We start from the raw sequence: 71,233 nt of genomic DNA, 5'->3' as shown, positions 1-71,233 counted from the left end.
GAGGAAGAATTCCCAGAGCCCACTCTTAGCTCAGCAGGACACATGGGTGGCACTGGGGCAAAGGAGACACAAGGGTGTGGCCAGCCAAGGCCTCCCCAGGCCAGAGGGGCTTCACTGGGGGCCTTGGCAGCCTCTAGTGCATGGGTGGGAAGTGGGTGGAAGATGGGAGTCTTTGGTGGACACAATACCTAGGCGGTATCACTGACCAGGACTGGGATTAGGGTGAGAAGAAAAAGGCGCTCAGCTGAAACATGAGAAATTCAGCAATCATATTTTCATGCAATATTTAGAATACCAAAATTCACTCAAAAAAAAGTTTAAATAAACATGAGATCAGTCCTGACACTCAATGGGCAGAAACCAGTAATGCTAAACCTGCATGGAAGGGACAGTCCCCGCTGAAGGACGTGTTCTGCTTAAAATGCCATTGGCGGTTCAGCAGAGAAACACACAAGGTCAATGGGTCACTTAGCAACAGAGCCCAGGTCCTCCCCCGACCCCCACTGATTTCTCCTAGGAAACCACATCTTCCCAATCACTTCCCTGAAGAAACACAGATAGTAAAGTTCCCTCTCCTGCCTTGCTGGTCACCTCTCCCCACTGTGTCCTCTGACTCCTTGTTGCAAAGAGCATTTCTGTGTATTCCCTGGACCAGTGCCAGGTTTCTAGATGGACTTAGGTGGGTTTAGGAAGAAACAACCCAATGCTCCCAGCAATACAGCAATAAAAATAACAAGTAAAGAGAGGACTCAAAGGCCAAGAAAATCATGCTTCTTCTGCCAGGGTCAGAAAATAATTCAGCAGACTATGATGAGACAAAGTCGCTCAATCATATCTGACTCTTTGTAACCCCAGGGACTGTAGCCCGCCCAGTTCCTTGGTCCAAGGGATTCTCCAGACAAGAATACTGGAGTGGGTTGCCATTTCTTCCCCCAGGGAATCTCTGGACCCAGAGATCGAACTGCATTTCAGGCAGATTCTTTGCTGTCTGAGCTACCAGACAGGTGGCGCTAGTGGTAAAGAACCCGCCTGGCCATCGAGTTCGATTCCTGGGTTGGGAACATCCCCTGGAGAAGGAAATAGCATCCCACTCCAGTACTCTTGCCTGGAGAACACTATGGACAGAGGAGCCTGGTGGGCTACAGTCCATAGGGTCGCAAAGAGTCAGACACAACTGAAGTGACTTCACACACACATGATGAGAAAGAACACCTGGGGCCCTCCACACCCTCAGGGCTTCTCAGGGACAAGCTAAGACCTCTCACCCACCTCCCCTGCCACCACCAGCCCCTCTTGGGCTGGGGATCCTTAGATTTGGCTGTAGAGGCCATGGTACCCTTCCCTTGGACATAAAAATAGTGTCAAAAAAAACAAACAAACAATAAAAATGGTGCCTCCCTCATAGAGTTGTTAGAAAGAATTCAACTAGTAATTCTCAATTAGTAATTATCAGCCAGGGTGATTTGCTCCTCAGAGGACATTGGCCTTGTCAGGAAACCCAGTTGGTGGTCACCACTAGGAGAGGGGGCTGCTCCTGGCATCTAGTGAGCGGAGGTCAGGGGTGCTGCTCAACATCCTACAGTGCTCCGGACAGCCCCCATGACAGAGAATGGTCCAGCCTCAAATGTCAGTAGTGCCAAAGTTGAGAAACCCAGATTAAATGAAAATATAATACATGGTAATACAATGATAATTGTTGCCATTTATTAAGCACTTACTTTTGCCTGCTTCTTATGCCATGAGACTTGCTTTTCCTTCAGTAAGCATTTATTTCTTTTGTACCTGGTTTGGTAAATGTGTGATCTAGAGAGCCTTTAATCGTGAAAGCAAAAGTGATAATGTAAAATAAGAGCCTGTGATAATAGTAGCTGACTGTTCATGAACACTAACTGTGTGCCAGGCAGTGAGCCTGGGGTTTTGACTTCTCTCTCTTAAAACTTGCAACAACTTTATGACTGTCTCTGTTGAGAGACTGGATGCTCAGAGAGGTTGAGGAATGTGCCTAGAATCACACAGCTAAGAAGAGGAGGAGCTGGGGCATCAAGCCAGGATTGTGATCCTATGGCGAGGTCTCCCAGTTGTGATAAGGTCTACCGACCACCTTAGTCTACAGTTAGGAGGCCACGCATGGTCCAGGGAGAGACGATGGTGGCCTGGGCTAAGGAGGTGTGCTGGAGGAGATGAGAAGCGAATTGGAGGGTCACATTGGCAAGCCTGTGGAGATACTAGGAATCAGATGTGTGATGCCAGCAGGGGATAAAGTTGGCAAGTAGGTGGGTGATGCCGGGAAACAAAAGTAGAAGTAGACAAAGTAGATAGATAGGTACCAGTAGATAGGTGAGTGGTGCCTGGAAGCAGATGCGTGATGCTTGCAGGCAGGTGAGTGATACCAGCAGGGAAATGGGGATGCCTACAGGTAGGTGGGTGGAGCCTGCAGGTAGGCAGGTGGGGCTTAAGGCAGGTAGGTAGTACCTGGAGGCAGGTGAAAGATGCTGGCAGAAGGGTACATCATACACACAAGCAGGTGAACAGCACTGGTTGGTGGTATGGAGACCTGAGTCAGTAACTGGGATACTGGGATAGACCCCTTTGAGTAGGTGGCCTCTCCTGTGAGTTTATGGAGGGGCTGAGGACTCTGAGCAGAGGGCTGCCTCTGAGTATCTGGGGAGACTGGAAGATGCCTGAACTGGCAAAAGATAGTGGGGATGAATAGCTTGAGGAGGGAGGTTTGTGAGTTCCTGGGGATTCTACTTATAGCCACGTGACTCTGGTGTAAGATCTGGGGCCTGGCAGAGGACAGGGGAGTATTGGAAGGCTGCTGCTGGTAACTTGGAAAGGACAGTGACATCACTCCTTGAGTCTAAGGGCACTGTGGTTCATCCACCTGCAGAGGGCAAGGAGGCTCTATGATGCTGACGAGTGAGTTGCAGAATCAGACTTCGGGACCCACTACCATCGTCAGCACAGCGATGAGCAGGAATACAGGGGCTGCTAGATCCCAATTCCTTGCTCCCCTCTGATTAGTGAAAGAAACTGATTTTCTCTCTAACCTAAATATTATATTCTCCTTGTCTCTGGTTCTGCCTCCAGATCTAGAGGAAATAGTCAGTGACAGTTTGAACTGGCAGAGGGACAAGCTGCCCCCTGAGTTTTATCTTCTGAAGGGGTCTGAGCAGAGGGAGCCAGTGCAGGGTTAAGTTTCTGCCCTCCTGGTCGTCTCAGTCTTCATGTCCAGCCCTCGTTGTTTTGTCTCTGCTATGATGCTCTAGCCCTTGGTATTTACAACAGGTTGGGAAAGTGAGGGGTGCTTTTCCTCTGACGGGTTGGGTAAGCCTCACTACAGAGACGTCACCTCCTGCATCCTGCCTGTGCCCTTCTCCCCTTGTCCTTCTTCAGAACCCCCTTGCAGCATCAATATCATTTAGCAAGCATCCACCACGGGCCAGCTCTGTGCCAAGTTGTTTACTAAGATCCCTGCATTCTTGCATTCAAGCCTACTGTGTATTTTACAGAGGAGGAAACAGAAGCTTGAACTAATCCAGTTGCCTTCCCAGGTTCATCCAGCAAGTTAAATGGTCAAGGCAGGATTCCAACCCTGGCCCTTCGGACTCAGTTACACTCAAACTGTCTCTGCTAATGTGTTCTTCTTCCCAGAAAAAGAAAAAACTAAGTTGCAGAAGCAGAGAGAAGATGAGCTCATCCAGAAGATCCACAAACTGGTGCAGAAGAGAGACTTCCTGGTGGATGACGCCGAGGTTGAGCGGTTAAGGTAAGTGGGCAGTGTGTCCCGTGGGCAGGGCTGGGGCTGTTAGAATGCAGCTCAGCTTCCTTCCAAAGCCCATCATCTGCTCCCAGACTCACAGCTTTGCAATGGGTGTGTCCTGGCCCAATGCTTCCCAAACACTAGATCCAGATGAATCCTTCTGGCCCAAGGCCCACAGCCTATTCAAGAGAAATTTAAATCCAGCTTCAAAAAGTTTTGCAAAGGCCTGTGGATCTTAAGTGAATGTCATCTGAGAAGGTGACCAGGGAGGAATTACATCACAGAGCACACGGAAGAGCTTCCTATACCTTCTTTTTACTGAACTTTCTCCCAACTCGTCAAGGCACCTTTTCCAGAAACCAGTTCGTTTCTACAGAAACTCTGCCCTCTGTCCTAACTTGCTTCTTCACCCACCCTCCCCACTTCCCAGCTCTGTTCTCTCCCTTGCTGTCTCCTGGGGGCCTCTGATGCCCCTCCCTGGCCTTCGGGGTCTCCTATTTGCAGATGCTCCTGCCCTGTTGGTCTGGTCAGCCATGGGCCCTGGAGCCACAGTGCTCCTGAAGTCTCTGCAGAGGACCAGAGGGCACGAAAGATGCCAGTGTTGATTCTTGAATTTTTTTGTGCTGGAGCAAAATCTTGAGAGTCATCCACAGGGCAGAGGCTCAACGGGCCTCTTGCAAACCAGAAGACAACTTCCCTTTAATTCTCTGTGACCTTCCGAGTCCTCCAAGGTTGCTAGGATGCACTTTGCCCAGCTCAGCCAGGCTCGGACCATTGGCTTTGTTTCTGGTGACCCTTGGGAGAGCTGAGGTGGCTTGCCTTTGAGACCTGCCGCATTCTTTGTCTAAGGTAACTTAAAGGTGCAGGATCAGGAGAAGGATTGCCCAGCTCACTAAATCTCTGGTAGGGAGGCTGGGTCCTCTAACACCCCTGCCTCTGCCCTAGGGTCTCACACCAGCGGGCGTGGGCATTTACTCCATCACTGATATGTGTTTCTGCTTCAGAATAGTCATCAAACAACACACACCCACCCACCCACTGTACACACACAACAACATGTGCCCACCACCCACACACAAAACATAACACACATATACCACCCACATGTAACTCACATGTGCCATCCACACATAACACGTGCACCAGTCACACACAGTACACATCAGCATATATGTACCACCCACATATAACACACAGCAACATACACGCACCATCCATAAAGTCTGATACATGATCCCACACTCTTGCCTCATTTTATTAGTTCCTTGATGCTCTCCTGGCTCACTGTTCTTTCCTGTCTCTACACATCTGTCTCCACAGGGAGCAAGAAGAAGATAAGGAAATGGCCGATTTTCTGAGAATCAAGTTAAAACCTCTAGACAAAGTAACCAAATCTTCAGCCAGTGAGTGCCTACACTATTCCTTCTCCTCCCACATCCAAGAGAAAAGGAAATTTAAATGAGGTCTGGAAGCCAAGGGGACACAACATAAATGCTTTCTAGAGATCAAACTTGAGCACAGGATGGCAGCAGGCAGGGCCAGCTTCACGGGAGAGGAAGCCCAAGGGCCCACACCTAGAAGGGCACTGTGCTTGCTTTCATGTCCTACTATTGCTGTCTTGAGAGTCAAATTTTCCAACAAGAGGCCCTGCCTTTTCATTTTGCACTGAGTCCTGCAAACTGTGTGGCTAGTGCTGGCAGCTAGTCCTTGCTCATATGATTTGGTACAGTTCATAGAAGGAGTTGGGTGGCCACTGAGGCAAGAAGGTGGGAACTAAGGCTCGGGAAGCTCTGGTCTCTGTTGGAGTTGGAGGAACAAAGGCAGAAGTTTGCTTCTCAGAATACCAGCCTCACAAGATACTCAAAGCAAAAAGGGTTCTGGGTGAAATAAGTTTGGGAAATGCTGTGCACTTGACCACTCTTTGTAGGCCTCCAATACCCATTAGCATATTAAAGTGATAAGTCCTGCTGGATAGGAACTGCCTTCTCCTTGTTGGCCCAGTGAGACCACTTTGAGTTAAAAGAAATGGGTGTCCAATTCAAACTGGCCCTAGCAATAAAAGGTGATTTGCTGGAAAAAGAGCAGTGGGAGCCAGGGCTCCAGGGACTGGACACCCTTGCTTTCCTTCTGGTTATCCACTTGGCACCTCTTGTCATGCTAGCTTCATTTCCTCCTCCTACACAGGCCTTCCTGGGGCTAGAAATCCAGGACCATAACTTAGCAGAAGCAAGGCAACAACTGGTATTTAAATGTGTAAGATTCTGAGCAGCCTTTCCTGGATCACGTTCCCACCTGCTAGGCCCATCGAAGGGGCTGGGAAATTGTGATTTTCTGGATCCGGATCACATGCCCACCCCTGTAGCCATAAGGGCATGAGCTGTTATCAGAGGAAGAGCGATGGACAGTCTTGTTAGGAAGACAAAACCCCGAAGCTGCCACTACCAACTGAAGCCACAAACCAGTTTTTCCCTAACTATCCATTGATAATATTCCATGAAAACACATTTGTACTGTGTGAAGGAATAAAGAAAGAGAAGGGCCCTGGTCCTTCTGCAGGCCCCGAAAGTCACAAGGCACATGGTTTTTGCCTAAATCCAGCGTCTTCAATAGACTGTCTCTTCCATGAAAGGCAAATTAGAAAAACTCCACCTAACAGTGTGGAAAAGGAAACAAGCAAGGAAACTTGTCTTCTGTGTAAGATTATGGATAGAAAAAAGAATTCCAGCCAGAATTCAAAACACCAAGCCTGTACCACATGCAAGTGTTGGGTCCAAATATACATCATCCATGTGGGCTGGAATCCCAAGTTGAAAAATTAAAACTAATCTAAAACCAGTGAAATCTCTGGAACCCCAGCAAAGCAAATGTAAAGTTGCTCAACAGAGACCCCTCAGCTCCCATAACAGCCCACAGATTAAAAACAACTCCCATGCAGATGATCTCTCAATAAAAAATTTAAAACCAATGAAGAATGGAAACACCATGAAAGGAGTCCATAGATGCAACAAAAGAAAATGTCTGTCCTCCCATGAACCAGAAATAAGAGAGTATCTAAGAAATAATAAGTGTGTGTTATAATGACTAAAGAGATAAAAGAAGGAATAATACTCAAAATGAAATAGTAAGATGCTATGAAGAAAAGAAGAGGTAAATTAGCACAGAATTAGCCTTCTAAAAAATTACTGTCTGAGGAATTCCCCGATGGTCCAGGGGTTAGGACTTTGTGTTGTCACTGCCAAGGGCCCAGCTTCGATCACTGACTGCAGAACTGAAATTCCACAAGCTGCGTGGCAAAAAACAAAAAACTATTGTCACTGAAGTGAAACTCAATGGATTAAACACAAAGACACAGCTGAAGGGAGGATTCATATAATTGGAAGACAGAGCTGAGAAAATTACCCCAGAATGCAGCACCAGGAGACAAACAGATGGGAAATGTGAAAGGGAAGTTATGAAACATGGAATAATAAGAAGAATAAGGTTAAACGTACATCTAGGAGGCATTCCAGAAGGAGCAAGGACGGAGCATGACAGGCGAGGGTATCTGAAGCGATAATGCATGAGCATGTTCCAGAACTGAAAGGTAGCCCTCTGGTTGAAGTGACTTCTTATTTCTCAGTCAAATACTTCTTGGATGACAGACCCAGTGATGGGCTTGGCAGATAGCAATGGTGAGGAGAACAGAACAGGAGAATGGCTAAAAGCTGTAGTTAGAAGCCAAGGCCTGAAAGCTGCTGGACCTCCAGGGAGGTGGGAGCAATCACCAGGACCATATAAAATGCATGTCAACTCCCCAGACTTGACCTGTGTGGCCTTAGGGCGGGGCCTGCTGGGGTTGGGGGGGACCTGGGGCTGCAGACGGTCAGGGCTCTCCTCACCTCACCTCTGCCTCTCTCCTGTTTCCCCGCCCTGCCCCCCACTCTCCTACCTTGCTGCAGGCTCCCCAGCAGAGAAGAAAGCAGACCCCCCGCCTAGCAAGCCCACGGTGGCCAAGACGGGGCTGGCGCTCATCAAGGATTGCTGCGGGGCCGCCCAGTGCAGCATCATGTAGCCCCGACGCGGGGTGCCCCCGGGGCCACGGGGACCCCCTCCCACCCTCTTGTCTTCAGAGCCCCCATTTCACCGGGGCCCAAGAGCTCTCCAAGGCAGAAGGGATTGAAGGCAAGCCCGTGACCGCCGCCAAGGGCCCAGCCGCCCTGTACAGAGTGTAGCAATAGGGAGTCCCTCACCGTCGCATGGCCCTCCCCAGAGCATGCCGAACCCAGGAGTCTGTCTCCCTGTTTATCCAACCACCAGGAAAGGTCCTCCCTTGAAAAAAGTATTATCTCCACTTCTAGCTAGCTGTATCTCACCCACCGTGCAAATGAACTGGGAGAGGGGCATGATCCCCAGGTGTGTACAGTTGTGACTTTTCAGCAGTCCAGCGCCATGCTGGGCGCTTCCCCTAGCTGCTCTCCTAGCTCTGCTGTCCGGCTGCCCCAGACGGTCCTGTCCCCCCTGTTCTTTCCTCTCCCAGGGGCTTGGGCCCTGGAGGGCTCCGCGTAGCCCACGTGTCTGTGGAGACACAGAGGGCCCATCTGGAAAGACTGAGCTTGTGTGTGGTCGTCGTCACGTCTCCCGCTTCCTCCCCTCTGGTGTCTGGGCGCGGCTCACATCAGGACTGTGTCTGTCCGCTCTTGGTTCTTCCTTTGCAGCGTCTGTTCCAGGTGTGTGGGGATCCGCTCCCCTGGCTGGAGCGCACCCAGTGCTTGGAAGAGGTAGCAGAGAGCTGGGAGCTCCAACCCGAGGCCAGGGAAGATGAGAACAGACCCAGAGCAGACACACTTACTCTCCACCCTCCGGGGCCCGCTGGCTGGATGGTGTGCCGGCAGGACGCCACTCACTGGCCTAACACACAGACCTCTGCAAACATCAGTGGCAGGCGGCAGAGGCGGCCTGACCCAACCATGTCCAATCATTCGGTGGTGTATTTTAACCAGCCTGAAAAATTCCACCTGTGTAACTTGATGTACATATGCTACAGCCAGCCCGGCACAGCCCATGTGACCTCTCTGTACGTGTGTGTGTGTCGTGACCGGCCTAAGTAGTTAGCGTAACTCAAGATTCGCTGATGTGCAATCATCCATTGGAGAAAATAAAACTGGAAACCACGTACACAGCATTTTTAAAGTTTTTACTTTATTCTTGACTATAGAAGTAACCCATGTACATAGTTAGTTAATCATTTACAAAGTACCAAAAGTATAAAAAAGGGTTTTTTTGTTTGTTTTTTTTTTAACTCCCAATAATATTTCTCCACCTACTCTGACATTTTGGCATCTGTCTTCTTTGTCTTTTTTTATGCATTTTTTTTTCATGATTGGCATTCTGTTGTACCGTTCTATAACAGTTTTCTTTTTCCACCTATCATAGGATCACTATCGTTCTGCCACGTCATTAAAAGCTCTTTGTAAACATTAAACACTTCATAAATATTTACAATGGCTGCTTAGTAATCCATCTTGTGGATATACTGTAATTTATCTAACCAGACCCTCCATATTAAACATTTAAGCTGTTTCTAGTTTTTCAGTTTTATAAGTAATGTCAGGATAAACATCCTGGGGGGGTGGAGAAGCGGGGGGTGGTGTTGGGTAAAGCGTCATCTGAATTTCTGATTTTTTCTTAGCACAGACTCCTAGAAGTAAGGTTCTAATTTACATGGGTCACAGTTTTTCAAAATATTTGTAAATCAAAAAAAGAAAAAAAAAAGTGAAGGTCTCTCTAGTCACAGAAGCTTTGGAATTGACACAAAATATCTTTGAGTGTGATGGCCCCTCCTGGCTGGGAGCATGCTGCCAGCCTCTCCCACTCTGTCACTGATGTGCTTCTGCTTCAGTCCAAGCTTCAGCCTGCTCACCACTTCCTGTCTATTCTGAAGATGAAGAGGCTCCCTCAGGCCACTGCCAGTAACGTCACCAGGCCTCAGGGGATACTGCCCTAGACCAAGCCGGAAGCCAGTCTTCCTTGGGTTGCCATAATACATTCCCTCCACCAGTGGGGTTTAAACAACAGAAACTGATAGTCTCACAGTTCTGGAGGCCAGAAGCCAGTGTCCTCAGGACTGTGCTCTCTCTGAAGGCTCTTGGGAAGAATGCTTCCTTGCCTCTTCCAGCTCCTGGTGGACCTGGTAATCCTTGACTTTATGGCTCCAGTCTCTACCTCTTCTATAGTCCCCCCTCTGTCTGTGTCTCTGGACCTCTCTTCTTGTGAGGACACCAGTCATTGGATTTAGGGACCCTCCCAGGTAGCGCTAGTGATAAAGACCTACCTGCCAATGCAGGAGACGTAAGAGACCCAGGTTTGGTCCCTGGGTAGGGAAGATCCGCTGGAGGAGGGCATGGCAACCCACTCCAGTATTCTTGCCTGGAGAATCCCATGGACAGAGGAGCATGGCGAGCTGCAGTCCATGGGCTCACATAGAGTTGGACATGACTGACTGACTGAGCATGCGCACAGTTACATTAGAGGCGCACAGAGAGTGGATGGCTCAACCGTTTGCCTGTATGACATTAATCTGGGATGATCGCATCACAGTCCTTACCTTAGCAACTTCTCGTAAGACCCTGTTCCCAAATAAGTTCAGATTCTGAGATGGCAAGTGGCCATGAATTTGGGGCAGGGGTGATGCTGAAAACTCGGCCTCTGGGCAGTGGTGTTGAATCAAATCTCAGAGCAGAGTTTTGGGTTGCAATAGAAAAGAATAGCTTTATTGCTTTGCCAGGCAAAGGGGGACACAGTGGGCTCCTGCCCTCAAAAAGTGTGTTCTATAGCACTGATTCAAGGGCAGGGCTGCTGATTAGGGTGTGTGCAGGGCTCTTGATCTCAGGTAATCTCTTGATGAACTTCTCTAGTTCCTTTAACCTGGCCTCGGGTGGTCTTCTCTGGAATGAAGAATGCCAACATATTCCATTTTGGAGGAGTTTTAGTTCTGTAAAGGGCTCAAAGATACTGTTAGGTGTACCCCTTGTGTACCCCAGAACCAGGACCCTGCCCCCAAGGCTGTGTTATTGTTTCAGGGCTGTTCTTCTCTTGTCTCTGCGTCCCCTCCCTTCCCTGGTTAGCAACAGTTCCAATCTGCCCTTTGGAACTCAGGGAAGGTCATGGAAGCTGGGATCTAGTCCCTACAAACCAGAAATGGGACAGAAAGTCTTCCATGCCCAGGAGGTACACAGGGTCCTGCTCGGTTTCAGGGGGACACTATTTAACCCACTACACAGGTGCTCCCCACTCTTGCAATAAACACTCAGGCTGATAAGGGTCTACCTCTCTCCTTTCCTGGTAGAAAATGTGTGTCTGGAAGGCCTGACCTCAGACCAATTAGACAGCAGTCACTCACCGCTCCAACAAGCCAAAAAAGATTGAAACCCTCATAAAAATCCTGCTTCTGGTACACCCGCTGAGCTCTGGGGTACATCTAACTTATGTTCCTGTCATTGCTATTGATTTTTTTAAGCAAAAAAAAAAAAAAAAAACCCTTACCATTTATTGAGGTTTTCACAGAAGAGCAGAAGAAAGTAATTGTTCAATATGCTCCCAGATCCCCAGGGCTGCCTGCAAAGCTGGGAAAACTTGCAGGTCTCAGGGTCCCATACCCTAGACTCACTCCTTTTGGGGGTCAGTTGGGGAAAGGGGACAATGATAGCTGGAGACACATTTATTGAAAGTCTGTCGCTGTGCACTGAGCATGTATGCACATTTTCTCACTTGCCTTTCACATCAACACCATGAGGCAGATCCTATTATTGGCACAGTAAGTCTTCATATATACTTCATTGGTACATATGAATAAGTTCAGTTCCAAGAGCGTGCTCATAAGTCCAATTTTTTTGTCTCCAACAAAGTAAACCTAGGTAACTAATAAAATTGGCTATCATTCTGCATTTGGGTCCTGTACCACAAATAAAGAAAATCTTGCCATTTTCTGCATCATGAATCTCTTTGGTTCTTCAGTTACTTCCTTTTCCTCCTGTCTTTCTTTGTCCTTTCTCTGGGCCTCCAATTCCATCAGGTCTTCATTAGTAGTCTCCACATTCACATCTTTGAAAGTTCGCAACTTGATCTTTTGTATGCAGGTGACTTAACTGTATCTGAAAACTGGGTTCTCTTCTTCATGGGTGTTGAGTCAATAGACACAACCAAGCCAAAGATCAGAAGAAAAGATTTATTACTTGCAACAAATAAGGAGATGCTGTTAAAGTGCTGCACTCAATATGTCAGTGAATTTGGAAAACTCAGCAGTGGCCACAGGACTGGAAAAGGTCATTTTTCATTCCAATCCCAAAGAAAGGCAATGCCAAAGAATGGTCTAACTACCATACAGTTGTGCTCATTTCACCTGCTAACAAGGTAATGCTCAAACTCCTTCAAGCTAGGCTTCAGCAGTACCTGAACCAAGAACTTCCAGATGTACAAGCTGGATTTAGAAAAGGCAGATGAACCAGAGATCAAATTGCCAACATCCATTGGATCATAGAAAAAGCAAGAGAATTCCAGAAAAACATCTGCTTCATTGACTATGCTAAAACCTTTCTGTGGATCACAACAAACTGTGGAAAATTCTTAAAGAGATGGGAATACCAGACCACCTTACATGTCTCCTGAGAAACCTGTATGCAGGTCAAGACTTAGCAACAGTTAGAACTGGACATGGAGCAACAGACTGGTTCAGAATTGGGAAAGGAGTACATCAAGGCTGTATACTGTCACCCTGCTTATTTAACTCCTATGAAGAGTACATGATGTGAAATGCTGGGCTGGATGAGTCACAAGCTGGAACCAAAATGGCCAGGAGAAATATCAACGACCTCAGATATGCAGATGACAACACTTTAATGGCAGAAAGTGAAGAGGAACTTAAGAGCCTCTTGATGAGGGTGAAAGAAGAGAGTGGAAAAGCTGGCTTAAAACTCAGCATTCAAAAAATTAAGATCATGGCATCCAGTACCATACTTCATTGCAAGTAGAAGAGGAAATAGTGGAAACAGTGACAGATTTTATTTTCTTGGGCTCCAAAACCACTGCTGATGGTAACTATAGCCATGAAATTAAAAAATGCTTTCTCCTTGGAAGAAAAGTTATTACAAACCTAGACAGTGTATTAAAAAGTGAAGACATCCCTTTGCCAACAAAAGTCTATACAGTCAAAGATATGGTTTTGTTTTTTCCAGCAGTTATGTACAAACATGAGAATTGGATCTTCAAGAAGGCTGAGTGCTGAAGAATTGATGCTTTCAAATCGTGATGCTGGAGAAGACTGTTGAGAGTCCCTTGGACGGCAAAGAGATCAAACCAGTCAATTCTAAATGAAATTCACCCTGAATATTCATTGGTAGGACTGATACTGAAGCTGAAGCTCAAATAGTTTGAACACCTGATGTGAAAGGGCAACTCATTGGAAAAGACCCTGATGCTGGCAGGAGGAGAAGCGGTGACAGAGGATGAGGTGGTTGGATGGCATCACCAACTCAATTGACATGAATTTGAGCAAACTCCTGGAGATGGTGAAGGACAGGGAAGCCTGGTGTGCTGAAGTCCATGGGGTCGCAAAGAATCAGACACAACTTACTGACTAAACAACAACACAGAACACTGGGGATATTTCCCAAAGCAGTGCCTTCCCAGCAGCAAAGCTGGGGAGGCTTTAAGCTAAGGGCACATGCATACTTATGAAGGGGTTTTAGGAGAGAAGAAGTCACCATCGAATTGTGGCCAAGGTCAACAGAGTCCAAGCCTTAGCTGACTGAAATCTGGAGTTATAGTCAACTTCATAATTCCATCCTCCACCTCGGTGGGGGCCTTAGGTCCTGCAGAACTCAGGGACCATATCAGATTATGCACATCCCTTGAGGAGGAACTAGGATTCTGCTTTATCACTGCACCATTTGACTGCCTTTCCTCTGTTCCTATCTTCTTTTGTCCCCTTAAGAGAACTGATTCCTGGGACCTGTTCATGGGCAAGCATTGTGGCCAGGCTTAGATCAAAAAATGGCTTAAGCCAGCACGAGCTCTCCTATGTCAAGGAAGCCGTGCCTGGCTCTCTTTCTCCAAGGAGCCCCTACCTTATCTGCTTTCGTTATTACTTCTGCTCTGTAGATGAGGAAGTGGTCCTAGGTGCCACAAGCAGTTAATGGCAGGATGGCCATTCACCCCCTCATCCCCTCTTGTAGCCTCAATCATCCTTTCTCTCCCCATCAGCATTTAAGCAAATCTCTCCCGTTAACAAACAAAAAACCCTCTATTCCATCTTTCCTGGCAGTTCACACACTTCTATATACCTTCACAGCCCTGACTTGTTGAGAACTGTCCATCACCTTGCTGTCTCCGCTTTCCTCATGTCAGGCAAGTGTATGCTTCTCGGTTCCGTCTCATCACAACGAAGATTTGGAGCGATGGACATTAAAGCCCTCAGCGTGTCACAGCTCTCAGCTCTGGGACAAATCGTGTTATAGCTCTTAGACAAATCAGTGTTACAGCTCTATTTTATTTAGATAATAGCAGGAGAATCCATTCTTGAAGCATGAGGGCATGCCAACCCCAAGACATGAAGAGAAGAGGGTGGAGGAGTGTGCCAGCACGCTGGAGAGAGAGCCCTTTGGCTCCTCTTTTTATATGTTTCTCCCTCCCCCTGGGCCTGCCCCATGTAAATTGGGCGAGCCAGGAGTGCTCTTTGTTCTACCTGAAGTCCTCACTCCAGTCCTCAGACCTTCCTTTGACCTTCTTTTGTTCTATTTTCACGGGCTTTTCCCTTCCTTGTCTTTTAGCCACCGCCATTTTGGACTCCTGTTTCCTATTCTACCTACCGAACACTCATCTCCAGCTCCCTCCTCAAACTATTCTCATCTGGCTTCTGTCACTCTCGTCACTGACCCCTCTTGCTGAAATGCAACCATTTGGTTACATAGGGGAGACTGGCCAAAGACAGATTAACAAGAGAAAAACAAGTTTATTAACACGTGCATCATGCATAACCCAGCAATGAGTAGTGCCAAGAGGTGGTTAGAACATGGGTTTATGTACCATCTTAGGCTAAAACCTAAACCTTAAGCTAAAATAAGGGAGCCTGGTGGACTTCAGTTCATGGGGTCACCAAGAGTTGGACACAACTTGGAAACTGAACAACAACAACAATGTTAACACCAAAGGAAAGGGGTTTGGGGCTTCTGGGCAGAGGAGACAACTTATGGGAAAACGGCCAGGAAAAGTATGGTAAACAAGGGTTTATTATGCAGATTGAAGTTCTGCGTTCTCCATGGAAATCCTCCTCTTCTTGGGCTGGAAGAGAACCTTTCACAAAAGGGAATTTCCTTATAAATGGAGGGCTTCCCTGGTGGCTCAGCTGGTAAAGAATCCGCCTGCCGTGTGGGAGACCTGGGTTAGATCACTGGGTTGGGGAGATCCCCTGGAGAAAGGAACAGCTACCCACTCCAGTTTTCTGGCCTGGAGAATTCCATGGACTGTATAGTCCATGGGGTCACAAAGAGTTGGACACGATTGGAGTGACTTTCACTTTCACGTTATAAATAGAGATTTGTTTTATAAAAGGAAAATTTGTACCTTGTTTAGAGCTTTTCGTGCACCTGCTGTTTCTCAATAGCCTTTAGCTTGAAATAATCCTTATGCTGAAGGGGCATGTTTTGAGTGGCATATTCTGACACCCCTCATCTGAATCCAATTGGCACATCAGCCCTCCTGCCAGCTGTCTGCCTGACTTGACTGCCAACACACCCCACTGTCTAGGTGTACCTCCCACCTCTCTCCAGTCTCCTTTATCACTTCCTGTCTTCAGGGCCTGGCCCTCAGCATTCTCTCCCTGCCACAGGCCCAGCCACCTGCTCTTAGATGGCACTCTGACCACTCCTAAATTCTCTTATGCACCTAGACCTTTCTCCTACACTCAGACCCCTTCTTCCTGAGGGTCTTCATTCAGATCTAGAACAGGCACACCGAAAAAGACATGTCCTAAACAGGGGTGGCAAACCAGCCCACCAACTGTTTTTGTAAATTAAGTTGTATTGGAACATAACAAACTGCTTTTGTGTATCGTCCATGGCTGCTTTTGTGCTGCAGCAGTAAAGTCTTAAGTGGTTGTGGCTAGAGAAAGAAATTTTAAAAATAAGAGAAAAAAAGAAAAAGAAATTTAAAAAGAGGAAAAAAAGAAAGAAAATAAGAAAAAGAGAAAGCCACAAAGAAAGCTGAGTGCTGAAGAACTGATGCTTTTGAACTGTGGTGTTGGGGAAGACTCTTGAAACTCCCTTGGACTGCAAGGAGATCAAACCAGTCAATCCTAAAGGCAATCAGTCCTGAATATTCATTGGACGGACTGATGCTGAAGCTGAAGCGCCAATACTTTGGCCACTTGATGTGAAGAACTGACTCACTGGAAAAGACCCTGATGCTAGGAAAGATTGAAGGCAGGAGGGGAAGGGGATGACAGAGGGTGAGATGGTTGGATGGCATCACCGACTCAATGGGCATGAGTCTGAGTAAACTCCGGCAGTTGGTGATGGATGGGGACTGCATGCTGCAGTCCATGGGGTCACAAAGAATTGGACATGACTGAGAGACTGAACTGAACTGAACTGTGGTAAGAGACCAAATGGCCTGCAAATCCTAAAACATTTGCTCTCTGGTCGTTTAAGAAAATGTCAGCCAACCCCTATCCTAAAGTGCCTCAGCTTCCTCTGTTTTTCCATCTCAGAAAAGGGCACCACCAAATAGCCAAGATTATCCTAGAACTTGTCCTTGACTCTTCTCTTCCTCCTCATATCCATGCAATTGTCTTTAGCTTGTTGTTTAGTGGCTAAGTTATTTCTGACTCTTTTGCAACCCCAGGGACTGTAACCCACCAGGCTTCTCTGTCCATGGGATTCTTCAGGAAAGAATACTGGAGTGGGTTGCTATTTCCTTCTCCAGGGGATTGTCCCAACCAGGGATCGAACCTGGGTCTCCTGCACTGCAGGCAGATTCTTTATTGTCTGAGCCACCAGGGAAGCCCCAAGTCTTTAACTTCAAGCTCCTAAACTTCTCTAGAATCTGTCCACACCCCCATCTTCCCACCACCCAGTGTTGCCCCTTTAGCTTGTCTTGGTCAACTGCAGTGGTTTCGTAACTAGCCTCAGCACTGGCCATTCTCCGCACAGTGGCCAGGTGATTTTCTGAATAATGCAAACTTAATTATCATTTCCCTCTTTAAAACCATTTCCAAGGCCTTGAGGACAACATCCATGTTCTTTCACATGGTTTCAAAAGCCCAATAAGATCTGGCCCCTTCCCACATCCCTGGCTTTATCCCACCTGCTTGCTGGGGTCCCTCTTTGAACTGGGGCTGCAGAAAGATCCTTTGGTGTTTTTTGGTTCTTGCCATGCTCTCTGTTGGCATCTCTCCTGGACCTTCTCACATTCTTCTTATGCCAAGAACGTCTCAGATCTACCAGCCTTTCTCTGGTCTACCTGTGCGCCACTCTCTGAAGTCAAAATGACCTCCTTAAAGAGCAAATCTAACCAGGTGTGCTGCTTCCAAGTGTAAAACTCTCCTGCATCTTCCCCTCCACCCTCACAGTCTCAGGGCTTGGACCTGGATTTCAAAGGCTCACTCCATCCAGCCTCTTTCCCACCTCCCTTCTCATCACTCCTCCAGCTTTAGACCCTTGCTCACACCAACACTTAAAGGAACAAACTGAGTAGGAGCAGCTGGAAACACTATGCAGTGTCAAGGAGGGCACGGGACACAGCATCCAGCTTGACCCAGAGGTTGTGAGACCTTAAGAACTTTGTGAAAAGGGCCCACGTGACTTTGTAACAGGATGGGATCGCTGCGAGCATTTTAGCAAGGTGCTGGTGTGGAAGCCCAACGCATCAGGCAGAGGAGTGCTCCCTTACACTCTTTCCCATCAGATGGAGGGTTCATCACCTGTATTTGGCAGATGGGGAACTGAGGCTCAGAGAGGGGAAGTGACTAGCCCAAAGTCACATAGCATGTAAGTGTAGAGCCGGGGCTTGAGTCTGAGAGCTGGATGAGACTCAAGCACAGGATGTTTATTTCTCATTTCTAATCCCAGAGTCATCATCACTCCGCTCCCTGCTGAGCTACTCAGAGGTGACTCATGGCCACGCCAGCAAGTCGCTGAGCCCCTTACAAACCTTTCCATTCCATGCTGGGCTACAGGGGCTCAATGACTGAGCTCATCTGCAGCTCGAGGAGAAGCAGTTAGAACATGTCCACCTGCTGAGACTCGGGACAGCTGAGTGGGCACCAGGGGGTGGCGAGACCCTCAGGAAAGCTGGTTTGAGAAGCAAATGTCCTGTCACCTTTCTGTTCATGTGTCCGTGAATTCCACCTGTGAATGCAGCCCTGGGCAGGTACCAGGGAACACAGCGATAAACAGGGGGAGTCCTGTGTTTAGGTACCTGACGTTCTAGGGAGGGAGACTGGTGTCTAACAGGAGGGTGGAGGAGGCCCCCATCCGATGTTAAGTCTGAACACAACCCACTGCCCAGCAGGATTAACCACAGGGAAGAGAAGCTAGACACTGACAGAGGGCTCCAGCCTGCCAGGTTAAGATCCCCACTCAACATTCCCTATGTGAGCTGGGGTGGTTCCTTCACCTCTCTGGGCCTCAGTGTCCAGATCTGTGAAATGGAGAGAACCATGGAGGGTTAAACGAGATGGTGCATGGGAAGGGGTTGGAGCAAACCATGCAGTGAAGTGGATGAGTACTGCCCACATCCGCATGTAGGAAGCAAGCCCAACCTGGGTCCTGCCCTCATGAAGCTGATGGTGAGCAGAGCCACAGATACTCTGCCAAGTGACAAAAGCTGCTGAGACCTAAATGTCCACTGAGCTCGGTTCCACGTGCTTCCCCAGTGTCCACACTGTCCTGGGCGTGCAGTCACACCCAACCGACTGCACCCCCCCTCGCTCTACACACCCTCATGTCCTCCCCACACCTGTCCCCTCCCTCTACTTCTGCCAAGTCCATGTGGAATCAGCCCCAGAAAGTGATGCTGAATCAAATCCCAGCGGTTTGAGTTAAGTAGAAAAGAATAGCCTTATTGCTTTGCCAGGCAAAGGGGGAAACAGTGGGCTCGTGCCTTTCAAAATTGTGTCCCAACTCGGCAGGAGTCTTATAGCAATAGTTCAAGGGTGGGGTTGCTGACAAGATTTACATGTGCACAGGTCTCCTCCTTTCAAATTCTGGTGCTGGAGAAGACTCTTGGGAGTCCTCTGGACAGCAATGAGATCTGATCAGTCAGTCCTAAAGGAAATCAATCCTGAATATTTATTGGAAGGACTGATGGTGAAGCTCCAATACTTTGGCCACCTAATGTGAAGAGCTAACTCATTGGAAAAGACCCTGATGCTGGGAATGATTGAGGGCAGAAGGAGAAGAGGGCAGCAGAGGATGAGATGGTTGGATGGCATCAGTGACTCAATAGACATGAGTTTGAGCAAGCTCCAGGAGATAGTGAAGGACAGGGAGGCCTGGTGTGCTGCAGTCCATGGGGTCACAAACAGACACAACTGAGCGACTGAACAACAACCCTGGGAACAGGGAGAGGTTATAGAGTCAGGCAGAGGTATGTGATAAGGATGAAAGCACTAACAGTCTTGTACTCTTCTTTCTTCTGCAAAGTTTCAAAACAGTGGGGTTGCTGACAAGATTGGGCTTCCCTGCTGGCTCAGACATAAAGAATCTGCCTGCAATGTGGGAGACCTGGGTTCAGTCCCTGGGTTGGGAAGATCCCCTGGAGGAGGGCATGGCAACCCACTCCAGTATTCTTGCCTGGAGAATCCCATGGATGGAGGAGCCTGGTGGGCTACAGTCATGGGGCCACAAAGAGTTGGACACGAATGAGCAACTAAGCACAGCTCAGAGTCTCAGGTGGTCAGGTCTTCTAATCTTCTCTGGTAGCTTTAAACTTGCCACAGGTGGTTTCTCGGCTGTTCCTCTCTTGATTAACAACTGTTTGAATCTGCCCTTTAGAACTCAGGGAAGGTCACAGAGGCTGGATGAAAGCTCTTTCCAATCAAAGAGGACATTAATAGATGGAGAAATATACCAAGTTCATGGATTGGAAGAATCAATATAGTGAAAATGAGTATACTACCCAAAGCAATCTATAGATTCAATGCAATCCCTATCAAGCTACCAATGGTATTTTTCACAATACTAGAACAAATAACTTCACAACTTGTATGGAAATACAAAAAACCTCGAATAGCCAAAGCAATCTTGAGAAAGAAGAATGGAACTGGAGGAATCAACCTGCCTGACTTCAGGATCTACTACAAAGCCACAGTCATCAAGACAGTATGGTACTGGCACAAAGACAGAAATATAGATCAATGGAACAAAACAGAAAGCCCAGAGATAAATCCACACACCTATGGACACCTCATCTTTGACAAAGGAGGCAAGAATATACAATGGAGAAAAGACAATCTCTTTAACAAGTGGTGCTGGGAAAACTGGTCAACGTTCTAACACCATACACAAAAATAAACTCAAAATGGATTAAAAATCTAAACGTAAGACCAGAAATTATAAAACTCTTAGAGGAGAACATAGGCAAAACACTCTCTGACATAAATTACAGCAGGATCCTCTATGACCCACCTCCCAGAAAACTGGAAATAAAAGCAAAAATAAACAAACGGGACCTAATTAAAATTAAAAGCTTCTGCACAACAAAGGAAACTATAAGCAAGGTGAAAAGACAGCCTTCAGAATGGGAGAAAATAATAGCAAATGAAGCAACCAACAAAGAACTAATCTCAAAAATATATAAGCAACTCCTGCAGCTCAATTCCAGAAAAATAAATGACCCAATCAAAAAATGGGCCAAAGAACTAAACAGACATTTAGATGGCTAACAAACACATGAAAAGATACTCAACATCACTCATTATCAGAAAAATGCAAGTCAAAACCACAATGAGGTACCATTTCACACCAGTCAGAATGGCTGCTATCCAAAAGTCTACAAGAAATAAATGCTGGAGAGGGTGTGGAGAAAAGGGAACCCTCTTACACTGTTGGTGGGAATGCAAACTAGTACAGCCACTATGGAGAACAGTGTGGAGATTCCTTAAAAACCTGGAAATAGAACTGCCTTATGACCCAGCAATCTCACTGCTGGGCATACACACTAAGGAAACCAGAATTGAAAGAGACACGTGTACCCCAGTGTTCATCACAGCACTGTTTATAATAGCCAGGACATGGGAGCAACCTAGATGTCCATCAGCAGATGAATGGATAAGAAAGCTGTGGTACATATACACAATGGAGTATTACTTAGCCATTAAAAAGAATACATTTGATTCAGTTCAAATGAGGTGGATGAAACTGGAGCCTATTATACAGACTGAAGTAAGCCAGAAAGAAAAACACCAATACAGTATACTAACGCATATATATGGAATTTAGAAAGATGGTAATGATAACCCTGTATGCGAGACAGCAAAAGAGACACAGATGTATAGAATAGTCTTTTGGACTCCGTGGGAGAGGGAGAGGGTGGGATGATTTGGGAGAATGGCATTGAAACATGTATAATATCATATAAGAAACGAATCGCCAGTCCAGGTTTGATGCAGGATATAGGATGCTTGGGGCTGGTGCACTGGGATGACCCAGAGGGATGGTACGGGGAGGGAGGTGGGTTCAGGATGGGGAACACGTGTACACCCATGGCGGATTCATGTTGATGTATGGCAAAACCAATACAATATTGTAAAGTAATTAGCCTCCAATTAAAATAAATAAATTTAAATTTAAAAAAAAGAAATGGGGGACACAGGCCTTTGTGCCCAGGAGCCCCACAGGGCCCTGCTTGGCATCAAGGTGACAATTCCTGATCAACCAGTTTTTTATTTCAAGACTTGTTTTGGTGACATTGGGCTTGGCGTAAGTATTCCATTTAGGGCCTGTTTTGTTTTTTGTTTTTAATTTGTATTTTGGCTACACTGGGTCTTCGCTGCTGTATGCATGCTTTCTTTAGTTGCAGTGAGGGGGGTCTACTCTCGAGTTGTGGTGCTTGGGCTTCTCTTGTTGCAGAGCACCGGTTCTAGGCGAGTGAGCTTCAGTAGTTGCAGCTCAGGGCCTTTAGAGTGTGGGCTCAGTTGTTGAGGCCCGCAGGCTTAGTTGCTCCAAGGCATGTGGGATCTTCCTGGGTCAGGGCTTGAACCGGAGTCCCCTGCATTGGCAGGTGGATTCCTGTCCACTGCACCACCAGGGAAGTCCCTGTTGTCTTGTTTTTAACGGTTCTTTTTGGTTGTGGAAGACCAAAATTGAAGCCAAGCTTGCAAAACATAAGGGTGCTTCCTGGCTCCTGGGACATCCTGAGATGTCCCCAAATCTAAGGTACCAGCAGGTCCAGGGATTCAAAGGTTATCACCTGGACCTGTTTTCCATGTTTTGCTACCTCTCCACGCTGGCTTTGTCCACCTATAAAGCTCCCAGCTTCCATTCCCCGAGCCTCCTGGAGGAAAAATCCAGCGATTTCAACAAGAATGCCAGCCTGGAGTCTGGGTCACATGCTCAGTCCTGAATCACTTGCTGGAGCAGGGGCTGCCGATCACTCTCAGCCGAGCTGGGGTCCAAAGGCTGATCTGGAGAGGGGGTGGTGATGTCATCCCAGTTGTGCCAGGGGAGAAGAGTTGCTGGGAAGTTAAAAACACACATCTGCAGCATTTTAGAGAATAAGAAACAAGACTTCCCTGGCAGTCCAGTGGTTAAGACTCTGAGCTTCCACTGCATGGGGCGCAGGCTCGATCCCTGGTTGGAGAACTAAGATCCTGTATCCCACACACCACACAACAAGCACCACCACCCACCTGCCCCCACCCCCCACCAAAAAAATAAAAAATAAAAAACAGGCTTTCAGAGTAGGGCAGAGATTTGTTAAGGTCATTAGAGAGCTCACTGAAGCCTGGACAGAACTCAGAGCCCTTGCTCTGACTCAGTGCCCCTACCTGGCTCTTGACTTGATTTACCCACAAGCTGTTTGTTTGTTCAGGTTTGAACAGCAACTCTCTACCCACGGATACCACAGTCTATGGATTTGGAGGGAAGAAACCTCTAAGAAAGCATTTCTGTGGCTTCAGGCTCCAAGCACAGCATGGCCCTGGGCCAGTCAGCTCTGAGTTAACTGCCCCACTTGGAGACCTCAGCCCCCAGAAAGGCTCCAGAGCCTGTTTAGCCATGTTAGGATGAATTTTTTTATTTTGAAATCTTCTTTTGTGGCTGTATCTTGTAGCCAACAAAGGTCTGTCTAGTCAAAGCTATGGTTTTTCCAGTAGTCATATATGGATGTGAGAGTTGGACTATAAAGAAAGCTGAGCGCCAAAGAATTGATGCTTTTCAACTGTGGTGTTGGAGAAGGCTCTTGAGAGTCCCTTGGACTGCAAGGAGTTCCAACCAGTCCCTCCTAAAGGAAATCAGTCCTGAATATTCACTGGAAGGACTAATGCTGAGGCTGAAGCTCCTATACTTTGGCCACCTGATGCAAAGAACTGACTCATTGAAAAAGCCCCTGATGCTGGGAAAGGTTGAAGGCAGGAGGAGAAAGCAGAAGGATGAGATGGTTGGATGGCATCACTGACTCAATGGACATGGGTTTGAGTAAACTCCAGGAGTTAGTGATGGACAGGGAGGCCTGGCGTGCTGCAGTCCATGGGGTCGCAAAGAGTCGGACACAACTGAGCAACTGAACGGAACTGAACTTACAGCTTGTGGGATCTCAGTTCCCCAACCAGGGATTGAACGCAGGACCCAGCAGTGAAAACCTGGAGTCCTAACCACTGAGCCACCAAGTGGTGATTAAGTCACTAAGTTGTATCTGACTCTTGTGACCCTATGGTGGGCTGTAGCCCACCAGGCTCCTCTGTCCATGGGATTTCCCAGGCAAGAATACTGGAGTAGGCTGCCCTTGCTTTCTCCAGAGGATCTTCCCAACCCAGGGATCAGACCCGGGTCTCCTGCATTGCAGGAGGATTCTTTACTGACTGGACCACCAGGGAAGCCCTTGGGCCACCAGAGAAACCCTCTGTTTTGAAATAATTACAGAAGCTGTCTTTAAAACAGTGCAAAGAACCCCTGTACACTGTATGATGCAGTCACTAGTTGCTAGCATTTTGCTACATCCTCATCACTTTATTTCCAAGAATGACTTTAGTTGCAGACATGATGTTGCTTCACCCTCAAATTCTTCAGCCTGTATTTAAAAACAAGGGTGCTCTTTCCTATTATAGCACAATTCTCAAAATCCAGAGGCACAAAACTGTTATCTAGTATATCCATTTTATCGATGGTCCCAGTCATTCTCACTATGGCAATTCTCCTCCACTCTATGGGATCTGGTCCAGGAACAAACTTGCTTTTTGTTGTCCTCTTTAACCTCCTTCAGTCTTTTCGTCTCTCATGACCCTGAGAGCTTTGCAGCACCTAGGCCAGTGGTTTTGTAACTAACCTGGTCCAATTTAATCAATTTAATCAATAGAAACTGATGAGGAATTCAGGGAAGGGTTAATGGGGACTTCTATGGCAGCAGTGGGGAGGGGAACAAGAAACAGGTGCCCAAAAGCTGGAGGGCTGGTTCCTTAAATACAGTGAAGGTGGGGGCAAATCTGCGGATGGAGCTGGAGGGGTGTCTTAGGTGGTCTGCCCACCCCTTTGGTGGTGCTGTATGCGGGAATCGTGTGCTTTCTGCTCCTGGCACCTCGGAGGTGACAGTTTGTGGCCTTGAAGATGTGCTGTGTGCTCATTCGTGTCTGACTTTCTGTGACCCCACGGACTGTAGCCCACCAGGCTCCTCTGTCCATGGGGCTTTCCAGGCAAGAATACTAGAGTGGGTTGCCATTTCCTCCTCCAGGGGATCTTCCCGACCCAGGGATGGAACCCACATTCTTGCGTCTCCTTCACTGACAGGCAGGTTCTTTACCACTAGTGCCACCTGGAAAGTACCAGTAATGAGTGAGTGAGTGAGTGGCTCAGTCATATCCAGCTCTTTTCGACCCCATGGACTGTAGCCTGCCAGTCTCCTTTTTCCATGGAATTCTCTAGGCAAGAATACTGGAATGGGAAGCTGGTCCCCCTCCAGGGGACCTTCCCAACCCAGGGATCGAACCCAGGTCTCTCACACTGCAGGCAGATTCTTTACCATCTGAGCCAGCAGGGAAGCCCATGTGGCCTTTCGATACCTTATTGTTCATAATTACCCTGACTGCGTTTCGTCCCTTCTTGTTGCTTGTTTAGTCGCTAAGTCATGTCTGACTCTGCAATCGAGTGGACTGCAGCATGCCAGGCTTCCCTGTCCTTCACCATTTCCGGGAGCTTACTTACTCATGTCCATCAAGCTGGTGATGCCCTCCAACCATCCCATCCTCTGTTGCCCCCTTCTCCTCCTGCTCTCAATCTTTTCCAGCATCAGGGTCTTTTCCGATGAGTCGACGCTTCCCATCAGGTGGCCAAAGTATTAGTCCCTTACAGTTCCTTTTATTCTGTTGCTCAAGGAGACAGTTTTCCGGGGGCACTTGCAAGCCCTCTGGTGGGGGTCGGGGTGGTCTCAGGTCCCGACCTGTCTCAGTTTTAGCCAACAACCCACATTTTAAACATGTTTCCCGGGTGATTCTAATGCCCTCTCTGATCTGAGAACCACCACCCAGAAAGGTCTTCCTGTTTGAGCCCAGAGTCCTGCTGCTGTCAAGGAGGCAGGAAAATATGACTGGGCCCGCCTCTTACTCACCAGGGTCCCCACACCTGGCTCAGTGCCTGCGACCCAGTAGGGCTCAGTAAAGATGAGACCTGGGAGGTGTGCAGACCAGGGGCTCCAGCCCAGCTATGCCATGGAGTGGCTGGGGCAACGGCCCAGCCTTTCCAGCCTCACTCTCCCCATTTGTAACCTCAGCGTGGGGGTGGAGGCTTGCAGCTTCAAAGCTTGTTTGTTGACCCTTGGAAGGTTGAGCCCGGGCACCCCTTTCCTCCCGCACTGGGAGCTGGACCTCCAATGTCAGTCAGTCACTCGAATTCATCAAACGTAAACAAACTTTATGTAAATTCATTGACAGGGACTATGACTTGCTTCTGACTGATGGAATTTGGCAAAGATGATGGGAAGTCATTTCCTTGATTAGGTTACATCATACAAGGCTCCCTCTTAGAGGACTGGAAATTCTCCTTGCTGGCTTGAACTGAGCTGCCATGCTGGGGAGGCCCATGTGGCCAGCCTCTGGGGTCTACAAATGGCTTCCAGCTCACAGCCCACAGAATCTGGGGCCCTCAGTTGGGGCGGGAGGGCAAGCAGGCACCAGGCCCCAGAATCCGTGTGCAAAACAGCATTGGTCTCCCCACATACAGACGTGAAACAGGTTCTATTTTAGAACACAGATATATTTTCTAAAACGTCTTTCTTGATTCCATGTCTGGCCCAGACACACCAGGCTAAGCCAACACCGAGGGCGGGGCCTCTGCAGCCTGTGGATGGGTCTGTCTGCGCTCACTGTGACTAAGAAGCTCTGCAGGGAGAAAGGGGGGACGGCGGGTGGGGGGCAGTTCTCTCACACCAGGTCCTGCGTCAGGAAGACTTTCAGCAGAGGTGGAAGGGCCACCCTGACCTCTGCAGCGCCCCCAGCTGGTTCACCAGCATGGGATGAGGGGCCCAGTGGCTGGGTCCTTAGCCTCAACTACAGGTGTTTCTTCCCCTTTCCTCCTCTGGACCCTGAACTCCCCATTTCCAAATCCTTCCTTTCCAGGACCTGTGGATCGTCCTCTTCATCTCACTGAGGGAAGGTCTGGCCCTCAACCTCTGATCTTGTCCCACACGCCTGAAAATTGAGGGGCTTGCTTTCCCACCAGTTCTGTAATTTGCCGACTGCATCCCAAAGGCAGCCAAAGTGTGAGGTGCTGATTGCTGTTGTCTGAGTCTTGCGACCCTATGGACCGTAGCCCACCAGGTGCCTCTGTCCATGGGATTCTCCAGGCAAGAATACTGGAGGGGGTAGCCATTCCATCTCCGGGTGAACTTCCCAATCCAGGGATCGAACCCAGTTCTCCTGCATTGCAGGCAGATTCTTTACTGTCTGAGCCACCAGGGAAGCCCAAAGGCAACCAGGTCTCCTCATATTTCCACCTAAGCTTTGCCCCAGGGCTGCCAACCTCCAGGGAGGGACTAGAACTCTGCTGGGAAAGAGCCGCCACACTCGGGCCTTGCGAGTGCTAATCCAAACAAGCACACTGAATCCGTCTCCACTCCATCTCTCCCCCAAGAGTGAGACCAGGCTGATGCTGTACCCACACGTGCAGCTGGGAGACTGGCCGGCGACTGTAGGAGCCGAAGTTCAGCCACACAGGAGGGTGTGAGGTCAAATAACACAGTGATGGAGACCCCGCTGACTGCTGGTTTACAGGGCAGAGTCGGGTTCCTGCTTCTCCTGAGTCCTAGAGCCACTATGTGACCTGTCCCCAGTGCAGACGGGAGCTATGGCAGGTCACTGCTGTGGGGGGGTGGGGGTGGGGGCTAGGATGCTTCTGATGGTCTGATGACTCGGACCCTGCCCAAGCAGCTAGAAACCAGAGAAGCGAAGTCTCAGAGCACGAGGCTCCTCACAGAAAAGGCAACACACAGGTCCGCTGCACTTCGCAGTCAGCCCTGGAAGGTCGACAGGTCTGCTCAGCTGCCGTCTCCAGGTGGGAAATACAACCAAGATGAACGTGATGCCCTGTTTCAACCACCAATCGAGACGTTCCACATTCCCTTGCCCCGACTAAAGGGGCACAGTGGCCTCTCAAGGTTTCTGGCAAAAACTGGCTACAGTGAAAGGTGTTTTCAAAGGACTGCCAAAGGTTTTAAAGAGACTGTTAGTGCTGAACTTTAAAAAGTTGCCCTTCATCAAGAATCAATTTACCTAGAAGTTCAAGTCTCTTCTGTGTCCTTTTCAAAATCCTGAGGCAGGGGGGTGGTGGAGGGTGGGTGGGGAGCAACAGTGGTCTCAGGAAAAGGGCTTTGCAATGGTGAAAGAAATCTTTTCTAAATAGGCTTATTCAAAAAGCAAGCCTGGCAGTGACCAAAACAACTACTGTCTGCAAAATGGATTTCTTTCCCAGGGAGAGAGTTCCCAAGTTTTATAACCAGAGGGTATTTTGTGATTATTGTATTTTCCTCACATGATTATAAGCTGGAGCAAGGCTGGAAACCCTGGAGGGTCCTGACCACAAAGTGCCAATAGTCCAGTCACCTGTTGGGGCCAGATGCCAAATTCAAAGGGGCTCCACGATGCCAGACCCATCTACTTCCCACCTCGCAGATTCCCAGAAGGGATGAGACACCAACAGACCTGGGGGACAATCCCTCCCCACACAAACGAACAGAACACTCACTTGGGGAACTCAAGTGTGATGCTTGCTTTTAAAGTTTATTGACAACTGTTTGGTCCCAACACACAAAACAGCACTTGAACCACAAAAGAAGTGTTCAAACAAAGTAGACAGTTGAGAAAAACATCTCTTCCCCCAAAATCAATTCAAAACAAACAGTGCAAGATGGGAAAGGGGGTTTTGGTGGTAACTTGTCTTCTTTTTTTCTTTTAAACAGATAAATCTGATATATTCTTTCCACCCAGAAATAAAGTATTTCATTGTCTTAATTCTCATACGTCATTTTGTCACATCAATTAAGCCTCTAGATAAAAAAATAGATAGCAACTGGACTGGCCGTTGCGGAGCACATCACAGACACCATGAGCTTTGCACATCTTCAAACGGTGGCTGTTAAGAGTCATGCACACGTCCCAGGCTCCTGGCGACTTCCGTGAACGGTTCGACCACACCCACACGACAGCGCACAACTCCAGTCTCTTCTTCGTCTGGTGCCCAAAGAAGCTGCTCTTTGAGGCTTTTCCAAGTGACTTGTAATGGTGCCTTGGGCATTTTTTAAAGTCCACTTTCTCTACCTTCAAGCAAAACTAAAGTCCACATGTGCAAATTCAGCCTTACGAAATCTTAGAATAAGGCCACTGATGTTCTCAACACCATCTTTATCATTATGTTTAAAAGCTTTCTAAAAAAAAGTGCACCTCTGCATTTTACTGACTGTCACACTATGTCTGTAGAGGACATGCCTTCGGGAAGACTGAGTGCCACGATGCCTACAAGGCTTTCCCAGGGCCGCTCCACCTTGGTCGGGGCTGTGTGCTGAGAACTGGGAATCGTTGGCTTCATTGAAAAGATTTGGGGAACAAAAAATCTTACTTGTAAAAAATCTCTCAAGAGCCCTTAATTTGTGGCATTTTATCAAAATGCTGGCTATGAAATCAGAGCCCATTTTCTGGCTTTCTAGAAGTTACAAAATAGAATCATTTCCCCAAAAGAAACCACCTAACTAGTGGAAGACCTTATGCCCACAGGTTTTTTCCTGCTCTATGAATGAATCCGCCTTTTTGCCCAACAAATACAACCCATTGTAAATGTCAGGTTTCTCCAGGAGGCGTAAGAGGCCGCCAGTCTCCGGATGCCTCAGCCACCTCAAGGCGAAGGTCACTCCACAGGGCAGTGCTCCCTCAAAGGCTGGCTTTCCATAAATGCCAACATCAGACACCAAAATAAACCCAAACAAACCCAAACATGCTTCCAACAGCGAGAAGTAACAGTAAAAGCAGACGCTATTAAAAGACACTGAGTTAACAGACACAAACACGCGCATACAAAGCTTCCCAGCTATCAAAACCAGCTTTAAAATTACGAATACAAGGTTAAGTTGATCAACCTTGGCCTTCCTATGTATAGATAGAATTTCTGTCTCTTCCTAGTGGAAAGAGCATCGATACCATTCCTGTCAAAAGCACCTCCCTCCTCACCTCTGATTTGTAATTTATGCATTTGATGCATATTCTAGAAAATCAGACTCTCTTCCCAACGCTGCCTTTCGACACACAATAATGTGTGTTGGAATTCAAATGCTGACTTTAAATTCATGACACCAAGACCATCTTCTTTTCCTTAACCTAATCCATGTCAAACTGGAACTTAACATAAAAGGGAAGCTTAAAACATCTTTGACTTTCTAGAAAGCTCAATGGAACCCCAAAGTGGAAACATTTTTAAAAATTTGAGATGAAGCCACATTTGTCAACTACAGACATAGTTAAATAAAAAAACAAGGCACGCTTACAAGTCACATGGAAGCCAGGAGCCTTCACATCCAACCAGGACATACACTCCTCCTGCCTTGCCCACCCTTCTTCAGTAAGTGATCGCGCAGGATCACTGAACAGACTTTTGCTTCATCACCGTCTCATGCATTTGATTAATACTGTCTGAACACATCAGTAAACACAGGCTTAGAGACTACGTTATGCTACATGTAAGATTCTACCACTGGCGTGGCTTGATGGAAGTAAGACCACTTCCTGCGAGCTGAGTTCTCCCTGCTGTCTTCTTACGGAACACCATTCATTATACTTCATAATAATTAAGAAAAATTTGTTAAAATATATTAAGGATTCTTTAACAAATGCCAAGATATTTTTTTTTCCCAAACAAGTGGGGGAGAAAAAGAAAAGAAAGAAAAACTTCAGCTTAAAGCTGCATTCAATGTAAAAGAAACAAAACATACGGAATATGTCTAAAAATGAAATAACTGGCTTCTAGGGGGAAAACAGAAAAGGTTGTGTTTTTTTCAACCTGCTTTTGTGTGCAGAATCAGACAGTGTTTTCCCATCCTAATTCTATGTTCAAATGAGACTCAAAGCTTGGTTATAGGTGCAAAGGAAAAGTTGGCTGCCAATTTTACTCTATTTTTGGGTTGCTTTTTGGCTGGGCTTTCCATGGGGTCCTTGCTGAGCAGCGACTCTGGGGTTTCTGAGGAGGGGCTGGGAGGCGCTGGGACAGCTGCTGAGACACCAGGTGAGCTGGGATCAGGGGGCAGGTTTTCGTTCTTTATTGGTACTGGAATTTCAATTTTCTCTTCTTGGTTTAAAATCATAATTTCTGTAAACACAGGAAAGCAAAACATATTCAGTTCTAGCACCTGCCAGCAGTACTGGTTTTCAGTTCCTCTCATTTCTCAAAAAATTAATTCCTGATCGTCACGCACATGGTCTAATTTACACGTTAGCTCTGTGGCCAATACCAGGTATCACATAAGTCAGGTATTTAAAAATTGCGTCTCTGCTCTTCCTTGAATTACAAAACTTCAGAGACCATCATTTTCGGCTACAAATCAACAGGCCGTCCGTGGTTTAAAAGCCCTTTTTTTCTGCTTTCTCTGCCCATTCATTCTCTGTCAGGTAGTGAAGGACCCAGAAAGCCACATGTGACCTAAAGACTTTCAGACCAGAAGGGCCCTGGTACCAAGGAGCCCTGGCTCATTCCCCTGCTCCAAAGGGATCTAAGGTGGGGGAGGCAGGCACACAGGCAGGCAGAGGTAAGGGGAGAACCACACGGCGTCAGAAATACCCTCAGAAATCCAGGAAGAAGGACTTCCCTGGGGGTCCAGGGGTTGAGAATCCACCTGGCACTGCAAGGGACACAGGTTTGATCCCTTGCTCGGGGAACTGGGATCTCATGTGCCGTGGAGCTCCCGGGCCCATGCACCACAACTAGAGTCCAGGCACCGCAATAAAGGATCCCGCACGATGCAGTGAAGATCCCACATGCCATGACTAAGACCCGACACAGCCAAATACATACACAAATATGTATTTTTTAAACTCCAAGAAGAGAAGCAGCCCACTTTTCCTGCAGCGTCCAAAGACTACCTTTCTCTGGTTGAGCCACAAGTACTAATGATTAGCCTGCTGTGTGGACAGAGCCACACCACGTGGAAGAGATGTGTCCTGTGCCCCGGGCTCCCACTGTGTGTGCAAGATGCTCCCACACCGGAGGCTCACAGAGGCCCAAAGTGACGGCAGGGATGCAGAGCCTCGGCTCAGCTCTCAGGCTGACACTCTTGGGGGAAAAATGATGGACAAACCTGTCAACACCACTCGAGACTATTTCTCTCCCCATCACACGAGGATGGCTGAACTCAGTACACTAAACACACCAAGGCTACACCCATGGAAGAGCCACCATCAATTTCCTATCAAGTCTAGGCTTGTAGGGACATCACCCCTGCCGTCGCCACAGCCCAGGTCCACTCAGCAGCCAAGGAGGTTCACGTCTCCCTACCCATCCTCCAGACAAACAGCCTCTTTCAGGTTCTTTCTCTGGGCGACAGGGCCAGAGACTGGTAAGAAGACTGAGGCCTGTGGTCAGCAGCAGGGTTGTCTCCTGGACAGCAGTGTCAGCAGAGCAGGCAAGGACCCGTCACGACAGAGGAGGCGACGGGGAAAGGCCCTCCTTGACACGGCAGGCAGGCCGGCCTCTCGGGGGCTGGCGATAGGGCACGAAGATGAGAGGCCGGGGCTCCAGTCCTGGCTCTGCCCCTTCCTGGCCGGGCACCCTGGGGCCCAGGCCACCCCTGCCTGCGCCACAAGCTGGGGTTCAAGATGCAGATGCCCCCTCCCTCCCCTACTCACAGCCCCCTGGAGCCCCACGACCCTCTGAGACCTTGGGCTCTGGTGACGGGTAGGGGTTGCCCCTAGAGCTGCTGCACTTTACGAAGTGGGGAGCACAGCCGAGGAGACCCCCACGTGCTGCTCCGTGGGCTCCCCGCCCGGGCCCAGCTGCAGTGCCCTCAACACCACTGTCGTGCCCTGGCCTGCTGCTTCGCCAGCACCTCAGGCTGTGAGCCCAGCCTGCAGGAAAGCTGACAGAAGGGTCTGGAGTAATCCTCACAGGGATTTTTGTGCCTGCAAAGGTAGTGGCTCCCTACTTCCATCACACAGTTAACGTCTTTGCGGGAAGTGTCTGCTGTCTGACTAAAGCCACGAGAGCCCGATCCCCAAGGGACGCAGTGTCTCCCACCTGAAGGCTCCTGAGGATGCTCCTCAAACCAGATGAGATCGGCAGCCTGGGGAACGACGGGATCCGGCCTCAGCTGCGGGGACGGCAGGCAGGAGGGGACGGGCGCGCACAGAAGGTCCACCGGGGAGTCGTCGGTCAGGCGCAGCAGCTCCTGCTCCACAGGATGGGGCCCTGGGGGAGGCGGGCGGGGGCGGGGGGAGGTCTGCTCAGGACCAGGCGGCTGTGGTCCATGCCCAAGGCGCGCCTTCTCCCTGACTCCCTGAGTTCAGGACGTACTCAAGAACGCCAGGTTTCTTTTTTTTTTAAAACACAACCCATTAACAGAAAGGTCTGAGTCCTCTCTCTAGTAAGTGAAAATGCTGCAGCCAGGATCGCCCGATTTGTGTTCTTATGAACAGCAAAGGACAATTTAAAAGCCCATTGCAAGTCCTTGGAAGGAGCAAATGTTCAGGATTGGAGGACTCGGGTCCCAGTTCTGTCGCTGCCTCGCTGCATGCTCTCAGGTAAGCTGCCATTTCTGGAATTTCCATTCTTGGTTAGGATGGAGGTGACTGCTGGAGGCTGTGCTAACAGCCTGAGAGGACGAGCACATCCGGGGGCTTTGTAGAACTGTAAAATGCTAGAGCCGATCACCCGATCAACACAGAGCACAGCAGCGCTTCTAACTATTTAAAACGACTTGCAGAGCCCTAAGATAAAGTGGCAATGGGCGCAGAAGTCAAGTGAGCAGATCCCTATCTTGTACACAGGGAGGGCCACATAAAGTCGGGGCGCCTCGATGGCGCGCCTCAGTAACACTAGTGCATTCCTCTCAGCTCTTTCCCGGGGAAGTCCTGCGATTAAGACCCCCGACACAACTTCAGTCAGGGGTCGGGCTCCGCAGCCCCCTCCCCGCCAGCCCTTGACCATAGCTTTCTGTGTCCTTGCCCTGGCCACTCTTGGCAAGAACCTTGGGAAGTGAATTTGGAGGAATCCCCTCACCCCTGATATCTCATCAAGCTCCTCATCCCACCCCACCCCCAACCTCTGAGGTCTAAGAACCCTCCCAGGTCAGCCGGAATCCTCCGAGCCAGACATCTTCTCTTGAGTTTCCCAGTCACCAACGCCCTGGCTCTGCTCCTTGACTGTAAGCCTCACTTGTCCCTGCCTGCAGAGCTAAGCTCCATCTCCCTTTCCGAGGGCAGCAGAGTTGATCCCACTGCAACTGTCTTTAAGTACTTTAACAAGCATCAGAATCGCTTTTAACATCTGAACAGGGCTGCCATACTGTCCGAACAGGGGCTACCAACAGCCTTCAAGAGCCTTAACTGGTCAACCATCAAACACAGGCCAGTTTTTTCTGTTATTAACCAAACACCAGACTCCTTTGAAAAATGTACCAACACTTCCCTTTAAAGAATGAAGATGACCCTGCTGTTGTCCTTTCCCCTGACCCACTCTGACTCCACCCCAAGCCACGTCCTGGAGACGTCACCAGAGTTTTCCCTCTCTCACCGTCGCCACCCACTCCGAGTCTGAGTTCCGAGGCTGGGGGAGACTCGGGCACCTCCAGGATGCGCTCGGGAGCTGAGGGCTGGGTCTCATGACTGGCAGGGGAAAGACCGAGTGAACTCACGCGACCTGGAGGACAGAAAACACCCATCAGAAGGGGAGCAGGTGACAGACCTGGGGCTTGTGAAGGGGGGCAAGGATGGGGCGTACTTACTTTTCATGTCATTTTTTAATACTACAATTCTCTTATGACCATGTCCTTTTATCCAGACGACCTGCACACAAGACATACTACTGGTTATGAAGTGGAAAAGGAGGAAAAATAAACCCTGAAGTTATATGTCTGGTAACATAAACATATTAGGATTTAAAAAGTAAATTAATGTCACAAAAAATTTTGTTTTAAAGCAACAGAGGATGGAGACACACGCCCCTTATAAAAAGCTGTGTTGTCTTAGAAATCATGAGACTTGGTTTTACTCCTTATGGCTCTTAAAGACATCACCTCCCAAATACCAGCTCTGGTACATAAATGAAGTTGGTTCTCATGCGGGAGCTCTTATCAGCTTTTCCAGATACTATGTTCACCTTAAAAAGAATGAATGGCTCCCTCATGCCTCTCAAGCTAAAGCTCACTAAACCTAAAACAAAGACCCCTACCTAACCATGCTGCCGCCACCTCTGCCAAGAAAGGGGCAGCAGTGGCCCGTGGCTCCCAGCATTCCCCTCACATGCTTCTGTCACCAAGCCCCTCACCTCGCTCTCCAGCTGTCTCAGCCTCACGTCCTTTCCCACTTCAAATGCCAGGCTCCTCCTCCCCTCCTGGTTCTCTCCACTCCTCCACGGACAGCACCCCTAGGCTCCTCTGCTCTCCCCACAGAGTCCCTGCCCCCGTAACCGAGCTCTTACTCTGCGGTGAGGCACCCACTGGCCCCCTCACTTCTCACTGCCCTGCACCTGTTCACAATGCCCGCCCCTCCTCTCTTCATTACGTGGTTAATCAGCTTCTGCACATCGTCAGGACTCCGCTCTGGGATCCCCATGCCTGGTCTTCCTCCAATGAATTTAACAAAGGTTTACAGAATGAAGAAGAAACACTAAAAGCATTTTTCTGGGGGGGGCTAACAGTATGTATGTTTTGAAAGGACTGGTTCAAAACGCCTGCCTTTTCATTCTGTCCAACAGAGGACACCCTTCAAGAAACTCAGAAAACACCCACCTGCGGGATGGCTCCTAGCAGCTCCTCCACGCTACTGAAGCCGTATGTCTTGGGCTGCAGTGCTTCTCCCACATACTTGGTATAGGCCATGGAAAATTCATGAAGGAAAAGCTGCTGGTAGTGGTAAGTATGAAGCAAAGACCGAACGTTCTTGGCAAACAAATACAGACTTGTGAGCTTCACACACTCCTCTGTCTTGTCATTAGTAAAAACCTGGCCCAGGAGAAAATAGCAGTATGAGAAACTTCCAGAGTGACAGGTCCTGCCTTCTGGGAAAGAGGGTCTCTGAGACTAAAGAGAGACTCCAAGTCAAACTTGAGAATGGGTCATAAGCCAGGGAGAAGGGGAGCCTGCTTCAAGGATCTCCTCCAAGAGAGGACTACAGCCTTGAGCAACTCTAATTCTGTCTGCAGGTCTCTGGCAGCAGACGTGTGAAGAAATGGTGTCAGAAAGCAAGGAAACTGGTAAACTCAGTGAAAGGAGGCAGTGAGGAGGGAGAGCTGACCCGCAGGTGGACAGAGCGGCAGCAGACAGTGGGGACTGAGGCCACCGACACTCATCTCCCCAGGACACTGGGATGCAGGCGACGACTTCAGTGTCCTTTCAACAGCAAAAGCACAAAACTCTTCTGTCCTCAAGAAATGAACTAAATCTCTTTACGTAAGACTTTCAGTCTTTAACACGCCCTCCCTGGAGATCTCTGAGAGAAGGGATCTTTCCCAGCCTTAGCTGGCCATGGGAAGCCTTTTGTCCTGAAATGCCGTACAACTAGTGGTCATATATGAGTTCATACTTGTTCTGATGTGTGCGCTCAGTGTCCAACTCTTTTGTGACCCCTTGGACTGTGGACCACCAGGCTCCTCTGTCCACGCAATTCTGCAGGCAAGAGCGGGTTGCCATTTCCTACTCTCGGGGATCTTCCTGACCCAGGAATTGAACCCATCTCTCTTGCCCTTCCTGAACTAGTAGGCTGATTCTTTACCACGAGCGCCACCTAGGAAGCCCTAGGTGTCCTTTCCAGACAGGAAATTCACAAGAGTGTGGGTTTATAGCCATGGGGGCTGAGGAGAGGGACACCCAGAGCAGGGGGAATTCTTGTTAAACTGATCTAACAGAAATCTTGCAGAAGGCAGGCTAGGATGATCAAATAACAATGGCAGGGAAGTTCTCTCCAAACTGAGCGAGAGGGCCCATCAAGGAAGAATACCAAGGACACGGTGTGGTCTAGAAGGTGGTCAAGGGAGCTTGATTAATGTTTGCCCAAGGAGAGAGCTTTTAAATTATTTAATTATCAATCACGTGGCTATATGGTAACAATCATTTTCTTACACTGCTGATTTAGTTAACATCCTAGCTAGAATCAGTTTCTTGGGGGACTATATTAGGTTTCTGGTATTAAAGTTACTTTAGGTTCATAAAATAAGTAGTGTGCTTCCTATCTTTTTTTTTTCCAGGTGACCTGGAAGAGGTTTTTAAAAGGATGGAGTTATTTGTTCTTTAGGTGAGCTGAAACTCAGTTCTTAACCCATCTAGTTCTGGTGCCTTTGGGGTTTGGGGGGTTTTCTTTGGCCATACGGTGGGGCATGCAAGGATCATACTTTTCCTGACCACGCCCCCTGCAGTGGAAGATCAGAGCCCTAACCACTGGACTGCCGGGGAAGTCCCCCTGGTGCCTTTTGTCAGTAGTAAAATTTCAGTGATCTTCAGTCTCAAAAATTTGTGTTAACTGGTCTAAGTTTTAACTTCTTAAAAATCTGGAGTCAATTTGATCTTTTTACTGGGATCTTACTTATTTCTCCTAGGAAGTAAGTAACCACCTGGTGACCATCCAGTCAACCTTCCTTTCTGACCTGCATCTGATTGGTAAGTGACTTGAAGCCATCATATAAGCCACCTAATTCAGAAAGCGGTGGCAGCAGCAGCATCCAGCCCAACACAGGAAAAGGCACCTCAGTCCAAGGGGCCAGAGGCTGGGGCTCTCATCCCCGCTTGTCACTTGCTTGGGCAGGATGCCTGCCCCTGCCAGGGCCTCTGCTCATCTGTAAAACGACCAATCAGCCTAATCTGGACCATTCCGTGATCGAGAGATACCCGATAGAGTGACTTTCATACGGCAGCTCCAGAATAATTACCATTCATACCTCAACTAGGTAAGGCAGACTCTTCAGAAGTTCGGTCAAGGTCATGAACCCGTATTCACAGGGGTTGAGAGGAGTGCTGTGGGTGCTTTCATAGTGTCTCTTGAGCTCATCGACAGAAAGGTGGGTGGCTCCCTCCCAAGACATCAACAACACCAGCAGCTGGGCAGTGAGAGCACGCAGAGACTTGCGGTTGATCAGCTGAATCTGTTTGCCAGATTCCATATCAGCAACCTGGGGGAAACAAGAATGCACCCTCTTCAGGACTCGAGAGATGGCCTGAGTCACACCCTCTTCATCTAGTTTCAGACTGGCAAGTGAGACCATCAGAGGAAGATCCATTTTTCTGCAAAACTGAAGTACAGTGAACGGGTTTGCTGCACATTCTTGGGGACCCCAGACCAACACTATGGACCAACTGCAGAACTTGTTCTCTCCTGCCCTGCTAGTCGATAATCGGAAACACCCATGGATTCCACCACTCCTCCAAGAAGAGACCGGCCCGCTGACATCCACTGGCACAAGTTTATGGATTGAGGGTTGGTGTTCTCAGGGAGCAGGGGGTGGTGAGACTGCAGTGACCCTCCACAGAGTTGCTCTACATTTGACTCGCCCTCAACGGTGTGTCCCAGGGACCGGACACAGGAGGTGACAGAAGGCCTTCTCTGCCCAAAGGCAAGCAGCATTCTTCTAGTCCATCAGGAATGAAAAAACAGCTGGTGCTTTCACGTCTGACTGTATGTCTACTTTACAATTTTTTTTTTCAGATTCTCAAGGAGATAAAGGGTTTACCTGATTCACTGCACAGGGAGGGAAACCTGGTCAAAGAGACACAGGTTATCATTTGGGGACCAAATAGCACGTGAAGAAACACGCATTTGGTGACTGAGACCTGCAGACCTTGGCTCGGGGAGAGTCTGGGATGTGAGTCACGCCTGGAGTGAAAACAGGCAGAGCTCCAGGACGCACACTGCTCAGGCACGGGCAGGCGAACCACTGCCCACCAGGCTGGCTGTTTTCCCCTTTAGCTGATGTCCAGCCAGCACCACGGTCAAGATCAGAGGCATTGGTCCCTCAGAGGCAGAGCACGGGGGCAGCACTTGACGAGCCAGTCCAATAGCAGTGTGTCTCTGGTGCCAACACCCACCTGGAGATGGGACAGGAGGCTGGTGGGTGGACTCTGACTCCAACACTGTGGTTATGGATTCAGATTCAGAACTGCAGATTGCCTCCGCAGACCTGGGGTTTAATCAATCAACAGATCCAAGTCTAGGGGACTCCGAGGCATCTTCTTAGATTATCTGGTCAGATCATTACTAAGGATTCCTGACATAGGCTACACCCTGGAATCACCTAGTGAGCTTATCAAAAATGCCAAGGCTGAAAACATACCTGGCCTTATTCTCTAAGAATCGTAGAGGGCTTGGCATTTCTCAGAAGCCCCCAGGACACCGCCGAGCGCAGCTGGGGCGGCATGAGCTGCGGCCATCTTTCCCCGCTTCACCACTCCGCCCCAACGCCCCAGCTGCTGGCCCTCCTTCATCACGGTTGGTGGTCATGGCTTAGGGTCTTCGGTCCACTGAAGACCACCACTGCCATCACCCTGAGCAAACGAACACTTGGGGGCCTGTGTCTCACACCAGGGCTTTCAGTTTCTCCATGTTCTCATCTCCAAAGACATACTCTTCTACTCTGTTCCACTCCAGACCCCAACCCAGGCCACACTGGAGACCTTATCACTGCCCACCTCCGGAATCACTCATTCAACCACCCCCGCCCACCCCACACACATGCATCCTGCATCCAAGGGCAGGGAGGCTGGAGCCGACACCGGAGTGGGAGACAGGAAAGCAATGTGAATGCTGAACTCTGACGTTTCTTCAGCTCTGCCAGCACAGACTCCTATTTCATCCTGGTTCAGGAGCCCTCACCTTGCTTCACTTTGCTCTTTTATCCATCTTGGCACTGATGGGCCATTACCTCACTAACATTCTTGTCAATACTCTACACTCCTCTGTCCCTAGGCCTTTTCATTGCACCCCTCTGGCAAGATCCCACCTTGAACCTTCTCCCCCTCTCTGAGCAGCTGCGCTCACCTTGCACGTAACAGAGAACAGCTCTCAGAAGGGAACTCCCTCCTTGGCCTGGTGACACACACCAAACTCGCCCAGATCTGCAGCTGCCCCACCCCTCTTCCCTTCTGTCAAAATACTAACCTCAGAGCTATGCCTCCCTCCACGGAAAGCCAACGCCCACAATTCCGGCCTCCTCGGGACCCTCACCCCGTCACCCCTTCTCTCCTAAGTCAGTCTCTCTCAGGCCGCTCCGCCGTGGCAGCTCTCAAACACGCCAAGCCTTCCAGACTGGAAAGAAGACCGGCCCCTGAGTTCTCACTGGCTCACTCAGTACTGCGGTCTCGCACTCTTCTCCATCACAGGCAAACATGCCAAAAAGCTGTCAGTTACCTGCTGCCGATTTCGTGCCTCCTCACTGCTCAGCCCAATCCGTGTGGCTTCCGTCTCATGTCACCTTGACGCTGCGCCTGCTCCAGCCGGCGGCACGTTGACCTGCCTGCACTCAGGCTGGCCCCAAGCTCGTGGGAGTCCTGCCACACCCGCCCTCTCTCGGGAGCACGTGGAGGTGCTGCCACCAGCCCTCCTCCTTGGCCTTGGCCATTCCCTCCTCCAGACTCCTTTCTGTTCTCAGCTGCTGCCTCCCTGCCTCCCGTGAAGGGTCTTCCTCCTCTAACTGCCCGGCACAGAAACAGACTCCTCCCACAGCTGTGACTGGGGCAGCCGCTACTCCACACGTTTTCCTTCCATTTCTTCCTCCTGCAGGGAGTTTTCTTGGTTCTGTGACAAGGGCAGCCTGCAAACCGTCCGGCCGCTCTGCCCAGGGCAGAAGGGTTGACACAGCACAGGCTGGGGAGGAAGAGGCAGCCACCCTCTCTAATTCAGCCTCACCAGCACCCAGGCAACTATGAGCCCCAGACTGCTCCTAAATCTACTCTGTAAGTTCAGAAGGAAGTGCTATAGAACAGAAAGTAACACACATTGGAAAGCAAAACTATACTCCCAGTGAAAATTAAAAAGAAAAAAAAAAAAGCCTATCAGGGAGATGGATCTTAAAAAAATAAAGAACCCGGAAAGGAGAAGAGAGCTGTGATTTCAGTCTCCCCAAAACTTTGTAGACAAAGATCTGTGTAGAAGGATCCAACTTCAGGTCAGCAGGACCGAGACACCTGAGAGTAAACACCCTGGGATACACGGGTGACTGCATCGGTTCACAGATGTTACTTTGGGGAGGCTGCTAATAGACCTACTAAGCCAATCCCAAAAATCCAACCCACCAGACCTAAGTTATGTCTTATGACCCAATAAGGTATTAACAACACAGAACATGTTGCAAAACAGTAGTAAGCAGCGCAAGGTGTAAATACCGAAACACTAAATCACATGCAACTATCCCAATGAGGATTATACCACCACAAATCTCACTCTGTGAAAGAAAATAATCCCGGTACCTTTACAACATGGCAGAGTTTCTGTGTTAAAGCTGAAACTGAACTGACGTCATAGTCTTGGAGACGAAATGTGTAACCAAAAGTCTTAGCATACTCCTTAAGCAGATCTGTCATCATGAGGCAGTTATCTTTTTGGGACCGAAGGAGTTTAACGAACTGGGCAGCTAGTGCTTTGAATCGTTCAACTTCTGTCAAAGTGAGAATCTTCTCTTCTCCACATTCCAATACCTTGGAAAACACAGGAGGAGGAAAGGGAGAATGTTCACGGGATAAACTGGCAAGAAAATATATACAATCAAGAACTAAGAAGCACTTCTGTCTAGTTTCAGTTTTGCAAGGTTAGAAAGTTCTGGAAATTGGTTGCACAACATGAGGATATCTAACACTGCTGAACTGTACTCTTAAAAACAGACAGGTAATGTGTATTTTATCACACACAAAACTTTTTTAAGCACTGTGTGGGTCAAAAATGGTTGATAGCAGGGACTTCCTCAGTGGTCCAGAGGTTAAGACACCACACTTTCCAAGCAGGGAATGCGAATGTGATCCCTGGCTGGGGAACTAAGATCCCACACGCTGCACGTCGCAGCCAAAACAAGTGTGCATGCTCAGTTGTGCAAATTTTCGTCCTATTTTATAACTGCCACTTCCAAGGCAAAAAGGCCTGGATTTTCCTTTATTCTCCCCATACTGTTCTGAAAGATAGAATTTCTTCACTTACTTGTAAAATATCAGGTATGGCTTCAAAAAGTTCAAGTAGTTTGGTAAAACCATAGTATGCAAGTTTGCACTGCCGGCCGAAGTGGTGATGGTAAGAGGGGATGAACTTATTAAAGGGCATCCGGAAATGGGGTTGGTGCCGCAGCAAATCCACGACGTCTTTGGAGAACTGTTTTGTCCTTTCTATTTCATCCTGAGTACGTTCTTAAAAAACAAACCAAACAAAAAACCCATAAACCACAATCATCTTTGACACATTTGTATTCTCATTATTAGTGTGGTTAGTCCTATGCATTAGACTATAAGAGATACCATCTTTGCCTTCCAAACACGACCTAAAACACTCTCTTCTCTCTTTCCAGACGGTTTTCAAATTTGATCTAGGGCAGAACACCAGGAAGCCATGATACACACACGCTCACATACACAGCTATGTGACTTCATCTCACAAGCTAGAAATAATTTCTCTAGCCCCTCCGCCTCCCCACACCCACTCCATATACATGAACATGACACACAAACATATCTCTGTACTTTTGTAATCTAAAATTATTGTATTAAATCACACTTTCAAATATTCACGTGCTTTGTTTATTTACCTGCTCTTCAGTTAAAACTGCTAGCAGCAACAGGTACCAAAAATTTGATAAAAATACAGGGGAGAAATGTTTAGATGTATGTTTCTATTAAATTTTAAATGAGGATTCTAGAAACACTGACCATAGTCATTTTAGCTTTGGAACACTATGACGTCATGGACTTCAGTGTCCTGCAAGAGCACAGTTTAAGAATGTTCCACAGATCAACATGCGTGGAAGAACATGACTGTACACAGATTTAATTTTTCTTAGTTCCCATCTCAGACCTCAGCTCAACGAGCAAAATGTGAAAGATGAAACTTTCATTTGTGTCTTTTTCCTTCTCAGGTGTGCAGAGGAAAACATCTTAAGAGTGAAAAATCAGACAAGCAGCAGCCAGGTAGCTGACTCAGGCGGGTAATTACAGCAGAAGCAGCCACAGACAGGCTTAAGGAGACATTTTCTTAAAGTGCTGGTTATGCTCCCCTTTTCCCTTAGAGTGAATTCTGAAAAAACAGCCTGCTTTTCTTCTCAACAAGTGCCTTCCCCTACTCTGAAGAAGCTAGGATCCACTGGCTGGCAGTACAGAGTTCACACTGCACTTTCCATGGCATCTCCAGGAACCACAAGGAGCGGGTGAGAGCATCCCTGTGTGGTTCCCGGTCATGGTAACCACTGAGACGGACAACCTCCTTCCAGCAAATCTAAGGCACGTACCTCTTCTGGGGATACAAATCATTGCTTCGCTATCTTGTTGGGACAAGCAGATGGTGGTGTCTGGGATCTCTGATATGATATCAATCAACTCACAAACACCATATTCAGTGACATCCCAGTCCTTTGAGAAACACCTAGGTTTTAATCATGGAGATGGGTGAAGAATGAGAAGCAGTACTTGCCAAAGTCACTTAAGTTTTTCCCAAAGAATGCTGAATGAAAAACTTAGAGCATTATTCTTAAATTCGGAAGAACAAGTGTCTTAAAATATCTGCTTTTATTTTTTTCTTTTCTCAACTCACCAATGATAAGCCTGTGCGAATTCTTTCACAATGACTTGTTTGCTGGCTTGGGATTTGAGAAGTTTGAGTAGATCCTGAGTAAAGCGCTTCACCTGGGCCCTGTGGGTAAGGGTCAGCAGACGTTTGGAGCCCATTCCAAGAATCTGCAAACCAGACGCTTGGGTTATTTACACTCCTAAGACCTTGGCAGAGCCTGACTCTCTTTTTGATGGCTCGTGCTCTCTCTCCTGTTACCGCCCTCAGGGTACAAATCCTTCTGTATGATATCGGCACTTTGAAACACAGGTAGATAAACGAAGTGTGGGTGTCAGAATGAACAACTGCTCACATGCCTGGGATCCCTTTTTTTTCCTTGCACACTCTTTCCTAAACAGTCACATGTTATCAGCCTGGGCAACTGATTTTGTCTCTAAAAGACAGCTCAAATTTTGCAGGCCTTGTTTACAAGTGGGAAGCTATTATCACACTGTAGGTTAATAGGCAAAGACTCCTTAGGAAGCACTGGCAGGCTCCAGTCCAATAACTGGTCTTGAACTCCTTCATGAGAAAAGCCAGCCCGTGTTACAGCAGCTCCTATGGAAGAGTTAGAGAGGACTGTGCTAGGAGGAAGGAGGGCAGTCTATAGAGGTGAGAAGAAAAGTACTCCTTAGTGCACTTAAGAGTTCCTTTTAGTTGAAAACTCACAGCTTTCTAAACAACTGAGAAGACACACACGTGTATAAAGAAAGTTTTTACGGGATGCTCTGCTCTGAGCTGACTTCTTAGGAATTAAGTTACCAGCTACCCTGTTTCTTTGGCAGAGAGAGTCAAAGCCACAGAGGGACACTTCCACTGCTAAACAAACGAGCGCTCAGCACTCCTTACCTGCAACACGTGAGGCACTGCTTCTAACAACTCGATCAGCTTGGAATAGCCATAGTCCGACACCCGGCACTGCTTTGCAAAATGATGATGGTAAGATGGGATGAAGTTACTGATCGGTATGACACAGGATGGTTGGTTCTTCAACAGATCGATCACTTCTCTACTGAACTGGATCAGCTGGGGGTTACCCACAGGACTTTTAGAACGCAGAAGCCAAGGGTCTAATACATATTCGGGGAGAAAACAGGAACGTGCAAAAGACATAAAGCATGACTGCAGCCGCAGAAAGAAATAACTGACCTTGCGTTCCCTGTGTGAACTCAATAATGACAGTGCATAAGACCAAAGAGCTGTGTCACTTCCCCGCTGCTGAACTCAGGTCCTATATAACCAACAGGACAGCCCAGCTCCTTTACAGACTGGCCAATGCTTTCCCACTGCTTCTGGAAGTCAAGTCGCCAAAGTGAAGCGTACTTCAACGCAGTGAGAACTTAAAAGAGAGAAGAGTAGTATGGCAAAGGCCAACACAACACTGTGAAGCAATTTTCCTTCAGTTAAAAATAAATTTAGTTTCGGAAAAAAAATTGGGATTCCAAATAAATTAATTTCAGTTAAAAAAAGGGAAGAGTAGATAGGAAGTTTTCAGCTTAAATGGTTGTATGTCAAAGAACCATTTGTGACGTCGTTACCAACACACTTGCCCACAGAAACAAAGTTATAAATGGTCGTTAAGCAGGTAGCCCAGAAGGGCCTAAGGAACCCAGAGAGGGGCTGCAAATGTTGCCCAGATCACCACGGAAAGCAATGATGCAGAACTAGCATGAGATAAAACTAAGAAACAGGTTTTCGAATTTATCTTGAATGTCCATGTAATTAAGACACTGATTATTTTATTTACAGAAGTATAAATGATCAGACGGAAGCCCTTATAAGGGACTAGTGGGCTGATGACACAGGAGAACGGAGGAAGGAAACAGCATACCACCGGGACCCGGAGGGTGTACGCCTGAGGGGAAAGGCTGGGAGAGGCTTCGGTACAAACAGCTCCCTCCTTATCCTGACCTTTCTTCCTACAGGGAAGGGGCAGGGCAAGGTGGGAGCTGACGAGGAGGCAGTTTTGGGGGCCGAGGTAACAGTGCTGTGCTTGGGTAACAGGATCAGACACCTGCAGCTCAGGGGTTGCTGAAGCCCAGAATCTCATGCATCTCCCAGATCAAAGGTCCTGGTCCCTGACTTAAGAGTTAAATCTATTTTTGCATTGATCAAAGTCAAAAACGTCGATCAGAATAAATTGCTGGAGTAAATATTCAGAGATAATTCCTTCAAAGATCTGCAACGATTTTTAAAAGGCAAGCCAAACAAGCTTTACAAAATTAGATAACTAGAGAAGATTTGTTAACTGTGGAATCTGGGTTTAAGAAAACATTAAAAAAAAAAATAATTTATGCTGTTACTTTCCAAAGTCTAGTTCTGACAAACCGTCAGCACTCTGGAGTTTTTAAAAGATCAAAGGAAACAACCATGCTGCTTTATGATGGGCAAACAGTGCTGCTATTTGAGAGAAAGGCCAGCAGCCTGTACTGCAGTAGACCGTGGCTTCAAAGGACCAAACACCTGAAACCTACCTGTGTTTGGAGGCGGGGGCTTGTTGTGAATCCACTTAACTACTTTGACGCCATTCTGTGCGGTGGCGATGTTCACACCTGGCACGCAGGTGATGAGGTGTTCCAAGGGGACACCCCCGCCTCGGTTTTCCTGCACTATTTCCAGTTCACCAAACTCTGCGGCGTAACAATCTGGAAAACTGAAGTGGGGCAGGGAAAAAGGTTAATTAAAATAATGAAAACACAGAGCCCCTGGCAAACGGACTGCTGCTTTTAACACATCCATTAATAAATAATTTCTGCTAAGATGCCCATGGTCTGGCTTTGAAAGTTCAAATGAAGCCCTACAGAAGTGATCACTGTCTCTCTTTGATGCATTCTGATGGTACCAAAAATTCCATGCAGTTTTCTAGCAGAGGGGGTTAAAAGTAAGGTAACCAGGTTCCAAGTTCAAGCTCCTCTAAACATATTGGTTCAGTGGCTTTACAGCAACTTGCTACCATGTTGGCCCCTCTCTTAAGCCTACCATGTGGCCCATGATGTGGTTAAACAGACTACTGAAGAATACTTTTCTCCCTTAAATGTTGAAATCTACAACTATTTGAGACTGTGCACGCTCACAGTACTTTTGCACAGCACTTCCAACCATCTCTTCTCTGTGGAGGAGAATCTGCCCCACGCATGCTGATGTTTCTAAAATTCAGCACAAACATGAAATGTTCTTGTTGAAATATCAAGTGAATGAATCCCATGTTAGATACACTTTGACTACAAGTGGTAGCCAAAAACATTAGGCTGAAGCCTGGTACAGTGCGTGCTCTGGGACAGGCACAGGCAGAGGGTAGACTTTCTAGAAAGAGGAGAAGGAAGGCATCACAATGGCTTTGACAGTCACCTTAATAAAGGCACGGTGCCCTCGTGTGTCTGCAGAAGACTATGGACCTGGGGCGCAAACGTCTTCAGGGAGAGAATCACAAAAGGAATCTTGTAAGAGTCTGGATCGAATTCATGCTCACTGCAGAAAAGAGAACAGAAACAGAGAGCTGACATTTCTCAGTGGCCTAAGATGTTCCCAAGGTAACTCTAACAGAGGCTCCACGACCTTTTCCAGAATGACTGTTTCTCAAAGGAAATGGGTAACATACCTGAAATCCTTGTTGGGACAGTGCTGCCTGCAGACAGGCTCGTGATATTCTAACTCTTCGAATATAATTGGGCTGCAGTTTGTTGAGGAGCCGTCGTGAGACTGGGAAGACCCCAAGGGGCTCTGGCGGGCCTGACTGCTGGGTAAGAGACACACCAGCCTGCCATTTCCTTGTTCACGGATTGCAACCGTGTCTGTTAGTTTATACAGATCTGACACATTCAACCTGTGTCCAAACCTAGAAACAAGGAAAGAGAGAGAGACGCTGACTTAAAGAGAATATTTTTCTTCCAATTGTAGAGAAATGCCTGACCTGTTTAGATAAAGCTCTGTAACCAAGAATGGATCCCTGTCTCTTCGAAAGGTGAAACTGGGATAATTCTACTATAAATTCGTTCACCATCAAACCAGTAACACTCAGCACTCCTTGCAATCATCCTGGGCCCACTGCCCATTACAGTGATTATATGTATTATTCGGTACATACTCTCCGACCCCATAGTCTCTGTAAATGCCTCACCGAAATTTATGATGGAAAACTATCTGCTATAACCCCTGTCAATTTGGCCTCCGCTTCAGTTCCAATTACCTCTCACCATCTCTGCGCCCCTCCCTCAGAGGTATTCCCCTTTCCAGCTACTGCGCACGTCCACGATGCTTCAGTCTCCTGATCTACACTAGACTGGACTCCCCAGTCACCACTGACTTGTGCCTTTCATACCTGGAACACAAAGGCGTGGGATCTGAAGGCAGACAGATGTGAGTTCAAATCCTGATTCTCCCTGTAAGACCTTAGTCAAGTTATACAACCAACCTACACCTCAGTTTGCCCATCTGTAAAACGGGGCAACAATCCCTACATCATGAAGTTGATATGGGGATGACACATGGTATATATGCAGAAAGCTCAGCACACAGTACGTACTTGTTCAATGTTACCTGCTCTAATGGTCTCCTCCCAGTGCCCTGTCTACGTGCTCAGATCTCCCTGCAAACGTCAGTCTTAAGTGTGGTCCCCACCCCCCAACACTGCCCCGCTCCACAGAAGCCCAGTCTCCTCGGTGCTCTATCTGCAGCGCTTGCATCTCCTCTGAAATGGAAACACCTGGTCTCTCGAGAGCCGCCTCTGCTGTTTCACCGTCCAGTCTGCCACCCTGTTCCCTCCAGGATCTTCTCCACAGGACTCTTTGGTATCAGCTTCCAAGTCACCACAGGCTGCCTCCTCCTCCGCTTCAAACCTCGCACCACTTTCTCAGGCTGTCCCCACTCCCTGAGAGCACTCTGGCCTCTGGGCTCCCGCTGGCTTCCAGGCCCTAGTGGCATTCCACCCCGTTCTGCCCTCTCTCTGGCTTTCCTCCCATTCCTCTGAACTGATCTGCTCCCAGGTCTTCCAAGACCATCTTTAGGCAAACAACTGCCGTAGCTTCAGAGCTGACTTCTTTCTTGAAGGAGACTCCACATGTGTAGAAGAGCCCCTGAACTCTCTTCCCAGACATTCCAATTGCTCCCTAAATCTTGGATACCCAAAGCTAAGATTAAAAACTTACTATACCTCCTAAACAAGCTTTATTTCTTTTCTATTCCAGTTTAACCATATAACCTTTCCCTCAGTCAATTGGGGCAAAACACTCAGAATCAAACTGACCTCTACTTTTTACCTTGCCTGCTACATAAAACTAGTTACTAAGCCCTATTTCACCGGCACCTGAAACTTCTGTGGTGTCTAGTTCCTCTGTTCTGACAGTGCCTGGTTAGAGCCGCGACTGGTCCCCACGTTCCATGTCCCCCTCTCCCCCAGTTCCATTCATTCCAGCTCAGACACCGTTCCTGCCTGAAGCCTTCCCACCACACCTCCCCTCCCGCTCCTTTCTCTGACATTTCAGTGGCTCCCACCACCCATGCGATCGATCATGGCCAAGCTCCTGGTTCCTTGCACCCTCTGTAACCTCAAGACATTTTCTCCTTTGTAAGGACAGTTTTCTTTGTTCTATACAATAAATGGTGACTGTCTTTTTCCCTTTCAGACACACACCCTGCCCCAAAAAATGGGCTGTCTTCCCAGCTCTGCACCCTCCAGAGCCTTTTGTTCCACTGGGATTTGCTGCGTGTCTGCTGAGCACTGAGCACCGAAGACTCAGTATTACGTCTGATCCAGTGCCTGCTGTCCCAGAGCTTACAGTCAACAAGGTGCCTGAAAATGTTCACTCAATGAATAACAGAACAAATCAGCCAAGTGGAAAAAATACAAGTACAGCTTTAGGGACTGAGGTCTAAATTTACTAAAAATAAAAGACGTTTTTAAAATGTGTGTTTTTAAGACTGGACTTTCAATCTGAACACCACTGTCTTGGTCTTACTTCCTCCCCTGGCTCCCCCAGTGTAAATCGCCCATCAGCACTGGCTGAATCAATGAAAACAACAACCATCACTTACTTTTTTTCATAGATATCTGTAAATTTAAAAAGAGGCAGACAACAGGCGGGAGCATCCTGAAGAATGGACATTGTTTCTGCGCTGCAAGAAAAACGGTTAGCCCATTAGAAAACAGATGTCTTCCTCTCTGTTCCAAATTGTTTTTAAAAACAAGAGTTCATTAACACAATCTATACACAAAATAAATACTCTCATTTATTCTCAGAGTTTGAGCTTCCAGAAAAACTTAAAGGAATGGACTTTAGGAACACGGCAATTAAAGAATATTTAATCATACACTGGGATTTTATCAGACTCAAGCAGAGCTTTCCACACCTGTGTATCTGAAAGCAAAGGGCAGATGAGCCTGTCTCCTGCCACGGTGTAGTTCTCTCAGAGAGATGGGGGAGGACTCTCTACAGCTGAAGATATACAACTGAATACACATAAGAGCAACTGGCTCTGAGCCATAGGATTATGGATGATTCTTCTGTCCCCAGCTTCTTTTATGTTCCTAAAATTTTCAAATTTTCCTCAATGAGTATTATTTTTATTCGACAAAATAAAAAAATAACTTAAAATAATGGTGAAGTTTTGACTTGTATACTTTGTGAAATGATTACCACAATCAGTTAAGTGAACATCCATCATCTCATCAAGATACAAAATAAAAGAATGTTCCCCCTTGTGATGAGAGCTCTTGATATACTCTCCTAACAACTTTCATGCATGACAGCGGTGTTAACGGTATTAATCATGTTGTACATTACATTCCTAGTACTTGGGTTATCTTATAACTGGAAGTTTGTACCTTTTGATCACCTTCATTCAATTACTCCCCACCCCCCACCTCTAGTAACTACAAAGCTAATCACTTTTTTCTGTAAGTTTGCTTGTTGTTTTGAAGTATAACTGACTGGTTACTGGTGCACAAATCATTATGCTGTACACCTAAAACATAAATAGTGCTCTACGTCAAAAGCATATCATGAATAAAACCATCACCAGACTCCTAAGATTAATCTAATTATAATGTAGATGTATGAGGCTGGGTGTTTATTTGACATTGAAGATGTACCTGCAAGTTGAAAGCAGAGAACTTTGTAGATTTACCCCTTATAGATAAATCTACCTTCTATTAAAACTGGAAGGTAGTATTCCAGACTTTCTAGGCTTATAGACTTTTGCTGTGGAGGTCCACTATTTTTAGAACCTGTTCTGGATATGTGGCATATTATTTCACTCGTAAATGCCGGCCAAGATTAAGCTGAGGTTCATCTTTGATTAATGACTTGACAAGAATAAATTATGCTAATTAGTTTGTTGCTAACTTCTACCTTATTTCTAACTCTATCAAGAGGCGGGGGCAGGGGGGGGCATCACTGCATATGTGAGCATCACAAGAGGGTTGGGGATGGGATAAAATCTCTTTTTATTATTTCTAAAATTGTTTCTGGGCCAAAAATAACATTTTTGAAACAAACGGCTAGTTCTTTACCTCAGTAAAGAGAGTGATTTATTAGCAGCTCCTGTGGCAAGGGAGACCAGGATTTTCTTGCTGCCAATTTTGTATCTGTGGAGGCTATTCACCGCACCAATGGCTTCTTGTAAGTTCTCCATCTGAACCACAGCTTTGAGCTGATAATCTGTGTGGGGGCTGAGCTCAACACTCTTCACCTGCAGTAGTAAAAAGAAAACAGAATGCCGATCTGCCAGAACCGTGTCCTCTTGAAACCGAAGGTCAGTCACTAAGGAATTCGTTTGTGGACTTCAGTGCTGCTGTGAGGGAACCTGTCTGAACACCGCACTTCCGCCGACCACAACGGAAGCAAGCAGGATGGATGACCTTCAGGGATGTGACACCAGCCTGGCCGCCTGTGCTCTGGCACACAGAGCTCTCCAAGGCAAGCTCAGGGGCCAAGACACACTGGGTCTTCTCCAGATCCTGCCAAAACTGAGGGAAAGCCAGTTTAAGAACCAGCAAAAGGTGCATTTTTTAGCAACCTGCAACTAAAAACTGAATCAGACACTGTAAGATGAACAAACAAAAACAGCCAACATCATTTTAGAATCCTGTTTCTGTATTTTAGCAGCTGGAGCTAACTAAAATCCATCAGTGTTTTATTTCCCAAAGAGCCACTAAATCCCTGCCAGGGACCACAAGTTCATCTCTGCGTCCTAAAAACTTAACAAACAGCACCAGCATGAGGAGACCCGAGTCAAAGACGGTGTTCAAACTCGTAAAGCAACACTTACAGTCTGCCTGTGGTTATGTGTGTTGCGTCAAGTGCGCTCATCTTGAAATGCAGCAAGGGGTGGAACAAAGGCAAGAGAGAAAGTGAAAAGGTTACCTTGCCGTGCCTAGAAAACGCTTCCTGCATGAGCTGCTGCAGCTCCTTCCGGGACAACCTGTAGTCCAGGTTGCTGATCTGGACGTCAACACCATGAGCGAATGGGTCTGGGCAGTCGGCACCAACGCTCGAATGTGCAGCGTTGAAAGCAAGCGGGGATGCTCTGTTTAAGAGGTTTGGAGACAGACTCCTGCTTAAAACGTATCTAGTGAGGCTTAACAACTGTTTAGAAATGTTTTAAAACTGTTATTCTATTTAGATGTCTTTATGTCATGTAGATTTTGCTTGAAACTACATTAAAAACTGTTTTCCAAAATATAGTTTGGTTCTCAAATGTGCTTTTTCTTAAAACGTCACACTGATTGGACTCATTGTCAGAAGTACTATCTGTTGTCACCCTGATTAACAACAAAAATTTTACTTATCATCAAATATTCTTTTGTTGGATTATTTAAAGCTAAAGGCAGAAATTACAGGCAAGGCTGATGAACCCATTTTCCACTTTGGGTATTTATTCTTAGGAAATCAGCCTGTGATACTAATGTCAGCCATTTACCCTCTCCCCAGCTCTGAAAAAGCCAGATATTCTTGCTGATATGTTGTGGCCTTTCTCCCTGGGAGGAAAACGTTTACATCAATTTGTAGACGCCATTTTACAGGTTCAAAGTTACTTTCAACAGTGAGTTTTCACCAACCCAGCAGAATAAATACAATGCCATTAAGAGCTCATGAGACCTAACATGGCCTTACGGCTCCTTCTGTTTTCCGAGCTTCCAGAGTTACTCAGAGTAAATTCAGAAAGCTTAAATAAGGAGTTACACAGATGGTTACAGTGGTTTACAGAGACCTTCGTTTCCCAAACAGCTTCCAATAACTACCCTACGAATAAAAAGAACAAATGCATGTCGGTTTGGGCCTCTTTCTCAGTCCGATGAAGTGATAAGGGCGTAGTAAAGACATCTTAATGTGCCCCCATCACTGGCCAAGGACAGGCTTCTCTGACCTCGGCTTAGCAAGACTCCCACATGGAGGATGGAGAAAGGCAAGAAGCAATGGCCCCAAATGTTACCTCAGGAAAGGGAACTGGTAGAAGAGCAGTGGAAGCTTTCTCTTTTATTTTTATTACTGTTCATAGTTCAAATATTTTCAATTTTTAAAATTTTTACTATAAATTTTTACTGGAGAAGTAAGGTTCCTTTACAATGTCATGTTAAGTTTCTACTGTACAGCAAGGTCAGCTATCCCTTATTTTGGATTCCTTCCCATTTGGGTCATCAAGAACATCGAGTAGAGCTCCTTGTGCCGTACAGCAGGCTCTCATTAGTTGCCTATTTTATATGTAGTACTAAGGTTTCTCTTTTAATTATGCACTTCTGTATTGCTTGAATTCTGTTGAACAGATTACTTCATAAGCCCTTCTACTGCATACAACCACTCCACGGATCAAGACCCACTCACCGAGAAGACCAAGGCTGAGCCGTGAGCAGGGGACTCCCTTGCCTGGATGCGATCAGCTTGCTAAAAGCAGACGGGTAACTCACTTGGAACAGAGTCTCCTCTTTCTCTTTCTTCTCCACCGGAGAACTGGTGACACTGCGGGTGCTGAGGCTCTCTTTCCTGGTGGAGGGAGACATTGCAAGCAGGAGGTCATGTGTCTCCCTTCACAGCAAAACAAGCAGCTACGAGGGAGAGTAACGGGACCTACTTGGGATTGGTTTTGTAAACAGATTCTGCCAACCCTGGGGCTTTAGGTGCGGGCGCTGCGGCACTTGAGCTTCTGTGAGGAGGCACCCCTGGCCGCAGGTGGCCTTGCTGGGGCTCACTGCTTCGAGTGCCAGTCTTCGACTCCAGGCGGCACAGCTCCTTGAAAGAGACAAGAGCAAGGGAGTTTAATAGTTGAAGTCTCCAAGATGTGTCAGACCTTGTACAGGAAACACCTGACTTCAAACAGCCTTGAAAATATAGGATAACAAAAAAAGTACAGACACACCAAAAGCAGGTGAGCATGTCAAACAGAGAGCCCACGAAAGCAAACCTAGCATAAACTTCAGAAAGCAAGAGGTGTCACAGTTACCTGTAAACTTTTCACGTTGGTGTTTTTGGTAGCAGATCCAGAATTTGCCTGCAACCCTTTTCCAGGTGCAGCTTTGGCACTGGAAGGTGACTCGCTTATATCTTTGATGAGGCACAGTTTTGGATTCTTTAGTTTCTTGGGAGACTTCACTTTATCAGCAGTTGCGTTTGAACTCTTGGTTTCACAGAGTTCGCTGCTTTTTGGAGTAAATGAGACGATGATCCTGTTACCAAAGACATCTTCATTTTCCATTCGCTTCAGAGCCCGTTCCGCGCTGTCTCGGTTTATGAAGCGGAGGATGGCGCTGCAGCCTGTGATGTTCAGCACTTTCCCACCACAGTTATCGGACAGGCGTCTGAGCCTGTTGCTGATGCTCTTGCCGTCTTTGTTGGCTGGTAGGTTATAAACGTAGAGCAGAGTGTGGCACTGTGGACACAGACGAAGTGTTAAAACAGGTGGACTCAGGGGCCCACGCTCAATTACAAAGAACGATGATCTCCAAACTACAGTGACCTCAGGGGAGGGAGAACAGAGATTTCCATGGGAAAGGATACACATACTTAGACTGAAAAACACAGAGGGAAAAAAAGAAGAAATGTATCTAACATTATCATCCTGGTGAATTAGAAAAAATATGTGGCAAGATTTAATGTTCTGAATAATCAGGTTTGTTTTTTTTAATCATAAGGAATAAGGATCTCTACAATGGGTAACCTCTCACCTAAGACACTACAATTGACTTAAAGGCCTTTCAGATTAAAACAGGGAGTGCCAAACAGAAGCAGAAGGAGGAAATGTACCTACAGCCAGAAGACATAAGGAATAACAACAAAAGTGAGTTAGGGGTGCAGCTCCAAAGCTTGAAACAGGTATTGCCAACTGCAGACCCTCCTAAGCAAGTGTTTCATCTCGGGCCAGGCTCTGAGCTCACCGGGCATCACGGCGTGCAGAGAGACAAGCACTGCAAGCGCCTGAACCTGGAGGCAATCACCGTGGGACCTCCAGCGGCTGGAATTTTTTTCGACTTCCTCCTCACTAAAATGAGGAGGTTGGGTGAGATCATTCCTAAAGTGCTTCTGTAACTCTCAAGTTATTAAAGTATGTTAAAACTGCGTTTCACGAATGGGACTGCCCACCCTTCTGGACCATCCACGCTACAGCTCCTTTCTACTATTATTAACGTGTGTTAGTCGCTCAGTCGAGACCAACTGTGACCCCAGGGACTGCAGCCCACCAGGCTCCTCTGTCCATGGGATTCTCCAGGCGAGAGTACTGGAGTGGGTTGCCATTCCCTCCTCCAGGGGATCTTCCTGACCTGGGGATGGAACTCGAGTCTCCCACAATGCAGGCGGATTCTTTACCATCTGATCCACCAGGGAAGCCATATATATTCTCCAAATAGCTTAAACACAAGTTCAGTGTCCCAGTAAACATCTTATCCTAAATCAAGACTGTGAGAAATGCTCTTCCTGCTGGAAACACGTGCACACTCTCCTGTTAAGTGGCTTATCAGGGTGACAGGTGTAGTGCCCACTACTCCTGACTGTGTTCGTGCATGGCAAGGTCTGCAACCAAAGAAGATAGGCTCAGAGACCAGCTGGAGCCTCAGGAATAAGTGCCGCAACTGTACAATCATTCTGCTTATTTGGCTCCAACCACATCAAGATATGCAAGCCATCATCATGTTTACCCTTAAAACTTGGGCAAAAACAGTAGTAACTCTCATTCCATTACTGCCATACACCTCACACAAAACACTGCTAACTGGCAAGTGGTTGTCAGTAAGGTGAATCTAAAAGTCAGTTTCCTATATTTTGAAAAATATAAAAGCAAAATTCACACACTGGGTTTCCCTGGTGGTACAATGGATAGGTATCTGCCTGCCAATGCAGGGGATATGAGTTTAATGCCTGGTCCAGGAAGATTTCACATTCCATGGAGCAACTAAGCCTGCGTGCCGCAACCACTGAGCCTGAGTGCTGCAACGACTGAAAACTGAGTGCCCAGAACCTGTGCTCCACAAGAGAGGCCAGCACAGTGAGAAGCCCGTGCGCTGCGACAAAGAGCAGCCCCCGCTCGCTGCAGCTAGAAACAGCCCATGAGCAGCAGCAAAGACTCCGCACACATATAAGAAGTAGAACGAAAAGATTCACACAGATCAGTTTTCTGTATATCTATAAGAGAATGGAAGGTTTCCAGGCCTATTTCAAAATCTAGCCAGCCTACTACAAAGCACACCCTCACCTGGGCTTGGACACCCATAATGGAGGACTGCCTTGAGTCTCCACAATCTTTACTGGACTACAGCAGAGAGAACACAAACCCACTTACTGGCATTTTTAGTGGTAACCTGGGGGGCAGGTCAGAAATGAACTCTTCAAATCTGATCAGCTCGTTGGCGTGATGCAGCAGTGCTTCTGAGGCCTGGTTTTTATGGACCAAAATTATATGGAAACCATGCCTGTGTCTCAGGTCACTAAGTTCCAATGCGAAATTGACGTCAGCTGAAAGACAGGGTAAAGCCCACCCCCATCTCCAAAGATTAGAAACACTTGACAGACAGGCACCTCTAATAACACCCACTGAGAAGAAAGGAACAGCAGGATTGTGTTCAAAGTGGCCCCCCAACCCCTTTGCAGAATAGGAACAAATTTCATATCAGAAGAATTAACACGGTAAGACAATTTTACCATAGATTCATGCTGAACTCCCAAGACACATTACTTTTAGTAGTAAAAAGGAACAAATATCAATGTTCTGGGGAGCCCCAACTTCATCTTGGATTTTCCTTTTAAATAAGCAAAATGGAGCCCAGGACTAAAACAAACAAACAAAAATTACATTTTCTTTAATAAACTTGGCCCTGCAAGAATCCTTACTCAAATTCCCTGGAGAAAAATAACAGAAATCCATGTAGTTTCTCTCTTTTTTTTTTAACGGTTTTCAAAGGTAAGCATAAACACATCCCATGTATTTCAGCATCTTTGGGGGCTTATTTTATTTGAACATATTCTGGTTTCTATGATAGTTCACACATAGAGAGTCTAGCCGAAATTAGCAGATGTTTCCACACTTACTTGACACAAGAACCACAGTGGCGGGAGCGGTGTGAGTATTTGCAAACCTTCGGAGGCTCTGGCGGAGCTTGTCGTCAGCAGCGTTCTTTGCAGTAGCATTGATGTGGGCAACGGTTACCTGCATTAATTTATAATAAGGATAAATGAGAAAGAGCTGAGGTTAGAAAATCGCTACACATTCTGCCCACATCTTAACAGACAGTTCTTGAGGAACCTTTGATTTCTATTGCCACTCATGGATGCAAAAAAAAATTACAATCAAATCTCAATAATTTCACATTCAGTTCTCCAGACAAATAAACTGTATTCATTATTACCCCTACTTTCATCTCTAATCTTCTGCTTTTGCACTTCATCCATCCCCCTTTCAGAATAGAAAGTGAAATTTGTAGTTAAATTAGCTTTCTCTACCATCTTTTGCCAACAACGTGTGGGTGGCAGAGATTTGATATATGACTGAGGTAAGACTCGGGGCTGTGTTTGATGTTATTAGCTTCCAGCTTAAGAGAACAGAGTTTGGGGTCAATCTGCGAGTTAAATCCAAGTTCATCCACTTACTGGCCATGTGATCTTAAAAAGTTGCTTAACCACTTGGGCCCTTTCATTTGTAAATTCCAAATAATAAATCCTATGAGCATTGACAGAGCAGTTATGAAAATCAAAGGGAATGATGCATATAGAATCACTATCCTAGGAAAGCACCAATCACAGGTAAGCAGACTTGCTAGGAAATCAGGCATGATTAGATGATTTCAGGTACTTAAATCATCTTTTCCTAGTTTCTTTTATTTACAAACTTAGCACAAACACATATTATTAATAACAAATTTTCAACTGGAGTTCTTAAAAAAAAAACAACATGTGCTTATTCTTCTACTAAGATAAAAGAAAAAAGAAAAAAGAATTTTTATCTACCTGGCAATTATTCAGCTCTTGAATAACTTCTTTATTTTCTTTACTGATGTCACATACACAAATGAATTCTGCTTCTCTGTGGCCTTTAAAAAACTTCTCCCGGATTCTCTGTACAACTGCAGTAGCTGAGCGGCCAGAAGGGACTGAGCAGTTTTCAATATCCCAGAAAACCCCAATGGGGGGCAAGTTCTCTAGCATCTGTCCGGCTAGCGCAACTTCTGGTGACCCTTGAGAAATGTGAACACGTTTGATTACACACAGCAAAAAACAAGTTAAGATATTGAAGATACCAGGTAGCTACCTGTCCTTCCCAGGGGCAGGAAAATGAAATTATAGATTGATGTTAAATTTAAGGATGCCAACCTCACTGGCTGGCCCAGTAGACAACCTCAAGTTGCCAAAGTATCTAAGCATTAATTCCCTTTTCAGGAGAGAATATATCCAAAGGTCAATTTACTTTAGGCCCATGATCAATCCATCATAAAGCGTGAGCCATCCTCATGCTGACTGGGTATGCTCGTCAACACTAATACACAGGTGACTGGACACTGCCCTCTGGGGCCTGTCGTCATGCTGGGCCCACACCTCATTCAGTGTGGGAGAACAATGAAAACGAATGGTGAAGGTGTTATAGCCCTTGACTTTAATGACTTTTAACACTGCAGTAACATCTGATCCAACTTTTGAAAAAATGTTCTTAAAAGATAAAATATCATAACAGCGACTTTTGGGGGAAATGATCTTAGGTTTTCAAATACTGTTTTTTTGTCAGCCATTTCTAAATACTAATTATGTCTGGGCAACATACAACAAGCAAGTGTGATTATGAACCTAAGTTGACACCAAGTCCCTTCCAGCACTCATTTCTCCTCATATACTTCCCGATTCTCTATACACAGCTTCTGATCTCAAATAGCCCCAGCTTAACATAAATGGCAACTGACCTACTGGTCTATAAGGGGAAGAAGATTTTTACCAGCAGATGGAAATGGAGACACATACACAAGAGTTTTAGAACCACAAGGAATCTTTTAAAGGCAGTTAAATGCCGTGTTAGTATCAGATATTGAAAACTTTAAATTGCATTTTATACGATACTGTCATTTACCAAATTTCGAAGCAGCTTTGCCTAGACTGGTCGCCAGTAACAACGTGGTCTCTTTTCCTGTTCCTTTGGTTCCACAGCCATTACACAGAGGAACAGTAACAGGTGCAGTCTGAGTATTTGGAGGTGGTATATTTGGCCAGACTTTAGCAGCATCAATTATACTATTTCTTGCCGGCTGTTATTTTTTAAAAAGAGGAGGAAGTTTCAGATACATTATTTCAGAACTTAAAGAGTTACACATAACAACTGAAAATACATTCTAAGTGTTTCTCCTTTCCACCTGCTAACCTCTGATAAAATGTATGTTCAAATCACCTTTCCCAGAACTACCAAAGCATAAACTCACTTTAAAGTGACCTGAAATGATCAGGGAAGATATTCAACAATTAGACCTTAACATTTTGGGGCATGTGTCTATTACAGTAGAAACCCTCAGACACACTTCACAAAAAAAGGAAGTTAAAAGTCTTTACTTGAGCCCCAGGTGTGATAAGAGGCCAAATTTCAAGTTCCCCCAATTACTACAAAAGCACAACATGTAGCCATCTATATTACATGAATGGGTCCATGTATCAGGTGAGCAGTAGTTTTAAGAAATTCCAGTTGTGCTCCAGCCTTTAAAAACAAGAGAGCACAAGTCTTTGCCAAGCTGGGCTTCCATTTAGGAAACAGATTTATTACATGAGACTCTAAAAGCATCAACAGAATAATTACACTACACTTTTCTGAATAGTCCCTCCCACTGTACCCTTTGCTTTCTTTCTGAACCATAAGAAGTTATGCTGATGGGGAGAAAGCCACATCATGAAAGAATCTTCAACCCCACACACAAAACCAAGATTGTTTTTCTTTTAAAGATAAAAGTCATTTTATTTTTAAAAAGTCATTCCTCAAACCTTAGCAGCACCCAACATAACAAATAAAAAGATACAAACCTTGTTGAGACAGTCTTCGCAGTAAAGTGAGCCCTTTAAACAAACTGGAGGTACCACATTTAGGTGCAAAGAGTTGGTGCATAAGTGAGGCGTGAGCTCCGACTGTGATATGTGTTCTTCCAAGCGCCCGGGAGCCCCACTTGTGAAATCAGAACAGGGAAAATAGCCCGCAGAGGAAGAACAGCCCTGGAGAGCCGGAAACTGATGCAGCTTGTGCACGTTACCATGACACGCCTGGAAATGGAGCTTCCCACAACAGGGCAGGTGCTTGCAGGAAGAGAGGTTACTTTCTAGACACATGCTGGGGAAGTCGCTTGCAACGCCGGCCAAGGTGTTCCTAGCTGAGGCATTCTGGAGTGGAGGTGCAGACTGGAGAGCAAGCCCTGACCCTACCTGACACGTGATTGTCCTGGTGCTCTGCGAGTCTAACAGGGCGCCCGGGGGAAACAAGCTACCAGCCCCTCCGCCACTGCCACCACCAAAACGCACTGGCGAAGTGGAAGGGTCATTAGTGCAATGGGCACAGCAGCTTACTTTGGGGACAGCTGAAAGCTGTACTTTAGGTTGCTGAAGAGAGCGGATATCTGGAAGTGGGACTGCTGGGAAAAGTTTAGAGCCAGCATGAAGGGGAGATGGTACATCCTTTAGTTCCACAGCAACTTTCTTGTTCTCCATGTAACCTTTCTGAGGAAAGAAAAGCAGAACACAAGTTAATTTTATGAGGCCAGTGACTTGGGGTTACTCACAACTGACTGCATTAAAAACGAACACTGTTCAAACCTTATTTACATCACTCGATCATAACCACACAAACGGAATGGCAGCTAAAACCAGGAGCATTCTTCAGTGGGAGGTGAACACTGAAACGGACAACTAAAATTAAGACTGTGTCCTTCCTGAATTTTAAGAGACTGGGGGAGGAGGTGTGTTCACATATTTAACAAGCCTGGTTAACCATCCATGTCTCACTGGCTTCCCTTTGATAACTTCCCCTTGCCTCTCAGTGTCTTCTGCAGACAAAACAGGTGGTATGAAAAGCACCATAGTCACAACAGTACTCACTAAAGACAGCTTATGAGCAAAGCGCTTTAAGGAAGATACTAAATAGTTCTTGCAGTCAGATCATAGGTGGTTTTATTAGAGTCCTCCAGGGGAGAAGATATCAAACACTATGGATGAGATCGGTCATCTGCCCAAGTGGCCCATCCATGAATAGATCTTAAACATGTTACTGATAACATTTAGCAAACCATGGGACATCATGAACTAAAGCCATAACGCCAACAACTATTTTGTAGCCAGTGGAAAGAATCTGAGTAATAAGGAAACCACCGGGGAAACGGACATAGGAGAAATAGTTTATCATACGTCTCCAACATAGACACTTGAGGCTGGTCCATTTATTAAGATTATAGCATAGCCCTGGTGTCAGAGACCTGGGTTTGAATGTGATACTAAATAGTTTTATGACCTTGGGTAAATAACTTAACCTAATCTCTCCATGCTTCAATCCTGTCATCCTTCAACTGGGAACAGAATGTACCTACTACATTTGTGAGAAGGATAAAATGAAATAGTGCACCTCAAGTGCTCAGCAGAGTACCTGGCCACTGAAAGGTGGTGCAGTGGGGTGGGGTAGGGGGGGTGTCCAACCAATCAACAGCTTTTACTGGCTGAGTACAGACACAATTAAGATGAACAGGATGCCCTGATACAGTGACTGAGCCATACTCATCCCTTAGAGCATAGAAGGGTCCATCTGGCTGCTAAGATTTCACTCCTTCTGCTGATTTGACACTCACCTGGGAGGGTATATTCATATGGGAGAAATTTGGACTTTTAAGATTTTTCCTAAAAGGGAGGTAATAGCGATGGTCTGACTAGTCAAAAAGTAGTGTGTTCTACCCTTGTGGTAACTACAATTCAGGCTGGAAATGAACTCACTGGCATTCTGATGGATTTAGACCTGGCTCTCGTGGGCAAGGTTACTCTGAGTTGGTCTTCCTGAATGTATTCAATTCTGGGTGCCACTGACAAAATCGAGACTCTGCATCTGGAAAGGTGACTGCACTTCTGTGTCAAGTGACTCCTTTAGGCCCCAGATCTGCCACCCTGGACCCCTGCCTGAAGCTGCCAGCCCTCAGTGCAGACTGTCCCTGAACTAAAATACTTCTGAAATAACTCCAGTTACTGATGCCATGCAACAAAGGCAGCTATGCAATGAAAATGTGGAGATGACAGGGAACTGATTTTTTTTTAAAGTCTGTTATCAATACTCTCATATAAATTCATAGTAAAGTCTCCTTTAATTCCCAAGTACAAGAGAAAAAAAAAGTGATAACATGATACAGCAAATGAAGTCAGATAAAGTCAACATCATTATGAAAAGACAAAAAAGGAAGTCCCAGATATATTTAAATATTCAAGAGAAATCCTGAACAGAAAAAGATCAACAAGGTCATACAATCTTTCTGTGATTTTAAGACACAAAATTCAGAAGGCTACAGTAAAATAAAATCTATTTTGTACTTTCCTCCCATTTTATCCTAAAATGTGGATTGTCATCTTTGGAATCTGTGACTTTAATGAGAAACAAATCTTTCCCAAATTTCAACATCACACCTTTAAAGCATCTAATGTTACTCATTACTGCAGGATTTAAAAAACTGTACCCTCACTGAGTCAGGAATTACAATAACGTGCTACAAGAAGTAATACACGCAGGACACAAGGGAAAACTCAGCACAGACTCCAGGTCGAGAGACTGCCCCAGACCAAACGGATCGCTCATCTATTTGCATAAGGAATTTGCTGTGTCCTTAGTCTTGCACATAGTTACCGTTTGGGGACTAAGTGGCAACGTTTGCTGAGGACGAGAAAAGCAGTTAGAGAATTTCCAAAGCCATGGCTTAGCATCGTTATCTTGTTTAAGCCATCCAACTGTTCTACTGCAGGGGTTCTCAGCTCCGCTTCCTTCCATCATACAGCCATGCGGAGTGGTTCAACATTCTTTCATCTTTCTTTTCTTTCATTCTTCCACCCTGTTAAGAATGAGGTTTCAACGTTATTCATTTGTGTAAGCACAGATTTCATTACTGAAATGTAAGACGACAACTATATTTACGGCGCACTGTTTTTGTTTAGTCACTAAGCTGTGTCCAACTTTTGCGAACCCACAGACTGTAGCCCACCAGGCTCCTCTGTTCCTGGGATTTCCTAGGTAAGAATACTGGAGTGGGTTGCCTTTTCCTTCTCCAGGGGATCTTTCTCACCCAGGAATTGCACCTGTGTCTCCTGCATTGCAGGTGGAATCTTTACTTCTGGGCCACAAGGGAAGCACATTTATGGTGCACAGGTCATTTCAAACAGGGCTGATGCAACCAAATCTGGGTGCTTTTAACACTAGGACCAAAGACCGAGTCTTCCATAGGATGGAACAGCCATTCAGTAGTGCTACACTTTCCTGATGGAGATGCAAGATTTAGCTACTCATATCCATGATTAGGGAGAAGGCAATGGCACCCCACTCCAGTACTCTTGCCTGGAGAATCCCATGGACGGAGGAGCCTGGAAAGCTGCAGTCCATGGGGTCATTGAGGGTCAGACATGACTGAGCGACTTCACTTTCACTTTTCACTTTCATGCATTGGAGAAGGAATGGCAACCCACTCCCGTGTTCTTTCCTGGAGAACCCCAGGGACAGGGGAGCCTGGTGGGCTGCCGTCTATGGGGTCGCACAGAGTCAGACATGACTAAAGCGACTTAGCAGCAGCAGCAGCATCCATGATTAGCGATGTAGGAAAGTAAAAATTAATGTAACTGTCTTCCAAGTTTAAAAAAAATTATGGTGCAATGGCTCCCAACAAGTCAGATCTTAAGGAACAAAAGTAGATCGGCTATCAAAGGATACTGTAAAAGTGAAAGTGTCAGTCCCTCAGTTCAGCTGGCTCTTTGCAACCCCATGGACTGTAATCTGCCAGAGTCCTCAGTCCATGGGATTTTTCCAGGCAAGAATACCGGAGTGGGTTGCCATATCCTTCTCCAGGGGAACTTCCCGACACAGGGATCAAATCTGGGTCTCCTACATTGGCAGGCAGATGCTTTACCATCTGAGCCACCAGGAAACCTGGCATCAACACATACTACAGCTTACTAAAACTGGTAAACTTGGTTGACTATTTATACTTGAATTCTAACTATATCAATTTGACTTCTTTTAAAAAACTTTATCATCTTCCATTCCTTGTTTCGTAGCTCTTCAAACAAAAATGAACTCTAGATGAGCCCTCTTTCCGGCCATGCTTGAGAGAGGTCACTGCATCTTGGACACCTGCATACTCCCTCCTTTTCACTGAGATGGAGCCAAGGTCCTCCAGCACTGAGTAGACTTTTTCTATATAGTATTTCTTAATTCTTCTTGACTATCCCTCCCTAAAGACACTACTTGGGAGAGTAAAAAAGTTAACAGGAGAGAGCACATAATTTGAGTAAAAGAACCACTACGTCTTCATTCTCAATTATGTAAGACTGTGAAACTGATTTCAGAGCAACTTATCTCACTGTGTCTTTGATACTGAGTATGGAAGGTCCAAATTAAGTGACCTCTGTGGACTCTGAATTTGATTTGGCTACAGAACAAATCAAACCAACCTCTCAGTTTGCTTATTATGAAAGTAGAATCTGCTATGCCACCAAAAATCTAACACACATCTCAAGTCCCAGATGTGCTGTATCTACTCCAGAGCAACACTCTAAAAGTCTTTAAACAGTACAATAAAAGCAGATGCAATCAATAGCAGCCACTGGGCGTGGAGGCAGCCTGCCAGTGATAAGGACGACTGAACCTCATTTCCAAGCTCTCGTCACCAAACCCCAACCACCACCTCCTCTTACCGACAATGGCCATTTTGAGGTCATTAACTTATCTTTCAGAAATTTCTGGGCGTATAGAAAAGAATTTCCTTTGGCTCTTGCTCTGATAAGATTTTCTTATCAAGAGATTGAAACATCTACATAGTAGGGTGAAGGAAGAGAAGTCACTTCTATAGTCACTATAAGCACTATGTCCGTGTAAGCACTATGTCTAAGCTATAGGAAAACCGATCACATAAAATGGGGCGGGGGGTGGGGGGAGGCAAACTACGGCCTAAAATTATAGCCCAAACCAGCCCACTTCTTGTATTTAAATGGCCTGCAAACTAAGACTATAGTTCACATTTTTTAATCCTTGGGGAAAACTCAAGAGAACAATTATATTTTGTGACAAAGTTATATGAAATTCAGATTTCGGCATCTATGAATAGTTTTGAGACACAGCCACGTTTATTTAAGTTCTATGGCTGTGTTTGCACTACAACTGTGGAGTTGATTCTCTGCAATAGAGACTACACAGCCCACAGAGCCAAAAATATTTACAATTTGGCCCTTATGTGGAAACTACAAAACTTCTTCAGTTTTATTTTCTTCCTCTGTCAAATTTGCCATAATTTCTCCCCTGTCCATCTCACAGCATTACTGTGGAATAAAGAAAACCAGATAAAGGACCCCACCATCTGTTTGTCTTCATTACCATATGGCCTGTGCCAAGCAGAGCCTTCTACATAGTATATACTAAGTAAATATTTATTGAATGAGGGAATGAATAAAGCAGATATTCATCTACAAAACCCAGAGCTAATCTGGAGACAGAGATGAAGTTACTGCAACAATGGTAATAAACTAAACTACTTGTCCTTTCTATCAAATACAGACCTCATATCCCCTAACAATCTCCTCTCTGCTGCTGCTAAGTCACTTCAGTCGTGTCCGACTCTGTGTGACCCCATAGACGGCAGCCCACCAGGCTCCACTGTCCCTGAGATTCTCCAGGCAAGAACACTGGAGTGGGTTGCCATTTCCTTCTCCAATGCATAAAAGTGAAAAGTGAAAGTAAAGTTGCTCAGTCGTGTGCGACTCTTTGCGACCCCATGGACTGCAGCCCACCAGGCTCCTCTGTCCGTGGGATTTTCCAGGCAAGAGTACTGGAGTGGGTTGCCATTGCCTTCTCCAACAATCTCCTCTCTAGAGCCTAAGAATTTGGGATATTCGTGATACACACAACTTCGACATGCTCTCTCAAGTTTCTTCAAGGCGAATTCTGAGAGGAAGCAAACTAAAGCATTTTTCTTAAGATCATTTATTTCTTCATTCAGCAAAAATTTACTTAGTATCTGCTATGTAGTAGGCTTGTGCTTGGCACAAGGGATACAATGATGGAAACAACCAGAAAATGCAATCCATTTATGTCATCTTTTTTCCCACAGTAAATGTGTGTGAAAGCCAAGGGAGAAATCGGCCACATTTTTAATGAGGAGGAAAAAGAGGCTTGCTTTCCTGGTGGCTCAGCAGTAACGAATCTGCATGCCAATGTAGGAGACACTGGTTCGATACCTGGGTCAGGAAGATCCCCTGAAGAAGGAAACGGTAACCCACTGCCATGTTCTTGCCTGGGAAATACCATGGAGAGAGAAGCCTGGCTATAGACACGACTTACTGTCTGAACAACAAACAGAGGCTTAATGAAGTTTTGGAATTTTCCCCAAATCACACAATTATTAATAGAAAACAGAGAACCAGGCTTATCCACTTCTTCCCACACAACCAAGGTACCTTTGGTATCATCCAACACAAGCAAAAGAAAGTAAAACATATTAGTACAAATGTGCACCCAGAAATTTTCCTAAATGCTCCTGGGAATAAGTAATTTGGTCACAGCAACTTGGGGATCAAAGCAACTTGTGTTTCGTCATTAGAGTGAGCGTCTCACTGCCGCCATTATCTTTCAGTCTTCAAGGAATTCAGACAGTGCTTGAGAGCAGACTGTGACATCAGGCTGTCCTCGTATTAATCCCCAATTCTGTTGCTTCCCATCTGTGCAGATCTGGACAACGCACAAGTTCTCTGAACCTCAGATCCCAGGTGTAAAACAGGCCTAATAATAGCAGCACCTTCATATGATTAAACGACACTAACGAAGCAGAAAACTTAGCAATGGCCTTCTCTCCACACCTAGTCTAGTCCTCAACACCCAGTATTACCCATCCCATCCCTGAGTTTTTCTGTTGCTTTTCACAGCTCTTCTTTCTAAAATTATCTTATTTGCTTGCTTTTATTATGTCTCCCTCACTTAAATATAAACTCCAGGATAGTATTTCCTTATGGATCATGGGTTTTGTTTTTTTTTAATTCATTACTGTATCTCCTGCACCTAGGACACTGTCTGGCACACATCAGTAATTCTTGAATGAAGAGTTTAATAAACGTCTAGGACGACAATTTACGTTTCAACTTCCCTGTATGCAAAACAGAATATTTATACGCAGAGATGTTGGAAAGTGCAAACGATGTAACTGGAAAGCTCTAGGTAGTATCAGAAAGGTGCCACGGAAACTAAAAAGTGTGTCACAGTGCCACAATACAATCTGCGGGAGTGACTCAACCCTAAGACAACTCAGTGCTCTAGGTCAAGCCAAAGGCTGCACTCTAGGGAGTGTTGATAGACCGAGGAGGGTGCAAAAGGTTAGAGGTGGTTGGAAAAACACTAGCCCTTCTCTTCCTCTCTTAAACTTCCAACAGTACACACTCCTCTAGAAAGGCTGCTCTCCACACCTGGAAGGGCCCTCCAGGGAGAAATGAGACAAGCGTAGTCAGGGAGCCAAACACTCTCAAAAGGCAGCAGCAACGCTACAATGACAGTCGTGAACTGACCAGAAAGGGAGGCAACTCGAACCTCTGGAGGGGGCCTGACGGGTGGGTCCCATGGCTTCTCCCCAGTCTCGCCAACCTCCCCCACCCCCGCTGGCAATAGGCAGGAGGGGACACACTCCCGCGTTCCAGCCTGGTGCCCAGAGCATGAAGCGGGTCGGGGACAAGTTCCCAGGGTTGCCAGCAAACTCACCTCAGCCGCCAGCCCCACCTCCGCTCACATTCCGGCCCCGCCGCCTTCCCCCCGCCCCCCCAGGCCCTTTGTTTTGATTCCCGACTCCGCAGCTCCCGCCGCCGCCGCCAAGCGCACCCTCCACTTCCGCTTCCGCACCGCGCCTCCCCTGTCGCAAAACCGACGCCCTTCTCTCCTCATGGCTCCGCCCCTTCCTCCGCCCCTCCCCCGCCGCCGCGTCCTCCCCGCGCGGGGCGTGCTGGGAACCCCGGGGGGGGCGGGGCCTCGCGGCCCTGCAGCCTCGTCAGGCTCAGTCCCCTCCCGATAAACCTCTAAATAGGGACCTTCCCGGGGGGCTACCTCGGCTTTTTTGGCGAAAACCCCCAGTTTATGGAGGCCTTGATCCTGGCTTATCGTTGTGGCGTGGAACGGAACCTCAAAGAGGAGAATTAGGGTGCTTGTGAGGCGGAACCTGGGGAAAAAAAGCTGCCAACCGGGATTTGATACCATTGAGCCCTTTCGGTCTTTTGAGGGAAGGCGATTTACGAGGGATTTCGAAGAAAATCCCGATCGTTTGGCATTTTTTTCTCTTACTCGCTCTTGTCACGTGATGGTCCTCTTAAAAAAAAACAAAACTAAACTAAATGACGCCTGTTTGTTATAGCATCCTTCATCTAGTGCAACCTAGTGGCAAGCGGAAAAAAATAAAAATAACTGCCAACTGGGCTTCCCGCGAGGTCCTTCGGGCCGCCAGGGCTCCTCGGGAAATTGTGATCCGGCTGGCAAAAATAAAGCCTGTACGAAGACTAGGCTGGATTGTGTCACCAACAATTAAGAGGTCCTCGTGACTTAAGTAAAAAAAAAAAAAGATTTTTTTTAAAGTCCTGGTCCAAAGCTCGTTACAAATGAATACTTTTCCGGGGATCGGTTGGGCGAGCAAAAGAGATTTATAATTGCAAAATCCTTGTGAAACCAGGAACAGCTTATGTTTTAGTGGCTAGATTTGCCATGTTTGGGGGTTTTTTTTGGGGGGGGGCGGCGGTGTTTTGGGTTTTTTGGCTGCACATTCTTTACTTTTATTTGAAATTATAAATTTTTTTTTCGTAGGCAAAACAGACTTTTTTTGCAACTGTCAGCTGTTCATTATTTCCTGTTGCAAATTAGGAGAAAAAGCACATATTTAAATCTAGACATAGTTTAGGATGAAGTAGTCGAATGCAGTGTAAAAGTTTATTTCCGAAGTTTGCTAAGAACAGGTTAACCTTGCAAAGGGATCAGTAGGTAAAAATGGCCAAAAGAGAACTTTTTTCTCTCTTTAGTATGCAATGTGAGGCAACCTCATTAGGCAATCCACTTTAAGTGGGGGAGATTTCAGGGGAAGCTAATACATCCTTGTAGACTTTTTTGTAGACAGGCATTGTGGAGGGCAAGATCAAACAGGTAGCTGAAGAACCCTTTGTACTGGTAGTCCATTTTCCAGAAGGCTGATGACAAGTTCACACATCATCTGCCTGCTCAGGTATTTATTACTGCTGAGTAAATCTTCATTGTGTCTGTGTGTGGGGAGCATTCTCCAAGTGGGAATTAGGACAGATGAAAAACAACTCTGTTTCTAGCGTTTTTTTCAGAGTACCAAAAATTCGCTTCTCAACGAGGTACTTTTTCCCTCCTTTTCATTCTTTCTAGTATCTCTGAATACAGATAGTATTAACTAAAAATATAAAAGGAAGCAAAATAATTATGAAATTTTTAATTGCTTAAAAAAAATATTTAGCCATAAAATATATTTAGCCATAAAATAAAGAGCAGACACATGTCTGACATTGCCAGAGCTGTGCCTGCTGTTAACAGGTAAATACAGTAAATAAAAACAAACCAATCATACTAAATGGAAGGCTAATGAAAAGGTTGAATTACAAATAGCTTTTAAAGATATGATTCTTTATTATTTCCTGTAGAAAACTAGCCTAAACTATACTCGCCCTTGGAAACACAATTATGCATCAACATGTAATTTGATGCTTGTAAAAGAGTGTGTTTTTTTTTAACATTTTTCTTAAGATATGTTTTCTTGAGCATAGCCTCTGTGAATCTATTTCTTTGCTGGGCAAATTCTTAAGAGTACCTCTCAGTTACCTGCCCTGTCCATATTATAATCTTTATGAAACCAAGACTAAGATTTATTTTTGTGCAACTTAAATGGTTGTTACATTCAATCCAGCTCCTAAATTAATCTAGCTGCCACAAAAGGCGTTTCTCCTCCAGCTACTTCTACGTTATGGTTAGTGTTTTGAAATGATAAATTATGATGGAAGGATTTAAGCAAGAGAAACCCAGCTTTCTGCTCATTAATATCTGAACGCTCCAAGGAAAACAAATTGAACAAAGAGAACAAAGTTTTTAAGTACACCAAAGTTTCCCTTTCATTTTTTTCAAGGTTTTACCCAATAACAAACCCGTTTATCTAAACGTATTCCTGAGAGAAATTTAATGATAATCATTTAAATGTCTTCTTCCTTTTATTTTTAATGGAAAAAATGAAGAAAATTGAAAACCAAGTAGTTTAAATGATAATGTCATTTAGTCAGTACTGATAAGGCCATCAACGTGTGTTTCAGTTTGTTAACTGGTGGGGGGGTGGTGGTGGTGATTATTCTCTCCCAGAAACCTCACAGAATGGTGAGGTTCTGGAAAGGACAGAGCAAAAGTGACAAGAGGATGCAAATCATTTATTAGCATCTGGGGCCAGGATGGATGTTTCCTAAAAGACATTTTGATACCTTCCTTAACCCTGTTGATGTAGGTGGTAGATCCCTTTTGTGTCTCTGAGCTTCTTTCAGGAACTAGCAAGGAGTCGAAGAATTAGGACTTTTCTGGTGCCTCAGAGGTAAAAGAATCTGCCTGCAATGCAGGAGACCCCAAGACACAGTTTCCATCCCTGGGTCTAGAAGACCTCTTGGAGAAGGAAAAGGCAGCCTACTCCAAAATTCTTGCCTGGAGAATCCCATGGACAGAGGAACCTGGTGGGCTACAGCCCATGGGGTTGCTAAAGAGGTGGAAGTGACTGAGTGGCTAAACAACAAAGAGGAATTGAAGGCCATTCTTAGCCATGGCGGGGATACAGGAGGGATTCCGTGTCTGGTCGGAGGCCTCAAAGTAGCTAACTCCAGTATCGTGACAAAGAACGCTGGTTAGGAGTCAAACATACCCAGCTTTACAGCCTGATTTCTTTACTAATTGTGAGACCTTGGGCAATGCATTTAAACTTCCTACACTCTTGCTTTCTCATCTTTAAAATGAAGACAACAAAAGTTCTTTCCTGTGGTTCTCATCGTCTGGGTCTCAGCTCCATTGTAACCTGGCCTTCCTGACATTCTATCTGAAGGGACCTCTCCCAGCCCCTTTCTATTACATGACCTTGCTTTATTCATAGCACT

At 46.5% G+C, this 71,233-nt stretch overlaps 2 protein-coding genes across 3 annotated transcripts in view; one reads left to right on the top strand and one right to left on the bottom strand.

The window, feature by feature from the left end:
- Window positions 1–7,814, top strand: part of BMERB1 (bMERB domain containing 1) — a 197,395-nt gene extending 189,581 nt beyond the window's left edge. The window contains exons 4-6 of the mRNA XM_052635969.1: window positions 3,655–3,769; window positions 5,084–5,166; window positions 7,702–7,814. Of these exons, the coding sequence (XP_052491929.1) occupies window positions 3,655–3,769; window positions 5,084–5,166; window positions 7,702–7,814 (311 nt within the window). The remainder of the gene's footprint in view (window positions 1–3,654; window positions 3,770–5,083; window positions 5,167–7,701) is intronic.
- Window positions 7,815–28,203: 20,389 nt separating this feature from the next.
- On the bottom strand, window positions 28,204–67,833 carry MARF1 (meiosis regulator and mRNA stability factor 1). Of its 2 annotated transcripts, XM_052662403.1 has the most exons (27): window positions 67,818–67,833; window positions 62,721–62,922; window positions 59,882–60,565; window positions 58,947–59,121; window positions 57,839–58,065; window positions 56,924–57,041; window positions 56,178–56,350; window positions 53,847–54,272; window positions 53,478–53,635; window positions 53,231–53,389; window positions 51,773–51,935; window positions 50,920–51,098; window positions 49,443–49,523; window positions 47,011–47,247; window positions 46,761–46,880; window positions 45,887–46,065; window positions 44,262–44,482; window positions 43,398–43,540; window positions 43,096–43,229; window positions 41,802–42,004; window positions 41,081–41,308; window positions 37,561–37,791; window positions 35,420–35,632; window positions 34,415–34,475; window positions 34,204–34,329; window positions 32,710–32,880; window positions 28,204–30,789 (listed from the first exon to the last, which is right to left on the bottom strand). In XM_052662403.1, the coding sequence occupies exons 2-27, from the start codon at window positions 62,862–62,864 to the stop codon at window positions 30,545–30,547; spliced, it is 5,199 nt and encodes a 1,732-aa protein (XP_052518363.1). In that variant the 5' UTR covers window positions 62,865–62,922; window positions 67,818–67,833; the 3' UTR covers window positions 28,204–30,544. The 2 variants fall into 2 exon arrangements, with proteins under 2 accessions (XP_052518363.1, XP_052518365.1); XM_052662405.1 differs by lacking the exons at window positions 43,096–43,229; window positions 43,398–43,540 and having other exon boundaries at window positions 44,262–44,330.
- Between the last annotated feature and the right edge of the window lie 3,400 nt (window positions 67,834–71,233).

The sequence above is a fragment of the Budorcas taxicolor genome, chromosome 2, assembly GCF_023091745.1.
Source record: "Budorcas taxicolor isolate Tak-1 chromosome 2, Takin1.1, whole genome shotgun sequence".
NCBI classification, from domain to species: domain Eukaryota; kingdom Metazoa; phylum Chordata; class Mammalia; order Artiodactyla; family Bovidae; genus Budorcas; species Budorcas taxicolor.
The sequence above is the reverse complement of the archived record's forward strand: the minus strand, read 5'-3'. Positions and strand labels throughout refer to the sequence as shown.

Excerpts from the sequence above, each read along its gene's own strand:
- MARF1 (XM_052662403.1), bottom strand. The coding sequence starts at position 62,864 with ATGATGGAAGGAAGCGGAGCTGAGAACCCCTGCAGTAGAACAGTTGGA. Across the intron at positions 49,524-50,919 it reads AAATCACTCTCTTTACTGAG|CGCAGAAACAATGTCCATTC; the intron begins GTAAAGAACTAG and ends TTTTTCTTGCAG. Across the intron at positions 42,005-43,095 it reads GATTTGTATCCCCAGAAGAG|AACGTACTCAGGATGAAATA; the intron begins GTACGTGCCTTA and ends TTGTTTTTTAAG.